This window comes from Triticum urartu, chromosome 5A, assembly GCF_056163025.1.
Source record: "Triticum urartu cultivar PI428250 chromosome 5A, HENAU_Tu73, whole genome shotgun sequence".
NCBI classification, from domain to species: domain Eukaryota; kingdom Viridiplantae; phylum Streptophyta; class Magnoliopsida; order Poales; family Poaceae; genus Triticum; species Triticum urartu.
In genome coordinates this window covers 674,385,575-674,457,663 of record NC_141877.1, presented here as the reverse complement: position 1 = coordinate 674,457,663, position 72,089 = coordinate 674,385,575, and the positions used below count along the sequence as shown (strand labels likewise).

The 72,089-nt window shown below is 44.5% G+C and overlaps 2 protein-coding genes, 1 long non-coding RNA gene and 1 pseudogene across 3 annotated transcripts; 2 read left to right on the top strand and 2 right to left on the bottom strand.

Moving 5' to 3' along the window:
* Nucleotides 1–34,419: 34,419 nt before the first annotated feature.
* On the bottom strand, nt 34,420–38,637 carry LOC147973983 (uncharacterized; annotated as a pseudogene).
* A 472-nt stretch (nt 38,638–39,109) lies between these two features.
* Nucleotides 39,110–41,501, bottom strand: LOC125506456 (putative L-gulonolactone oxidase 4). The gene is made up of 2 exons (XM_048671267.2): nt 40,656–41,501; nt 39,110–40,287 (listed from the first exon to the last, which is right to left on the bottom strand). Exons 1-2 carry the CDS (start codon nt 41,466–41,468, stop codon nt 39,193–39,195), a joined length of 1,908 nt encoding a protein of 635 aa, XP_048527224.2. The 5' UTR covers nt 41,469–41,501; the 3' UTR covers nt 39,110–39,192.
* Nucleotides 41,502–50,742: 9,241 nt separating this feature from the next.
* Nucleotides 50,743–53,619, top strand: LOC125511552 (uncharacterized). Its single transcript, XR_015603078.1, has 3 exons — nt 50,743–51,155; nt 51,235–51,367; nt 53,362–53,619. It is a non-coding gene; the product is annotated as an uncharacterized LOC125511552 (long non-coding RNA).
* A 3,070-nt stretch (nt 53,620–56,689) lies between these two features.
* On the top strand, nt 56,690–59,840 carry LOC125511551 (metalloendoproteinase 4-MMP). The gene is made up of 2 exons (XM_048676953.2): nt 56,690–56,824; nt 57,659–59,840. Exon 2 carries the CDS (start codon nt 58,156–58,158, stop codon nt 59,512–59,514), a length of 1,359 nt encoding a protein of 452 aa, XP_048532910.1. The 5' UTR covers nt 56,690–56,824; nt 57,659–58,155; the 3' UTR covers nt 59,515–59,840.
* Nucleotides 59,841–72,089: the final 12,249 nt, after the last annotated feature.

The following is a 72,089-nucleotide window of genomic DNA, read 5'->3' as shown; positions in this document are numbered from 1 at the left end:
TACTGGCCAACTGTCCGTCCTCCTTGGTGCAAGTTACGAAACTCACGCTTCTTCATGGCCATTGCTCCTGCTGAAACATGGGCGGTACGAAAAGCCTACTGAAACTGGTCCCATGTGACAGTGTCGACTGGGAAAGTGGCTGTGAAATTCTCCCACCAAGATGCTGCGGGTCCTTCTAACTGATGTGCGGCAAACTTAACCTTCTCCGCATCTGTGCATCCTGCTGCGGTCAACTCCCTAGCTATCCTGCGGAGCCAATCATCTGCTACTATCGGCTCGGTGCTACTGGAAAACACCGGCGGATTTAGCCTAAGAAAGCGGGCTAAGTGGTCAACAGGTGGTGGTGGTGGTGGGTTGTTGTTGTTGTTCCCCTGATTCTGATTCTGAACTAGCAACTGCATCAAGGTGTTCTGCTACTGGATCAACTGGGTGAGCTCCGGCAGAAAGGCAAATCCAGGGTCACGTCTCGGAGGCATCTGAGGGTTTAGAAAAGATGAGATATAAGAATAGAGGGGTCTAAAGGGAAAACACTACCCATATGCACATGAGGCAAAAGCACACAATTCACTTCAATCAATCAAACAAGGCATACAATCGATCTAACTATCGCAAAAGTGCTCGGACTACTATATTTACATGGTGGACTACTACTACTGATGAGGTGGTCTACTAGAAATATTCTACGGTTGTGGACTCCATGATATCTGCTCCTGCTTCATCAACATAGTCATCATCGCTACTATCTTGTTCCGAGTCGGTGCCGTCAATGATGATGTAGTCCTCCGGGCTAATCTCCTTGGGTTCTTCGTCTTCATCTATTGGTGTTGGGCCTCCCATAAATATGCCAATCTTCTTGATCAGATTGTCGTTCTTCTCCACCAATACTTCAATTTCTTCTTCAAAATCTTCGCGTGTAGCCTTGAGTTCTTCCTCTAGTTCCTTGATTCTAGTCTTAGCCTTCTTCAAATCTATCATGTCGGCGCACATCTGATTCTCCTGTCGTCGAATGTGCTGGTTTAACTCCTGAATAAAAGCTACAATTGATCTATCTTTCCTGGTGCTGATCATCTCCCAATGTTCATCTCGGCGCCCACAAATCTGGTAGATAGTATCCTTGAGATCCTTGCGGTAGACTTCTCCAATGCATCCCATGGCGATGTGATCTGCCATACTCTTTCCTAGACTCCAAGTTGGTGCATCAAAAAAAACTCTATGGGATCAGTGACTGGCATGAACGTCCTTCCTAGAACTTGAACTTGAATCATCCAGCGCTCTTCTTCAAGTAAAGTGGCGTTGTAGGTTCCCGTGAAGCTTGGTACTCCTATGTTCAGGTATCTAGTGACTTCCTTCAAGTGGCGTCCCAAGGGTGTATCTTCATCTGGTTGTGTGAACTTGTTCCTTGCATCCGCCATCCTAAAGAGTAGAAAAGATGAGAAGTCAGAAGAGAAGAGAATGATCTAGTGATCTAGGTCTTTAGCTTAGTGGTCGTGTCCTACAGTCAGCGTGTGCTCTGATACCATCTCTATAGCGACCAGACCTCAAACAGTCTGATCTCTGTGCTCCGGTGTCATCCCTGGATCAGTAATGCTGACACCACACAGTACTCAGAGGATTTATAACAGAGTAGCAATCACACACTTATTACATCGAGTGTCTCAAAAGAGAACTTATTACAATAAATATGGCTTAAGGCCATCTAGTAACGATAACAGCGGAAGGCTTGGAAGAATAGTGAGTCCATCAACTCCAACGGCATCACTGAGTATAGAACCACGACCTAAAACTCCTTAATCGTCGTCTGAAAAGTCTGCAACATTAACGTTGCAGCCCGAAAACGGGTCAGCACATGGAATATGCTGGCAAGGTAACACATAGAGAATAATGGAATGTAACAGCTATACTATATGCATATTTGGCTGGTGGAAAGCTCTATGGTTATAGTTTTTGCGTAAAGCCAATTTTTCCCTACTTCAAAGGAATAAATTTAATTACTATCATGGTGGTTGTGAAACATTGAGAATGGTTGACAGCATCCTCAATCCCAATTAAGTAACATCATTAAAACCCATCAAAATTAATTTAGGGTAACATGTTGAGATTCACATGAAAATCCAGGTACTAGATACTCAAAATGTCCATAGCCGGGGACACGGCTAACCATGATTAGTTTATTACACTCTGCAAAGGTTTGCGCACTTTTCCCCACAAGACTCGATCGCCTCCGTTTGGTTTCTCGCACTACAGGGTGTTTGAGAAGACGGATGACCGAGACATAGTCTTTCAGAAGCGCTAGCACCTTACGATCGGGTAGACCGTACCACCTACAACCCCTACATCTGCTAGTCTACCACTGTAAGAGTTCGTACAACTTAGTCAACTATTCCAGAGCCCATAATGGCTTGTGGCTGCACACGGAAGTTTCTAGTATGAATAATCTCATGATCCCTTTGAGCCTGGGTGGTGGTCCAATAAAAACAGGCAAGTCCTGGATACCCCAGGTGCCTCAATCCACCCAGATGTGTGTTAGGTTGCCACCTTAGATAAACCATTAATTAACAATCTCACATCTGTCATGGATATCACTCACCCAATCCACGTCTACTAGCATAGCATGGCATAATAAGCAAACGTAGAAGTAACTCCCAAAGGTTTGATAATAAACAGGTAATAGGTACTACCTCATCTACTTCCCATCCCACAATTTAATTAGATCCTATTCATGCAATGTGTGAGGGTTGATCTAATGCAATAAAACTGGGTTGTAGAAAAGGTATGATCCAAGTGTTACTTGCCTTGCTGATGATCCGCGAAACCTAGAGATTCAACGTAACAGACGGCGCACTCCGGGTATTCTATCGCAGACAAACAACAAGCATACAATAAGTACTCATCTAATGCACAGGTAAAACTCAAATAGAAGATCTAACCAGAAAGTTCAACTTAAGAACCCTGGTTGGCAAAAAGAATCAAATCGAACGAAGCGAAAGAAATCAAACGACGAAACAAAACAACTCCGTTCTAGCAATCTGGATCTAGGGCAAATTTTACAGTAGCAAAAACATGTTTAAGTTGATTATTCGGAAAGAGGGTTTCGAGACGAAACTCCAGGCGCTTGAATCGCCTGATTCCGATAAACGAGCGAAAAGTTATACTAAAACGAAAATCGGATCAGAAATCGCGATCAGAAAATAACCGCGGAAAATCCACGAAAAAGACGAACGACGAACAGAAAATTTTTTATATATAAAAAAATGCACGGAAAACGAAGCGGCGGCGAACCTCGAAAAGCGCGCAACTCCGGCAGGCGGCGGCGGCGGCGGGCGGCGGCGGCGGCCGGAGGCGGCGGCGGCGGGCGGCGGCGGCGGCCGGAGGCGGCGGCGGCCGGAGGCGGCGGCGGCGGGCGGCGGCGGCGGCTGGAGGCGGCGGCGGCTAGGGTTTGGGGCTGGTGGCTGGGCTCCTCCTCTCGGGCCTCGGCGCCTTATGAAGGATCCCGGCCAGCGGTGTCCTGGCCGGTTACGGCCCGTAGTCGGTTCGCGTTTTTTTTTATAAATCCGCTCAGAAGAAAAATAAAAAGAAATACTAAACGGACTCCAAAAATCACGAAATAAATTTTGCCGGGTTTCTAAAATCAAGCCCGATAAAGTGAACATTTATCTGGGCCCAAACTACAACTTTGAAAAACGCGCATTTTTCCTAAATTCAAATAAAAATACCGAAAAACTCCGAAATAAAACTTATTTGATTTTTTTATTAAATCCTCAATATTTCTATATTTTGGGAAAGTCATTTTATTCCCTCTCTCATATTTTTGTAATAGAAATAATTGATGATAAAATAAATAAAATCAAATGATCCTGTTTACATAATTTGAGAAAACTCAAATATGTAAATAACGAAATCCCCAACTCTCTCCGTGGGTCCTTGAGTTGCTTAGGATTTTCTAGGATCAAAACCAAAAGCAAAATAAAATATGATATGCATGATGACCTAATGTATAACATTCCAAATTGAAAATTTGGGATGTTACAGCCTTGCGCTTTTCAGCCTCGTTGTAGGCTTGTACACATCTTTCTGCCAGAGACTTCATCCTCTCACGTGAGCCCTGAGCTTCAGCATGCTTTTTTAGAAAAATTTCCTTGAGCTCATGCAGCATGGTCTTGAAGCTCTTCACTTCTTGCACGCTGAGCTTGGCCATATTCTTCTTGAACTGAGCCTTTTCATGATCAATTTTCTGCTTCAGCTCAACAATGTGCTGAGCAATGGCTAGTTCTGAAGCGATTGCGCCTTGAAAGGCGACGCTGAGGCCAACAGGCAGCTGCAGATCATTGAAGCTTATGTCTGGTGTGTCAAACCATTCTTCAATGAAGCTGTGGATGATGGTGACATCAAAGAGAGGCAAATTGTTGAAGATTTCAGCTTCTTCTTTGCTTTTGATGAGCTGCTCTAGAGCGTCATCTCCAAGATCTTCATCGCTTGATAGATCAATGGCTTCGCTGCGCAGAATAGCAGCAGCTGTGAGCTCTTTGCCGGTGTGTGGCTGAGGCACTTTGTCCTTCTGGGGCTTGGAGACGCGGGATACGTCTTCAGACTGCACACTGGCTTCAGGAGGTGCAGTTGCCAATGGCTTCGCCCTTGAGACTTTTGAGGAAGGGGCCGGCTTTGAAGCTTTTGGCTTCTTTGACTGCTTTTGCTTAAGTTCAACAGGAGCTTCATCAGACTCAGAGTCAGCTGGAGGGTCATTCATGGCAGTCCCTTAGACTAAGATGTGAGTGATGAGGCCCTCAAGGTTGGCAAACGGACCGATGACATTAGGTTCTGCGTCGCGTGTGCCATCTGCCCTTGGTGCGGAGGGACCAGGGTTGAAGTCTAACCCAAATTTCTTCTTGTTCAGCTTCGCGGATTGTTGGGCAAACTGGAAATTGCGCTTGAACAGATTGTCTTCACGACACCAGAGGAGTGACGACGGATGCGCATCATCAGGCTGTGGTCCTCGGACCATGCATGGGTAGAAGCCTTGAGCAATGGCTTCATCTCTGGTCATGGGTACGAGACTCTTGTAAAGGATGTCCCCCCATGGTTTCTTGATGGCACATTTCTCAGCATACTCCTGGGTGATGAAGCGGTATTTGAACCATTGTTCTGCCCAATAGCGTCGAATCCATTGGATTCGGGTCTTGCGCTGCCCATAACTCTCTTCAGGATCTGTTTTGTACATTTCTGCCAGGTCTTCAGGCAGATCTTTGGAAGTCCCTTCACGTCTCTGTCTGCCCCCCTTCCTTGCTGCTGCTTCTGAAGCCATAAACTTTAACTTGAAAGGCTTCAAGACTTTCAAAGGCTTCAAAGGCTTTCTTTTGCTGGACCAACAGGATCTGGCTTCAGGAGAGTTTATGTGATGCTGTAGGAATTCTGCAAATGAATGCAGACTATGAGAACCGAAGGATTCTCCCACGGACATGTACCTGTGATAGCATTAAGGTGTGAGGGAAGGGGAAGAGGTCATATGCATTCTTAGAAGGTTTTGAAGATTAATCAGTTTAGAAGACATTGACCTCATCGTGCGAAGACATTCACTCATAGTTAAGAAGTTGGTTCCAGATTTGTACGAACCCACAGATCAGTACAAGTGAGGAATCTAACTACTTTATGAAGCACAAGTGAATATACTAGGCATGTTATGAGATGCAGATTGAGAGATCTAACTTGTGTGAAGATAAACTTCTTATGGTAGAAAGTGACAGAACCATGAGATCAAAGGAGCTGTAAAAAGAAGTTTTATTTACCACACTTGGAACTGCTAGACGGAAGTGAGAGATGATGCCGAGCAGTTCAGTCCTCTGTGCCCTAACTTGGCGACGGAAGACACCTACGGCGACGGCGGAGAGAACAATGTCCGCGGTCGGCGTGAGGACGGCGTCGGAGAGGTTGCGGCAGCGAAGCGCTTCGTCGCCGGCGTCGTCGAGTGCAAGCGGTGGCGCTAGGGTTCTTGCGAGGGTGGAAGAAAGAGATAATGACCGCGGTAAGTGTGAATTTATAGGCTCAGGGGCGGCACTGTGCTATTACATAGGTGCCCCTGGCGATTCGCATCTGAGGAACGCGTGGCCAGTTTGCGGAAGTTTTGGGTCTGTTCCACGTCCCACGCACGCCTGGATTGTCGGGCGGTCGTTCTTGCTTCTCCGGATTTTATGTGGAGGAATGAGCATTAAACATGGACTTTATGGTTGTCTCTATATCTTCAGCTGAAGGACACAGTGAAGACATTCGACAGTTTCAATAGAATGCACATGACTTGGAGAGATAGAATTTGAGATAGAAGGCATAGAGAGATTGGGGTCCGATCACATTCACTTAGTTCAAAAGATTCAACCAAGAAGACATAGCTATAAGTGAATGTTGTAGAGGACAGAACACTAGTATGTATATATCTATATAATCAACGTAGTGAAGATAATCATGAAAATGTGTTGAGTTTCGAAGCCAAATCAACTGTGAAGACATTGCAAGGTAACGCCATGAGTGAAACACTTCAAAATAGAACGTTTGGTGGTGGCATTACCCACCGTATAGGAAGTATTAGACCCAGACACGGCGCACAATTATCGTGGTGCTCCGAAGTCAAATTCCACATTAATGTATTCACACTTAGAATGTATGTCTTCATTGATTGAAGATATACTTTACTTTGTGTGTTGCACATCTAAATCATCATATGCATAAGTGTTAGGATGTGTGCCTGATCACAGGACATTTGAGGATTCCAGGATATTTAGCTCACACCGTAACTTGCAAAACCTCTTCTCATCCAAGGGCTTGGTGAAGATATCTGCCAATTGTTCTTCAGTGTTGACGTGTATGATATCAATGTCTTCCTTCACAACATGATCTCTGAGAAAGTGATGACGAATTTCAATGTGCTTTGTCTTCGAGTGCTGAACTGGGTTGTTGGCAATCTTGATGCCGCTTTCGTTGTCGCAGTAAAGTGGCACTTGCTTCAGATGAATGCCATAGTCCTTGAGTGTTTGCTTCATCCACAGAAGCTGAGTGCAGCAAGATCCAGCAGCAATGTATTCAGATTCAGCAGTGGAGAGAGATACACAGTTCTGCTTCTTTGAAGACCAACATACAAGAGATCGTCCCAGAAAGTGACATGTGCCTGATGTAGACTTGCGATCAACTTTGTCACCAGCATAATCAGCATCTGAAAATCCAACCAAATCAAACTCTGAGCCCTTTGGATACCATAATCCTAGAGTTGGTGTGTGAGCCAAATATCGAAGAATTCGCTTCACAGCTAAGTGATGCGACTCCTTTGGTGCCGCTTGAAATCGAGCACACATGCAAACACTAAGCATAATATCTGGCCTAGATGCACATAAATAAAGCAAAGAACCAATCATGGAGCGGTATACCTTTTGATCGAACTCTTTACCATTGTCGTCAGGACCTAGATGATGTTTGGCTAGCATTGGTGTTGTGAAGCCTTTGCAGGCTTGCATACCGAACTTCTTCAGGCAATCTTTGAGATACTTCTCTTGAGATATGAAGATGCCATTGCATTGTTGTCGAATTTGAAGACCAAGGAAGAACTTCAGCTCCCCCATCATGGACATCTGATATTGCTCTTGCATCATATATCCAAACTCTTCACTGTACTTCTGATTGGTGCAGCCGAAGATAATGTCATCCACATATATTTGGCACACAAACAGTTCACCGTCATATGTCTTCATGAAAAGAGTGGGATCCAGGGAACCAGGTATGAAGCCTTTGCTCTTCAGGAAGTATTTGAGTGTGTCATACCAGGCCCTAGGGGCTTGTTTGAGGCCATACAGTGCCTTGTTGAGCTTGTATACCATGTCAGGATTTTGGATTTTCAAAGCCAGGCGGTTGTGCAACATACACTTCTTCTTCAATCTTGCCATTGAGAAAGGCACTTTTCACATCCATTTGATATAGAAGTATGTTATGATGATTTGCATAAGCCAGCAGAATGCGTATGGCTTCAAGCCTAGCCATGGGAGCAAATGTTTCATTGAAGTCAATGCCCTCCACTTGAGTATATCCTTGAGCAACGAGACGAGCTTTGTTTCTGACAACTTGACCATGCCCATCTTGCTTGTTGCGGTATATCCATTTGGTGCCTATTATGTTGTGCTTCCGTGGATCAGGATGCTTGACCAGTTCCCATACATTATTCAGCTCAAACTTTTGAAGCTCTTCTTGCATAGCTTGAATCCATTTAGGTTCCATGAAGGCTTCTTCAACTTTCTTGGGTTCTGATATTGATATGAATGCAAAGTGCCCACAGAAATTTGTTAACTGAGTTGCCCTTGAACGAGTGAGTGGACCAGGTGCATTGATGCTGTCAATTATGCTGTCAATTTGCACTTCATTGGCAACACGAGGATGTACGGGGCGAAGACTTTGCTCTTGCTGATTTGTGTTGTTGTTGGGAGGAATGTCTTCAGGCTGAGCATTGTCTTCATGTTGATCAGGTGCTGAGATGATAAGTTCTTCTTCAGGATGAGCTTTAGAAGGTATAATCTCTCCAGTTCCCATTAGCTTGATTGATTCACTAGCTGGAATCTCATCTAGCACATTTGGCAGTTGCTCTCTTTGTGAACCATTTGTCTCATCAAACCGCACATCCACTGTTTCAAACACTTTGTAATGAAAGAGATTGAAGACTCTGTAGGAGTGCGAATCCTTTCCATATCCAAGCATAAAGTCCTCATGTGCTTTTGGTGCAAACTTTGAGGTGTGGTGTGGGTCCTTGATCCAGCACCTTGCGCCAAATACTCTGAAGTAACTGACATTTGGCTTCTTGCCAGTTAGGAGTTCATAAGACGTCTTGTTCAGAAGCTTGTGAATATAAACACGATTGATTGTATGGCATGCAGTGCCAATGGCTTCAGGCCAGAATTTTCTTGGAGTCTTGTATTCATCTAGCATTGTTCTGGCCATCTCAATGAGTGTTCTGTTCTTGCGTTCGACGACGCCATTCTGCTGTGGCGTGTACGGAGCTGAGAATTCATGTGTGATGCCCAAGGTATCAAGATATGTATCAAGGCCAGTGTTCTTGAATTCAGTGCCATTGTCACTTCTGATGTGCTTTATCTTGGCGCCAAAATTGTTCATAGCGCGATTGGCAAAGCGTCTGAAGACATCCTGCACTTCAGTCTTGTAAAGGATTATGTGCACCCAAGTATATCTAGAGTAATCATCAACAATGACGAAGCCATAGAGGCAAGTAGTGGTAGTAAAAGTTGAGTAGTGAGTGGGGCCGAAAAGATCCATGTGGAGCAGTTCGAAGGGTTGAGTAGTAGTCATGATTGTATTTGAAGGATGTTTTGCCCTTGTCATCTTCCCTGCTTCACAGGTACCGCATAAGTGATCTTTCTTGAACTTGACGCCCTCGATGCCTATGACATGCTTCTTCTTCGCAAGGGTGTGGAGGTTCCTCATGCCAGCATGCCCAAGCCTCCGATGCCAAAGCCAGCATTCTGAAGCTTTTGCAAGAAGACATACCGCAAGTTGTGGCCCTGCTGAGAAATCTACCACATACAAATCATCTTTCCGATACCCTTCAAACACTAGAAACTTGTCAGATTCCATTAGTACTAGGCAACGATATTTTCCAAACATTACGATCATGTTCAAATCGCAAAGCATTGAGACAGACATTAAGTTGAAGCCAAGGGATTCAACAAGCATGACTTTATCCATGTGTTGATCCTTTGAGATTGCAACTCTACCTAGACCCAATACCTTACTTTTACCAGTGTCAGCAAATGTGATGTGGCTCTTGTCGGATGGACATAAGGTTGAGTCCATAAGAAGGCTTCTTTTGCCAGTCATGTGATTTGTACACTCACTGTCAATAATCCATTCTGAAGACTTTGAAGTCGCTGGTGTCGTACCCTACAGTGCAGTTAGGGGGATAGGCTTCGCAAAGATAATTGTGAAGCAAAAACATTTGACGAACCTGTGGGTTATGAAAACTTAGATCCAGATTAGGACTAATAGGGAGAGTAGCATGCGATTCAGGAACGAAGTACATAATGATGCCATTCGGGCATTTTATCTTGCGCCCTACAAGATTTTTAAGGTCCCCAGCAATAGCGTCAGAAGATTTTGTTTTTCTGCTGGAGACCTTTCCCTGCAAAAGAGAGTTAAGCTTTCTTAACCACCCACATCTTCAAGGGTGGCTTAGAAGCAATAAGTCTAAGTGCAGCATCTGAGAATTTTGGCTTTGAAGCCCTAGCAAACAGTCTTGCAGGTGGACAATAATACTAATAGGAATAAGCAGAATAATTTTTGGTCATATGAACATGACGGTTCGATGAACCGCTCTCATATTCATATGCCTGAGTATGGTTTCCCTGCAAAACATTTGCGTTAGTGTGACTCAGGTGAGTCCTCTGTTTGTATGAAGCCTTTGGATCGTATGAAGCCTTTGGTCTGAGGTTTGTCTTCTTCAAGTGAGGTGTCATGAAGACATTCACAGGAAGATTTTCCAGACACTTTTTCGGAACCCAGATCTTCTTCATAGGCGGTCCATTCCTGCAGTTAGTACCAATGTACCTGGCAAACACTTCACCATTCTGATTCTTAAACAGTTTATAGTTTGCATCAAAGGATTCATCAATGATAATGGGGTTAGCACAAGTGAAGCCAGATAAATTGGATGGATCTGCTGAAAGTTCCTTTGCAGCAACCCATGTGGTTTTGGGGTACTGCTCAGGTTTCCAGTAAGAGCCATCTGCATTTATTTTCCTCACGAACCCAACACCCTCTTTTCTAGGGTTTCGGTTCAGAATCTACTTCTTAAGGACATCACATAGTGTCTGATGTCCTTTAAGACTTTTGTACATCCCTGTTTCAAGCAATGTCTTCAACCTAGCATTCTCATCAGCAATAGCAGTGGTATCCTCGGCAGAGGGGTTAGTTACCACATCAATAGTTGAAGATATTGTAACAGCAGTACAGTGGAACATTCAGCAACAGAAGTAGCAATATCACGCTCAATGCATTTAAGACATGGTGGTTCAAATTCTTCCTGAGCGGGACTGATCTGTTCGGCACGAAGTGACTCGTTTTCCTTTTGAAGATCTTCATGAGCCACTCTCAATTTCTCAAGTTCTTGCTTCCTTTGAAGATAATCATAGGAAAGCTTTTCATGAGTTGTTGAGAGAGTATCAAGACGATCTTCAAGTTCCTGATACTTAATGTGAAGATTTTTTATGTCTTCAATTAAGGATTCAGATCGAGTCATTTCACCACCCAACAGATCATCGCTTCTGTCTAACAGTTTTTGAATATGTTCCATAGCTTTCTGTTGTTTAGTTGCAATTTTAGCAAGTGTTTTGTAGCTGGGTTTTGAATCACAATCAGAGTCATCGTCACTAGATGTTTGATAGCGAGTAGTGCGTGTGTTTACCTTGGCACCGCGTGCCATGAAGCAGTAGGTAGGAGTGGAGTCGTTCTTGTCATTTTCATCGGTGTCGGTGATGCAGTCATTATCTTCAGTGTTGAAGATGGACTTGGCGACGTATGCTGTAGCCAGACTCGCAATGCCAGAATCAGACTCCTCCTCAGACTCCACCTCTGCCTCCTCAGAAGCAGACTCCTCCTCTGAATCCATTTCCTTGCCAACAAACGCACGTGCCTTGCCAGATGAGCTCTTCTTGTGTGATGAAGACTTTGAGGAAGACTTGGAAGAAGACTTTGAGTATTTCTTCTTCTTCTTGTCGTCAGAATCATATTCCTTGCTCTTCTTCTTCCTTCTGTTCTCATTGTCCCACTGTGGACACTCAGAGATGAAGTGTCCAGTTTTCTTGCACTTGTGACATGTTTTCTTCTTGTAGTCATGAGCAGAAGCTTCATCATTCCTTGAGCTTGATCGTGAAGATTTTCTGAAGCCTTTCTTCTTAGTGAATTTTTGGAACTTCTTCACTAGCATTGCAAGTTCCCTTCCAATGTCTTCAGGATCATCAGAACTGCTGTCAGATTCTTCTTCAGATGAGGAAACAGCTTTTGCCTTCAAGGCACGAGTTCGCCCATAGTTTGGACCGTAGATATCTCTTTTCTCAGAAAGCTGGAACTCATGTGTGTTGAGCCTCTCAAGTATGTCAGACGGATCGAGTGTCTTGAAATCAGGACGTTCTTGAATCATCAGGGCTAGGATGTCAAACGAACTATCAAGTGATCTCAGCAGCGTCTTGATGATTTCATGTTTGGTGATCTCAGTGGCGCCGAGGGCTTGAAGCTCATTTGTGATGTCAGTGAGCCGGTCAAATGTGTGCTGGACATTCTCATTGTCATTTCGCTTGAAGCGGTTGAAGAGGTTGCGAAGAACACTGATTCTCTGATCTCTCTGGGTTGAGATGCCTTCATTGACCTTGGAGAGCCAGTCCCAGACCAGCTTGGATGTCTTCAAGGCACTCACACGGCCATACTGTCCTTTTGTCAGATGACCACAGATGATATTTTTGGCAGTAGAGTCCAGTTGAGTGAACTTCTTGACATCAGCAGCAGTGAAACCTTCTCCAACCTTGGGAACGCCATTCTCGACGACATACCATAGGTCGACGTCAATGGCTTCAAGATGCATGCGCATCTTATTCTTCCAGTAGGGATTCAGTTCCATCGAAGACGGGGCACGCAGCGGAGACTTTGATTATCCCTGCAATCGACATAGCTAAAACTCCAGGTGGTTAAACCGAATCACACAGAACAAGGGAGCACCTTGCTCTGATACCAATTGAAAGTGCGTTATATCGACTAGAGGGGGGTGAATAGGCGATTTTTATGAAAGTCTTCAAAACGTGGGAGTTATGAAGACAACCAGTGAAGATTTTGCCTATTACTATGCAGCGGAAGTTAGATTACACTAGGCCAGCCATGGTCAAGTATTCAATAGAGTGAAAGCACAACGACAAACAGCTGCAGTGTAATAAGGATCAGGTAGGAAGAAGTTATGAAGCCAAACAGATCATACATTCATGTTGTGAAGACAAAAGATAAAGCAAGCATGCAATGTCTTCACAATGAGTAACAGTAAGAAAAGGAAGTGAAGATGAAACCAGTGACTCGTTGAAGACAATGATATGTTGGACCAGTTCCAGTTGCTGTGACAACTGTACGTCTGCTTGGAGCGGCTAGGTATTTAAACCTTAGGACACACAGTCCCGGACACCCAGTCCTGAACACACAGTTCAGGACACCAAGTCCTCACCGTATTCTCCTTGAGCTAAGGTCACTTAGTCCTCGCCCAATCACTCTGGTAAGTCTTCAAGGTAGACTCCCAAACCTTCACAAACTTCGTTCACTTGCAATTCACAATGTCTCTTGGATGCTCTAAACGCGACGCCTAACCGTCTGGAGGATTCACGGTCCTCAAGTGTAATAAGTCTTCAGATCACACAGACAAGAAGACTTAAGTGATGCCCAATTTACTCTGGCTCTGGGTGGTTAGGGTTTTTCTCCTCGCTAGGAATTTTCTCTCAAAGGCTTCGAGGTGGGTTGCTCTCAAACGACAAAAGCCGTGCACTGAAATCTGAGCAGCCAACCGTTTATGGTTGTAGGGGGTGGGCTATTTATAGCCACTTGGCAACCCGACCTGATTTGTCCGAAATGACCCTGGGTCACTAAGGAACTGACACGTGTCTCAACGGTCAGATTTCAAACTCTCATGGCAACTTTACTTGGGCTACAAGCAAAGCTGACTTGTCCGGCTCTGGACAAGATTCGCTCTCATTGTCTTCACTCGAAGACATAGGTTTTTGGTTTAGGCATCACTTCAGTCATTCTGACTGGTTCTCCTGGACCCCACCTAACAGTACGGTGGTTCCTATGACTCAACACAAAAGAAAAAGAACTACGAAAGATCTAAGTCTTCGAGCTCCATATGCTTCATAACGTGTCTTGTTCTGTCATAGTCTTCAATGTGAATATCTTCATATACCACCTTTGTCTTCAATGTCTCCATACATTTTTAGGGGTCATCTCTGGTAGTAAAACTGAATCAATGAGGGACTTCTACCTGTGTTATCCTGCAATTCTCACGAACACATTAGTCCCTCAACTAGGTTTGTCGTCAATACTCCAAAACCAACTAGGGGTGGCACTAGATGCACTTACAGGTGGTATATGAAGATATTCACAATGAAGACTATGACAAGAGAAGACACCACATGAAGCCTATGGAGCTCGAAGACTTAGATCTTTCGTAGTTCTTTTTCTTTTGTGTTGAGTCATAGGAACCACCATACTTTTAAGTGGGGTCCAAGAGAACCAGTCAGACTGACTGAAGTGATGCCTAACCAAAAACCTATGTCTTCGAGTGAAGACTATGAGAGCGAATCTTGTCCAGAGTCGGACAAGTCAGCTTTGCTTGTAGCCCAAGTAAAGTTGCCGTGTGAGTTTGAAATCTGACCGTTGGAACACGTGTCAGTTCCTTAGTGACCCAGGGTCATTTCGGACAAATCAGGTCGGGTTGCCAAGTGGCTATAAATAGCCCACCCCCCACAACCATAGACGGTTGGCTGCTCAGATTGAGAGTACGGCTTTTGTCGTTTGAGAGCAACCCACCTCGAAGCCTTTGAGAGAGAATTCCTTACGAGGATAAAGCCCTAACCACCCAGAGCCAGAGAGAATTGGGCATCACTTAAGTCTTCTTGTCTGTGTGATCTGAAGACTTATTACACTTGAGGACTATGCATCCTCCAGCCGGTTAGGCGTCGCGTTCTGAGCATCCAAGAGACATTGTGGCTTGCCGGTGAACGAAGTCTGTGAAGGTTTGGGAGTCTACCTTGAAGACTTACCAGAGTGATTGTGCGAGGTCTGTGTGACCTTAGCTCAAGGGGATTACGGTGAGGACTGGGTGTCCTGAGCTGCGTGTTCAGGACTGGGTGTCTGGGACTATGTGTCCTAAGGTTTAAATACCTAGCCGCCCCAACTAGACGTACAGTTGTCACAGCAACTGGAACTGGTCCAACAAATCGTTGTCTTCAACGAGTCACTGGTTTCATCTTCCCTTCCCTTTACTTACTGTTGCTCCTTGTGAAGTCATTGTATGTTTGCACTATCTTTTGTCTTCACTGAGTGACTGCATGTTCTGTATGACTTCATAATATCTTCCTACCTGATCCTTACTACATTGCTGCTATTAAGTCATTGTGCTTTCACTTCATTGAATACTTGACTATGGCTTGCCTAGTGTAGTCTACCTTCCACTGCATGGTAATAGGTTTATTTCTATCGTTTGTCTTCATAACTTCCACATTTTGAAGACTTTCATAAAAATCGCCTATTCACCCCCCCCCCTCTAGTCGATATAACGCACTTTCAATTGGTATCAGAGCAAGGTGCTCCCTTGTTCTGTGTGATTCGGTTTAACCACCTGGAGTTTTAGCTATCTCGACTGCAGGGATAATTAAAGTCTCTGCTGCGTGCCCCATCTTCGATGGAACTGAATATCCCTACTGGAAGAATAAGATGCGCATGCATCTTGAAGCCATTGATGTCGACCTATGGTATGTCGTCGAAAACGGTGTTCCCAAGGATGGAGAAGGTGTCACTGCTGCTGACGTCAAGAAATTTGTTCAACTGGACTCTACTGCCAAGAATATCATCTGTGGTCACCTGACCAAAGGACAGTATGGCCGTGTGAGTGCTTTGAAGACATCTAAGCTGGTCTGGGACTGGCTCTCCAAGGTCAATGAAGGCATCTCAACCCAGAGAGATCAGAGAATCAGTGTCCTTCGCAACCTCTTCAACCGCTTCAAGCGAAATGACAATGAGAATGTCCAGCACACTTTTGACCGACTCACTGACATCACAAATGAGCTTCAAGCCCTCGGCGCTACTGAGATCACCAAACATGAAGTCGTCAAGACACTACTGAGATCACTTGATAGTTCGTTTGACATCCTAGCCCTGATGATTCAAGAACGTCCTGATTTCAAGACACTCGATCCATCTGACATACTTGAGAGGCTCAACACACATGAGTTTCAGCTTTCTGAGAAAAGAGATATCTATGGTCAAAACTATGGGCGAACTCGTGCCTTGAAAGCAAAAGCTGTCTCCTCATCTGAAGAAGAATCTGACAGCAGTTCTGATGATCCTGAAGACATTGGAAGAGAACTTGCTATGCTTGTGAAGAAGTTCCAAAAATTCACCAAGAAGAAAGGCTTCAGAAAGTCTTCCCGATCAAGCTCAAGGAATGATGAAGCTTCTGCTCACGACTACAAGAAAAAACATGTCACAAGTGCAAGAAACCTAGCCACTTCATCTATGAGTGTCCACAGTGGGACAATGAGAACAAAAAGAAGAAGAAGAGCAAGGAATATGACTCTGACGACAAGAAGAAGAAGAAATACTCAAATTCTTCGTCCAAGTCTTCCTCAAAGTCTTCATCACACAAGAAGAGCTCATCTGGCAAGGCACGTGCGTTTGTTGGCAAGGAAATGGACTCAGAGGAGGAGTCCGCTTCTGAGGAGGCGGAGGTGGAGTCTGAGGAGGAGTCCGATTCAGGCGTCGCAAGTCTGGCTACAGCATACGTTGCCAAGTCCATCTTCAATACTGAATACAATGACCTCGTCACCAACACCGATGCGAATGACAAGGACTACTCCGCTTCTACCTATTGCTTCATGGCTCGCGGTGCCAAGGTAAACACACGCACTACTCACTATCAAACATCTAGTGACGATGACTCTGATTGTGATTCAAAACCCATCTACAAAACACTTGCTAAAATTGCAACTGAACAGCAGAAAGCTATGGAACATATTCAAAAACTGTTAGACAGAAGCGATGATCTGTTAGGTGCTGAAATGACTCGATCTGAATCCTTAATTGAAGACATAAAAAATCTTCACGTTAAGTATCAAGAACTTGAAAGTCGTCATGAACCTCTCTCAACAACTCATGAAAAGCTTTCCTATGATTATCTTCAAAGGAAGCAAGATCTTGAGAAATTGAGAGTGGTTCATGAAGATCTTCAAAAGGAAAACGAGTCACTTCACTCCAAACAGATCAGTCCCGCTCAGGAAGGATTTGAACCACCATGTCTTAAATGCATTGAGCGTGATAATGCTACTTCTGTTGCTGAATGTTCTACTGCTACTACTGTTGCAATATCTTCAACTGTTGATGTGGTAACTAACCCCTCTGCTGAGGATACCACTGCTATTGCTAATGAGAATGCTAGGTTGAAGACATTGCTTGAAACAGGGATGTACAAAAGTCTTAAAGGGCATCAGACACTATGTGATGTCCTCAAAAAGCAGATTCTGAACCGAAACCCGAGGAAAGAGGGTGTTGGGTTTGTAAGGAAAATGAATGCTGATGGCTCTTACTGGAGACCTGAGCAGTACGCCAAAACCATGTGGGTTGCTGCAAAGGAACCTTGAGCAGACCCATCCAATCTATCTGGCTTCACCTGTGCTAACCCCATTATCATTGATGAATCCTTTCATGCAAACTATATACTGTTTAAGAATCAGAATGGTGAAGTGTTTGCCAGGTACATTGGTACTAACTATAGGAATGGACCGCCTATGAAGAAGATCTGGGTTCCGAAAGGTGTTTGGAGAATCTTCCTATGAATGTCATCATGACACCTCACGTGAAGAAGACAAACCTCAGACCAAAGGCTTCATACGGTCCAAAGGCTTCATACAGACAGAGGACTCACCTGAGTCGCACTAACGCAAATGTTTTGCAGGGAAACCATACTCAGGCATGTGAATATGAGAGCGGTTCATCAAACTGCCATGTTCATAAGACCAAGAACTATTCTGCTTATTCTTATGAGTACTATTGTCCGCCTGCAAGACTGTTTGCTAGGACTCCAAAGCCAAAATTCTCAGATGCTGCACTTAGACTTATTGCTTCTCAGCCACCCTTGAAGATGTGGGTGGCTAAGAAATCTTAACTCTCTTTTGCAGGGAAAGGTCTCCAGCAGAAAACCAAAATCGTCTGACGCCATTGCTGGGGACCTTAAACATCTTGTAGGGCGTAAGATCAAATGCCCGAATGGTCTTACTATGTACTTCGTTCCTGAATCGCTTGCTACTCTCCCTATTAGTCCTAATCTGGATCTAAGCTTTCATAACCCATTGGTTCGTCAAATGTTTTTGCTTCACAATGCTCTTGGTGAAGCCTATCCCCCTAACTGCACTGTAGGGTACGACACCAGCGTCTTCAGAATGGATTATTGATAGTGGGTGTACAAATCACATGACTGGCAAAAGAAGTCTTCTTATGGACTCAACCTTACGTCCATCCGACAAGAGCCACATCACATTTGCTGACACTGGTAAAATTAAGGTATTGGGTCTAGGTAGAGTTGCAATCTCAAGGGATCAACACGTGGACAAAGTCATGTTTGTTGAATCCCTTGGCTTCAACTTAATGTCTGTCTCAATGCTTTGCGATTTGAACATGATCGTAATATTTGGAAAATATCGTTGCCTTGTACTAATGGAATCTGACAAGTCTCTAGCGTTTGAAGGGTATCGAAAAGATGATCTGTACGTAGTAGATTTCTCAGCAGGACCACAGCTTGCCGTATGTCTTCTAGCAAAAGCTTCAGAATGCTGACTCTGGCATCGGAGGCTTGGGCATGCTGGCATGAGGAACCTCCACACCCTTGCGAAGAAGAAGCATGTCATAGGCATCGAGGGCGTCAAGTTCAAGAAAGACCACTTATGCGGTGTCTGTGAAGCAGGGAAGATGACGAGGGCCAAACATCCTTCGAAGACAATCATGACCACTACTCGACCCTTCGAACTGCTTCACATGGATCTTTTCGGTCCCACTCATTACTCAACTCCTACTACTACTGCATGCCTCTATGGCTTCGTTATTGTTGATGATTACTCTAGATACACTTGGGTGCACATAATCCTTTACAAGACTGAAGTGCAGGATGTCTTCAGACGCTTCGCCAATCGAGCTATGAACAATTATGGCGCCAAGATAAAGCACATCAGAAGTGACAATGGCACTGAATTCAAGAACACTGGCCTTGATACATATCTTGATACCTTGGGCATCACACATGAATTCTCAGCCCCATACATGCCACAGCAGAATGGCGTCGTCGAACGCAAGAACAGAACACTCATTGAGATGGCCAGAACAATGCTAGATGAATACAAGACCCCAAGAAAATTCTGGCCTGAAGCCATTGATACTGCATGCCATACAATCAATCGTGTTTATCTTCACAAGCTTCTGAACAAGACATCTTATGAGCTCCTTACTGGCAAGAAGTCAAATGTCAGTTACTTCAGAGTATTTGGCGCAAGGTGCTGGATCAAGGACCCACATCACACCTCAAAGTTTGCACCAAAAGCACATGAGGGTTTTATGCTTGGATATGGAAAGGATCCACACTCCTACAGAGTCTTCAATCTCTTTCATTACAAAGTGGTTGAAACAGTGGATGTGCGGTTCGATGACACCAATGGTTCACAAAGAGAGCAACTGGCAAATGTGCTAGATGAAGTTCCATCCAGTGAATCAATCAAGCTAATGGGAACTGGAGAAATTATACCTTCTGAAGCTCATCCTGAAGAAGAACTTATCATCTCAGCACCTGATCAACATGAAGACAATGCTCAGCCTGAAGACATTCCTCCCAACAACAACACAGATCAGCAAGAGCAAAGTCTTCGCCCTGTACATCCTCGCGTTGCCAATGAAGTGCAGATTGAAAGAATAATTGATAGCATCAATGCACCCGGTCCACTCACTCATTCAAGGGCAACTCAGCTAGCAAATTTCTGTGGACACTTCGCATTCGTATCAATATCAGAACCCAAGAGAGTTGAAGAAGCCTTCATGGAACCTAAATGGATTCAAGCTATGCAAGAAGAGCTTCAACAGTTTGAGCTGAATAATGTATGGGAATTGGTCAAGCGTCCTGATCCACGGAAGCACAATATAATAGGCACCAAATGGATATACCGCAACAAGCAAGATGAGCATGGTCAAGTTGTCAGAAACAAAGCTCGTCTCGTTGCTCAAGGATATACTCAAGTGGAAGGCATTGACTTCGATGAAACATTTGCTCCTGTGGCTAGACTTGAAGCCATACGCATACTGCTGGCCTATGCAAATCATCACAACATACTTCTATATCAAATGGATGTGAAGAGTGCTTTTCTCAATGGGAAGGTTGAAGAAGAAGTGTATGTTGCACAACCGCCTGGCTTTGAAGATCCAAAACATCCTGACATGGTATACAAGCTCAACAAGGCACTGTATGGCCTCAAACAAGCCCCTCGGGCCTGGTATGACACACTCAAATACTTCCTGAAGAGCAAAGGCTTCATACCTGGTTCCCTAGACCCCACTCTCTTCACGAAGACATATGATGGTGAACTGTTTGTGTGCCAAATATATGTGGATGACATTATCTTCGGCTGCACCAATCAGAAGTACAGTGAAGAGTTTGGATATATGATGCAAGAGCAATATTAGATGTCCATGATGGGAGAGCTGAAGTTCTTCCTCGGTCTTCAAATACGACAACAACGCAACGGCATCTTCATATCTCAAGAGAAGTATCTCAAAGATTGCCTGAAGAAGTTCGGTATGCAAGACTTCAAAGGCTTCACAACACCAATGCCAGCCAAACATCATCTGGGTCCCGACGACAATGATAAAGAGTTCGATCAAAAGGTATACCGCTCCATGATTGGTTCTTTACTTTATCTATGTGCATCTAGGCCAGATATTATGCTTAGTGTTTGCATGTGTGCTCGATTTCAAGCGGCACCAAAGGAGTCGCATCACTTAGCTGTGAAGCGAATTCTTCGATATTTGGCTCACACCCCAACTCTAGGATTATGGTATCCAAAGGGCTCAGAGTTTGATCTCGTTGGATTCTCAGATGCTGATTATGCTGGTGACAAAGTTGATCGCAAGTCTTCATCAGGCACATGTCACTTTCTGGGATGATCACTTGTATGTTGGTCTTCAAAGAAGCAGAACTGTGTATCTCTCTCCACTACTGAATCTGAATACATTGCTGCTGGATCTTGCTGCGCTCAGCTTCTGTGGATGAAGCAAACACTCAAGGACTATGGCATTCATCTGAAGCAAGTGCCACTTTACTGCAACAACGAAAGCGCCATCAAGATCACCAACAACCCAGTTCAGCACTCGAAGACAAAGCACATTGAAATTAGTCATCACTTTCTCAGAGATCATGTTGTGAAGGAAGATATTGATATCATACACGTCAACACTGAAGAGCAATTGGCAGATATCTTCACCAAGCCCTTGGATGAGAAGAGATTTTGCAAGTTACGGTGTGAGCTAAATATCCTGGAATCCACAAATGTCCTGTGATCAGGCACACATCCTAACCCTTATGCATATTGATGACTTAGATGTGCAACACACGAAGTAAAGTATATCTTCAATCAATGAAGACATACATTCTAAGTGTGAATACATTAATGTGGAATTTGACTTTGGAGTGCCACAATAATTGTGCGTCGTGCCTGGGTCTAATACTTCCTATACGATGGGTAACGCCACCACCAAATGTTCTATTTTGAAGTGTTTCACTCATGACGTTACCTTGCAATGTCTTCACATTTGGTTTGGCTTCGATCTCAACATATCCTCATGATTATCTTCACTATGTTGATTGTATAGATATATATATATATATATATATATATATTAGTGTTCTGTCCTCTACAGCATTCACTTATAGCTATGTCTTCATTGTTGAATCTTTTGAACTAAGTGAATGTGATCGGACCCTAACCTCTCTATGCTTTCTATCTCAAATTCTATCTCTCCAAATCATATGCATTCTATTGAAACTATCGAATGTCTTCTCTGCGTCCTTGTCAGCAGAAGATACAGAGACAACCATTAAGTCCGTTTTCAATGCTCATTCCTCCACATGAAGTAGGAACGACCACCCGACAATCAAGGCATGCGTAGGACGTGGAACAAACCCCAAAATTCCGCATAATGGCCACGTGTTTCTCAGATGCGAATCGCCAGGGGCACCTGTGTAATAGCGCAGTGCCGCCCATGTACCTATAAATACACACTTCACAGCGGTCATTATCTCTTCTTCCACTCTCGCACGAACCCTAGCGCCACCGCTAGCCCTCGACGACGCCGGCGACGAAGCGCTTCGCTGCCGCAACCTCTCTGACGCCGTCTGCACGCCGACCGCGGACATCGTCCTCTCCGCCGTCGCCATAGGTGTCCTTCGTTGCCAAGTTAGGGCACGGAAGATCGAACTACTCGGCCTCATCTTCCACTTCGTCTAGCAGTTCTTAGTGTGGTAAATAAAACTTCCTTTTTACAGCACCGTTGATCCTATGGATTTGTCACTTTCTACCACAAGCAGTTTCTATTCACACAAGTTAGATCTCTCTCATACTGCATCTCATAACATGCCTAGTATATTCACTTATGCTTCACAAAGTAGTTAGATTCCTCACTTGTACTGATCTGTGGATTCATACAAAATCTGGAACCAACTCCTTATCTATGAGTGAATGTCTTCGCAAAATGAGGTCAATGTCTTCTAAACTGATTTATCTTCAAAATCTTCTGAGAATGCATATGACCTCTTCCCCTTCCCTCGCACCTTAATGCTGTCACAGGTACATGTTCGTGGGAGAATCCTTTGGTTCTCATAGTCTGCATTCATTTGCAGAATTCTTACAGCATCACACTAATTCTCCCGAAGCCAGTTCCTGTTGGTCCAGCAAGCGAAAACCTTTGAAGCCTTTGAACGTGTTGAAGCCTTTCAAGTTAAAGTTTATGGCTTCAGAGAAAGCGGCAAGGAAGGGTGGCAGAAAGCGTCGTGGAGAAACATCCAGAGATCTGCCAGATGAACTCTCAGAACTGTACAAGACAGATCCTGAAGAGGATTACAATCAGCGCAAGACCCGAATCCAATGGATTCGAAGATATTGGGCAGAACAATGGTTCAAATACCGATTTGTAACCCAAGAATATGCTAAGAAAAATGCCATAAAGAGACCGTGGGGAGACATCCAATACAAGAATCTTCTACCCAGGTCCAGAGATGAAGCCATTGCTCAAGGCTTCTATCCCTGCATGGTCCGTGGGCCACAGCCAGCTGATGCACACCCATCGTCACTACTATGATGTCGTGACGACAATCTGTTCAAGCGCAACTTCCAGTTTTCCCAGAACTCAGCGAAGCAGAACAAGAAGACTTTGGGGTTAGACTTCAACTCTGGTCCCTCAGCACCAAGGGCAGATGGCACACGAGATGCAGAACCCAATGTCATCGGTCCTTTCTCCAACCTTGAAGGCCTCATCACCCGCATCTTAGTTCAAGGGACTGCAGTGAATGAGCCTGCAGCTGACGCTGAATCAGAAGAAGCTCCTGCAGCGTCGAAGACAAAGAAGATGAAGAAGCCTAAAGCTTCAAAGCCTTCCCCCTCACCAAAAATCTCAAGGGCGAAGCCACTGGCAACTGCACCTCCTGAAGACAATGTGCAGTCCGAAGACTTATCTCGCATCTCCAAGCCCCAGAAAGTCAAGATGCCTCTGCCTCACACCGGATAAGAGCTAACTGCTGCTGCCATTCTGCGCAATGACGACATTGATCTGTCAAGTGATGAAGATCTAGCAGATGACACTCTTGAGCAACTCATCAAGAGCAAAGAAGAAGCAGAAATCTTCAATGATCTACCTCTCTTTGATGTGACCATCATCCACAACTTCATTGACGAGTGGTTTGACACGCCAAACATCAGCTTTGAAGATCTGCAGCTACCAATTGGCCTCAGTGTCGCCTTCCAAGGCGCCATTGCTTCAGAACTCGCTATTGCCCAGCGCATTATTGAATTGAAGCAAAAGATTGACTATGAAAAGGCTCAGTTCAAGAAGCATATGGCCAAGCTCAACGTGCAGGAAGTGAAGAACTTCAAGAGTATGATGCACGAGCTCAAGGAAGCCTTTGTAAAGAAACGTGCAGAAGCTCAGGGTTCGCGTGAGCGCATGAAGACTCTGGCTGACAGATGTGTGCAAGCCTATAATGAGGCTGAGAAGCGCAAGGCCCTTGGGCGTCCTGGCATCGACCCCGGGATGGTCGCAAAGAAGAAGAAGAAGCCTGCTACGGCTGAACCTGACGCACCAAGACAGGAAGCAGTTCCTATTGTCTTCCCAAGTAAAATGACTGGCTCGAAGCCAAAAAGCCGGTCAACAGCTTTAGAGCTCAAGAAGACAAGGACTGCTGAGGCTGAAGCTAGGAAGAGGAAACATTCTGAAGCCTCTCCAACTGCCCCCTCCAAGAAGAAGAGGAAGACCAAGAAAGATCGGGCAGCTCCCACAGAGCCCTTGATAGTTGAACCCATTTCTATGGTCTATCCTGAAGCTGAACGCCATGAACGCCAACTGACTATCCATGAGCCTGCTTCCACAGAGGCTCATGAAGCTGAAGACTTTCCAGCAGCTGATCTCATCGTTGCTGAAGACATTGGTCAACATGACAATGTGGAAGATGGTGCAGTCCTTCCTCAGAATAGCGAACTCATCAGCATTGGTCATCCACTGACGCCAATTGCACAGGATGCTTCATGGGCAGATCGCCCACAAGAGGAAGAAGACTATGAGGCCCAACCCACTCCAACTCCATAGGCGTCACCCACGTTGCGCAGGCTTCGCAAAGGTCCAAGGCCTCAAGTCTATGCTGAAGACAATCCGGCTGCATCAGCCGCGGAAGATGAAGTCCCACAAGTTGCCACTCCACTGTCCCACCAAGAAGCAGTTCTCAAGGAGAACGTGCTTGAAAATCTTGCGGCTGCCACAGCCACCAATGAAGCTAATGTGTAGCCCTCCCCAACGGAAAAAGAAGACAGCGAAGCCACTGATCCCGTCACTTCTGTTCCTGAGTCTGCTGCCGGTCCACAGTTCGACTATCATGTTGACCACAGGCCTCAGGTACAGAAGCCAATCCCAAGATTGCCAAGGTTCCCAGGTCCTGCATCAGCACCTGGCTCCTTCAATATCAATGGCTTCAGGGCAGACAACACATTCTTCGATAGCTCCAGGAACTCCTACTCAAGGGAAAGGATATCATCTGATCGGTTCTGGAGCTATCCTCAGCGAAGCTATTACTCATGCATTCTTTACAACCAAGGTCGCATCTTCCCACACAAGCGCCTTGACATTGAAGCCATAGCTAGTCTGCCTTGTCTGGAAGAAGCTTTGGATTGCTTCAAGGAAGTTGGACTGCTGCCGTTCGTTACTGACCAAGAGCATTGGAATGAAGAGCTGCTGCTCCAATTCTATGCCACACTTCACATCCGCGGGTACAGCAGAGATCCGAAGACTTGGGTCCTGGAGTGGATGACCGGAAATGTTCATCACGAAGCCAATGCATTTGACATCATTGAGCTCACTGGTTTGCCCACTCCTGGCGATCTCTACGAGCATGGCTATCAGGTGCATAGTGAAGCTATTGAGAGCATCTTTAAGAGGCCGGAACCTGATATGAGTCAGATGCTCAGCATGATGAAGCCATTGACCCAAGATGCTGCTTATCCAACAGAGTTCTTCGTTGAAGACCTTGAGTATCTGCCACGAACCATCTATCACATCATCAGGCAAACTCTCTGGCCCATCAAAGGGCACTCTCCAAATGCCAAGCTTGAGGGTGCAATGAAGACTTTGGTCTTCTATATTCTTCATGGAAAATGCTTCAATGCACAGGACTTATTCATCCGCCAACTTGCTGCATCGGGTTCTGATCTGTTTGGCTTGAAGTTCTGCGCCCCATGGGTAATGCGACTAATTAAACTTCACTCCGATATCTCATATCAGCCATCTGCTCGCAATCATAGGATTTTTCTGCTTGATGTGGATATCTCTACTGAAGCCATCTATCCTGAGCCTGCAAAGGAACCTCTAAGTCTTCAGAATGCAGAGCATCAGAGTTTCTCACAGAAATTGAAGGAGTTGAAGCAGTCACTCGGGTGTATCCTTTGGCTGGCACTACACGTGCACCACACCCTGCGTCTACTGAAGCCACTGATAGTACAACTGCTCCAAGACCCAAGAAGCGCACTCGTGTTCTCAACGACCAAGAGCTTCTTGTGGCTCTTCATCAGAAACAGGATAGGCATCATGACTGGCTGAAGCGTCAGATGAAAAGCCTCTTGGTGGAAGTTAATTGCATTCACAATCTTGCCACCAAGAATGCTTTCGTTTCCCATGAAACCTGTCGCCGTACATGGAAAGGGCTAACGATGATGTGTTCTGAAGATGATCTCCAAGAGGATGGCTTCACTGAGCGATTCAAGTTTGACTCCACACCTCCTCGAAGAGCTGTGCTGCTAGGAACTCCACCCCTTGAAGACTCTGAGTTCTCTTCATCTGCTGCAACAGTGACTGCCAGAGTTATCGAGGATGAAGATGATGCTACTTCACCACCACCTCCTTCAGCACGCGTCAACTCTTCTCCAAGCTCTTCAGCACCGCCAAACACCACCAACGACCCTGCTACTTCACCTACTTCGCATGGGAACGCGTAGATGCTCTATGTCTTCAAACCTTTTTGGTCCTTACTGACAAAAAGGGGAGAAGCATATGAGGTTGATAGTCTTCAAGCGGGTCCATATGGGCGGGTGCTTTATATTTTGCTTCGTGCTTACAACTCTCGTTTTGCTACATTTGGTTCTTTGAGTTGTAACACTTAAACTCGATAGTCGTCTGCTACTTATCTGCCACTTTGTTTTGCGATGATAAATTCCGCATGTGCGACGATAAATTCCGCACTTAGATCATTCTGCAGACGTCCATTTTCCATTATGCATGTCATTATCTTCATATACTTTCACATGCATAGTGGATTGTCATCATAAGTTGAAGTGGATCTCCACAAGTACAACCTGCCATGCGCATTTGCATTCCAAAAGCAAATTACCTATATGCACATCTTCAGGGGGAGCCCTTGCAACTTATGAAGACAATTCCTTATCCTTTACAATTTCACAGATTATATTCCCCGTTGAAAACTTCAACTAGTTTGTCATCAATCACCAAAAAGGGGGAGATTGTAAGTGCATCTAGTGCCACCCCTAGTTGGTTTTGGAGTATTGACGACAAACCTAGTTGAGGGACTAATGTGTTTGTGAGAATTGCAGGATAACACAGGTAGAAGTCCCTCATTGATTCAGTTTTCCTACCAGAGATGACCCCTAAAAATGTATGAAGACATTGAAGTCAAAGGTGGTATATGAAGATATTCACATTGAAGACTATGACAAGAGAAGACACCACATGAAGCCTATGGAGCTCGAAGACTTAGATCTTTCGTAGTTCTTTTTCTTTTGTGTTGAGTCATAGGAACCACCGTACTGTTAAGTGGGGTCCAAGAGAACCAGTCAGACTGACTGAAGTGACGCCTAACCAAAAACCTATGTCTTCGAGTGAAGACTATGAGAGCGAATCTTGTCCAGAGTCGGACAAGTCAGCTTTGCTTGTAGCCCAAGTAAAGTTGTCGTGTGAGTTTGAAATCTGACCGTTGGAACACGTGTCAGTTCCTTAGTGACCCAGGGTCATTTCAGACAAATCAGGTCGGGTTGCCAAGTGGCTATAAATAGCCCACCCCCCACAACCATAAACGGTTGGCTGCTCAGATTGAGAGTACGGCTTTTGTCGTTTGAGAGCAACCCACCTCGAAGCCTTTGAGAGAGAATTCCTTGCGAGGATAAAGCCCTAACCACCCAGAGCCAGAGAGAATTGGGCATCACTTAAGTCTTCTTGTCTGTGTGATCTGAAGACTTATTACACTTGAGGACTGTGCATCCTCCAGCCAGTTAGGCGTCGCGTTCTGAGCATCCAAGAGACATTGTGGATTGCCGGTGAACGAAGTCTGTGAAGGTTTGGGAGTCTACCTTGAAGACTTACCAGAGTGATTGGGCGAGGTCTGTGTGACCTTAGCTCAAGGGGATTACGGTGAGGACTGGGTGTCCTGAGCTGCGTGTTCAGGACTGGGTGTCCGGGACTGTGTGTCCTAAGGTTTAAATACCTAGCCGCCCCAACCAGACGTACAATTGTCACAGCAACTGGAACTGGTCCAACAAATCATTGTCTTCAACGAGTCACTGGTTTCATCTTCCCTTCCCTTTACTTACCGTTTCTCCTTGTGAAGTCATTGTATGTTTGCACTATCTTTTGTCTTCACTGAGTGACTGCATGTTCTGTATGGCTTCATAATATCTTCCAACCTGATCCTTACTACATTGCTGCTATTAAGTCATTGTGCTTTCACTTCATTGAATACTTGACTATGGCTTGCCTAGTGTAGTCTACCTTCCGCTGCATGGTAATAGGTTTATTTCTATCGTTTGTCTTCATAACTTCCACGTTTTGAATACTTTCATAAAAATCCCCTATTCACCCCCCCTCTAGTCGATATAACGCACTTTCAGATCCCCCCGCCCCGCGGGAGGTGGAACTGCCGCCGGAGCAGTTGGTTCTTCGGGAGGACGGCGATCCCGACGATATGTCGGGTTACCTCGTCGCCCTGCGGGCGTCGGTGGCTGCAGCGGCGGCTGCAGAGGCGGCGGCGGCTGCGAGGGAGGCCGCTGAGCAGGCGGCAGCGATCCAGGCGGCGGCTGCGATTCCGCCGGTGGTCCCGCAAGCGGAGGCGGAGGCGGCAGAGTCGTCGGATGAAGACGACATCGACTGGGAGCGGCTAGCCCAGGTCAGCGACGACGACGACGGCGGTGACGACGGTGACAGTGCGGTCATCGATCTGCTGGGTAGCGACGACGAGGAGGAGTAGTTGTTTTTTTAAATGTTCTAAGTATGAACTATGAATCATTTATGTTAGGATGAACTCGTTTCGTTTCCATAGTGTTTAATGGACTATGTAAAATATATCTATGTTCAATCAAGTTTGTTCGAATGTTGTTTTAATTTGTCTTCAAAGTTTGTTCAAAAAATTAGCAAAATATTGAACGCTTATTTTGACAAAAATTTGAAAATTTTCCGACCCATGCATAAAAATGTTCAAAATATATTTAAAAAAATTCCATCGAATATACATAGCACAAAATAAGGTATGCAATTATCTAAAAATTGTAGCAAAAAAATCATGAAAACACATAAAATATAAAAGAAAACTGAATAAAAAGTCAAAAGTGTTTCTAAATGTTTATAAAGTGTTTTAGAAATGTTCAGATGTTGTTAAAATATGTGCATATAGTAAAGCCCGGTGGATGAAAAAATGAAAATTAAGAAATAAAAAATTTAACAAATTAAAAAATAATCAAAAAGGTGAGATATTGTAATTCATTGATTAACATTTTCTGAAATAATTTTAAATTCATTAATATTTATGAATCCGAGAATTTTTAAATTCATTAACATTATCTGAAATAGTTTTAAATTCATTAACATTTATGAATTTTCTGGAAACGCGAGACGTGACAAAATTTTAGGGGTTTTCGGCCCGGAAAATCGTAGAAAATCCATACGGACTCGAAACGCGGCAAATTTTTGCGTGCGTGCCCTGCATGGTCACTGTGGCCTGTAAAAAAAAATTGGGCACGTTTGGCGGATGCGAAGCGGAGACGTGCGACCGAGGGTCCCCTCCGGCCATACCACAACCACCCCCTTCCACAGCAAGTACCTGAGCAGTTTCACGGAATGCACCCAACTTTTGGCAGCGTGTGTGGGGCCCCACCCGGGAAGCCATCGAAGGCTTTCCACAAATTGAGATTTGGCCGTAGAAGGATCGAATTGTATCCGAGGAACAGTGGGATACAAAAAAGTAATAAGAGAAACACACAGACCAATCAATCGTATCGGTCTTATTGAAGAATTTGGAATGAAAAGAGGAGTAATGCTTCCTAGCACGGGACAGAGAATAGGACCACTTAGATCGAAATAGCATTCACAGAAATGTTCTAACATAGAGTAGAATTGAACATTGAAAAGATTAGTTGACAACAGTCAATCAAAAGATGGGGCGCCAAATTACTAAACAATAGGGGTCTTTCTGTGCAAGTCAGCTGAACACCGTAATTGATGAGTGAGTAGGTGGGTTAGGTGCACCCACGGCCAAAATGAACAAAATCCGACAACGAACGCAAGTTGCGTCACGTCCGGGCAGTATTTTAGGGGTTTTCGGCCCGGAAAATCGTAGAAAATCCATACGGACTCGAAACGCGGCAAATTTTTGCGTGTGTGCCCTGCATGGTCACTGTGGCCCGTGAAAAAAAATTGGGCACGTTTGGCGGATGCGAAGCGGAGACGTGCGACCGAGGGTCCCCTCCGGCCATACCGCAACCACCCCCTTCCACAGCAAGTACCTGAGCGGTTTCACGGAATGCACCCAACTTTTGGCTGCGCGTGTGGGGCCCCACCCGGGCACCCCACGGCCAAAATGAACAAAACCGGACAACGAACGCAAGTTGCGTCACGTCCGGGCAGTATTTTAGGGGTTTTCGGCCCGGAAAATCGTAGAAAATCCATACGGACTCGAAACGCGGCAAATTTTTGCGTGCGTGTCCTGCATGTCACTATGGCCCATGAAAAAAAATTGGGCACAAAACATGTTTGTTTTTCGTGCAAAGTTTATAAAAAATACACTAAATGACAAAATTATACAAATAAATAAATAAATACATATTCAATATTGTAGACTGGCCGTCGCCCACTTAATAATCGCCGCGGGCCCGACGCAGCAAAATATCTACCCAATATCTGCACGAGCCGTCGCTATCCGAGGGAATATTCCCGACAAACGCGCACGTCGCCCAATCACGTCGCGCATGCCCTTTTTGCGTCGTACGTGCCGACGACGCGCCCGATCTGATCCCCGTCGCCCGCCGCCCACACTGTCGTTCCCCGCCCGACAGCGTCGCGCCGCCGTCAGCCCGCACTAGTGAACGTCACCACCCGCCGTCAGTGTCGGTCGTCAACGCCCGCCGTCAACGCCCGTCGTCACCCAGCAATAGTCGACGTCACCACCCTCCGTCAGCGCCGGTCGTCAGCGGCCGACGTCACCACTCGCCGTCAGCGTCGGTTGTGAACACGCCGTCAGACGCCGCCGTCAGCCGCTGTGATCGCCGTCGCCCGATGTAGTCGCCGTCGGGCAGGTATATATTTTAAAATTTTCAACACTATATAACACATTAGCTGCGTGCAACGTCACATAGATATTTTTATATGCAGTATGGACATCGATGGTGTGATTGCATGTTCTGTAGAAAAATGGGTTACTCTTGTTAATAAATTAACATCAAGTCAGCGATTTACGTTTTACGAAACGGAGATGGAGGGCATGTTACGAATACCTTCGGTCAAGATGCGTGATAATTTGCTTGTGCTTATGATTCAAGGTTACAATCCTAGCAGTAAAAAATTCATGGTGCAAGAGGCAGCCGGAAAAAAGGGTTGATTTCATTGAGGCCTGATGATGTGTTTGCTATATTTGGTTTGAAGAATGGAGGAGTTGATGTTTCTAGTTTTTTGAGTATGGACCAAGGCAAAGCAATAAAAAAATTCCAGCTAGTTTGTTAACAAGAAGAATGGTAAAATATTGATTGATGATCTTATTGAGAAGATTGTGAGAAATAAAAACGCGGACGATGAATTTGTTCGGATGGCGTTTCTCGTCCTGTTAGGGACTATAATTGCACCAGTGTCTGATGAGTACATTCCGAAGAATTATTATGCACTAGTGCAAGATGTCAGGCAGATAAAAAAGTTCAACTGGCGCATTCACTTTGCGGTTTTGTTTGTCGGAGATTGGTACGGTCTTGCAGCCCGGTCGTGTTAGGGAATGGCCACGTGGCAACCTAGCACTTCTGCAGGTATGATTTACTTTTTAAATTGAATAGTTGTATTATGTAATAATAGTGTAACACATCCTAAATGGTTGTGTGTTTGTTTTGCAGTATCTATATTGGGAGAAGGTGCAGCCAAGCACCGGTCCAAAGTATGATCCTTTAGCGTTGTTGAGCCCCTTGATGAGGAATTGGACAGAAGCGGCAACGGAGAAAAGAGACAAGTACGACTTTCAAAATGGTCGTGGTGTTGGAATGGTAATACGTTAAATATTTATTTTTCCATTTAAAGTCTGCAATTAATTATTAATTAAATATGATTGTATGATTCTTTATGTTGTAGATCGATGACACCATTACTGAAGAGTACCGCTTAAACAAAATAAGAATGGAACAGGCTGAAAAGAACAAGAAATCCAGTACAAGAAAGTCTAACATTACTGGAGGAGAACAGGTATGAGTACATCTGAGGCTTCAGCTACCCAGAACCCTATTATGGATCGGATTTTGACTGAGCTGAAGCACATTCGTAAGGATATGCTTCGTATGCCGGAGCTATGCGCACAGGTACAAGTTTTCTGATTTTGCCGTTCACAATGGTTTTCGATGTGTCACATAACTAATTACAACTAATTTTTAATCACAGAGGGTCATAGGGAAATTGAACAAAAGCGCTGTATTTTACAAAGCTGGTGATAGTGAAAAAGAAGAAGAGAATGAGTATGGTGAAAATAATGAAAGTAGAAACTATGGTGGAAAACCTCGTAAGGAATTTGTATATAATCCTGACGTGGACAATTTCGAAACACCGGGAAAAAAGAATGTGCAAGAGGATGATGAAGATGATATTAATGATTCTGAAGAGAAGACATCTTATTATTGCACATCTGAATATTTCGATAGTTTCAAGGGTGATGAAGAAGATCCTATCGAAGTTCCTGAGGTATCTGATGAGAAATCCGTTACATCTTTAGGAACAGATGAAATCGCATCACGTGGATCGGTAGATTGTATTGGAGAAGATGAGGTAGAGGAGAAGGGTGTAGGGAAACGGAAGCGGAGACGATCAAACCTTATAAAGTCTCCTTATATTCCCGTTATACCTACAAAGCGTGCAAAGTGTTCAGCAAAAGCAAGTGAGTTTTATCATATTATTTTCGAGCTAAAATTACTACTTATCATTGAATTATTAACATATTACCGTCATGTATTGCAGAACTATTCGAGAAAGAAGTCTTTGAAGAAGAATACGATGTGATTAAAGCTAGTGTTAAGTTTGTTCGTGCTTATCAACGGTCAGCAAAACATAGAAAGAAGGAAATATTCAATGATGGCATGCGCGAAGGTCTGAGTGCAGAGAGGGCTTGTAAGATTCTTGATCATCAATGGCTAACCGGTGATGTAAGTTATTGTTATGTTTTCTATTAGCATTCAATGCAAATTAGAATTGTTATACATCATTTAAATTATTTTCAGGTTATCAATGCTTATTCGTCGTATCTGTTGGGAGTTGTTGGTGAAGATCGTCATATAATGCCGACCTGGCTGGTCAATTGGTTACTTGAATTTAGACCGGACACCCAGGGAGGAAAAAATGACAAGGAAGTTGTGGCGAAGAAGAATGGACCCTTGAATAGATGCACCGATGAGTATTTTAAAAAAGATAAGGTAAGTTCAATTGCCTTAAAGTATGCATATATGGGATATAAATAATAAGATAGTATATGTTGCTTGCATCATATTTTCGTTGTGATGCAGCTTTATATTCCTCTTAATAAGGGAAATACCCACTGGGTTTCGGTTGTCATGCATCGCCCGAAGGAAGAGTTCCAGGTTCTTGATTCTTTGATGGGACCCGAACTTGACAGTGAAATTACAGAAAAAGTTGAGGAGCTGGTACGGCATAAATTTACATGAGCATATTGAAATTATCATTTAGTAATTGAACTATGTTAAATTCTTTTCGTGCTATTATGTATATGAATAGAAAAATCAACTTGGATATGACATACGTGATGCGAATGCGAGCGGTGCTGTGAATTTTCCGGATGTGTCTACCTGGCCTACCAAAACGTATAACATCCCACAACAAGATGACGGGTGAGTAAATACTTTCATATTGTTTTAATATCTTACCTCAAATGCGAACTTATAAACTGTTGTTTGTACGGACCAGCAATTCATGTGGAATATTTGTTCTTCGATGCTTTCAATATTGGAACGGTGAAAAATGGACAAGCCATTTTTCTCAGGTCTGGTTTTTTTTCAAATGCTTATATTCAATTAAATTCATTATGTAATACTATTTGAATTGTACTAATATGAAGTTCTAACAGGGGTCAATTGATAAATCGAGGGACTTAATGATTGCGCAGCTTATTTTTTTGGAGAGAAATACGCTCAACGATGTGAAGGACAAAGTTACCCGGCTTGCAAAGAAGAAATAAATGTGCCAAAAATTTTGTAGAAGAAAATTTTGTAGGCTCAAATAATGTTTACATTTATTTCGACTATCATGTCTTGTGATGAAGAAGACACTACTATTTTGAATATTTAAGTCGAGAATGACATTTGGATTATTATGTTGTCTTCATGCCATTGTCTTTACATTTGAAATCTTCATATTTATAGTTGTGCAGTCGTCAAGTTGTTTTCCTGTACTGCTCAATGTTAAAAAAATGTACATATATTTATTATGCACTTTAAAGCACTGTCGCCGTCGCTTATTATAACACCGATGTTCTTAATTTCCTTTTCTACAAAAAAAAATTGCCGACAAGTGCGCCGGCCAGTCTGACGTCAGACAGGACCGACGGCACTGTCCAACAGGGCAGCGTCGAACGACGGGTAGCATAACTAATCAAAGACGCTCGACTGCAAGTGCGTCGCCGGGTATAAAAGCTGGTCGTCGCGCGCTCCGTCGGGCGAGGTGGGACTAAAACTTAGCTATCGCAGCCGCCGTGCCTGCAGCGACGCACGTGACCGCGTGGGCCGGCCCAATATCATTGTTTCCGCCCACGGCGCGACGACGGCCCAAGTAGCACGCGGCGCGACGACGGCCCAAGTTCTACGCGGGGCGACTTGGGATGTTTAGTCCCACCTCGGCCGATGGAGCGCGCGACGACCGGCTTATATACCCGGCGGCACATAGGCTATCGAACTCCTTTCGTTGCCTTATACTGCTGCCGCCGTCCGACTCTGCCCTGTGGGACAGTGCCGCCGGCCGACGCTGCCACTGTGGGACAGTGCCGCCGGCGCACGTGTCGGGTGTTTTTTTTTAAATGACGACGTTCTAAGCGACGGCGACCGTGCAATGCAGAAAATATACAGTAAACAGCGACGGTCGTACTATGCAAAAATGAGCACGTCAAAATAAACAACAGCGACTTGCACAAAATTAACAGTAAAAATTAACACATCAAAATAAACAAAGTAAAACTCCTTCTTGCATTACATAGTCTGTCATCAAAACAAAATAGTCTGACATCAACGAAGTAAAATAAGTTCATATAACATATTATAACAATTATTAAAGATCAAATGTATAAAACATTAAAAAACTGTCTTCAATGAAAGGGTGGAACGATCTTCCATAGCCATCCATAATAAAACTGTCTTCAATCAAAGGGTGAACCAATCTTCCATACTCCACAAGTTAAGCAAAGTTCCTACATAACAATAAGATATGTGTTAATTCACAATGAACAAATAAATTCGGTTTGAACAATAAGATATACAATAACATAAGAAAATCATACTTAGGATTTTGAGGCACGTGGACTTATAATGACCCGCAACACCGCACTGTCCACATTGACGTATGCTTTTCTCATCAAAAGCTTTTGGTAGCCCATTTTTAGTGACATCAGGACCATCCTTACCGCGGCCTTTAGCATTCTGTTTTGGTGCGCATTTGGTGTTAACTTTTGCGGGATCACGAACAAGACCATGATCTTGATTAGGCTCGAATGCATCGTCGTTCACAAACTGTACCTCCGCACCAGGCTCATCCTCCTCAGTGTAATCATTATCTATTATGTCCCTCAGAGACGCCTTCAACTTGTCGAATAAAAATGGTTTATGGCATGCTTTATGAGTTGCTTCAGCAGATAAGATAGTCAACTCGCTGTACCTAGCTCTGTCCCCTGCACCTGCCCATCCCCATGCAAACAGATCGCTAGTGCGCTTCACGGGAAGTCCACCCCTTGCAACTTGGCTCAACCTCCGCAGTACTAAACACTTAGGTATCTCACGTAAGCGTAGCTGAATCAGAATGTTAAGAATATGTTTGCAAGGAAGTCCTTTGCGATACATGCTTCTGCAACTGCACTTCACAGTTTCTTCTAAGTTACCTGGGGTGTAGTCCACAGTGAATCTGATATCTCTATTTTCCTTCCATGTCAGTATGAATCTGTGAGTGTCTGCTCCTCTCAGTCTCTCAAGGACCTCTAGCTCCCGTGCCTTCTTCATATCTTCCTACAAGATATAAAAGTTTGCCGCAGTGAACTCACGGGCAGCTGATTTCTCAATATCTTTACACTCATCCAATACTGGTACTGGAACTGTCTGTGAGTTTGTGTAATCGTCATGCGCCTCATTCTCACGGAGACGAACTATGCAGTTCTCGTAGTGCACAATCATATCAACAATAGTCATACCGGAGTCTAGATGCAAGTGAAGGCATGAATTCAGACTCTCACTTCACTGGTTACTTCTCATACCTAAGAAAAACCCACCTGACAGATATGATGCAGCCCAAAGCCTTTTCTTCTTGTACATCCTACGTAACCATGTCTTTGTTTTCTCCGGCTGCCATTTGGTGGTAAACGCTGCCCATCTCTCCTCAAATACCTTTTTTGAAGTGGCATAATAAAGTAGAGACCTGAACTCCTTTAGAGACTTATGATGAAGGTGTTTCTGCATGTTCTTCTCAATATGCCACGAGCAAAGACGATGCCAAACCTCCGAAAGTACCTTTCTTATGGCCTTAATCATAGCTGCATCTCCATCAGTATTACTGACCTGGGCCTCTTCTGACAGTGAGCCCTCAAAAACGTCTGAAGCAGCCAGACATATGTATCTTCCGTCTCATCAGACACAAGAGCACAACCGAATACCGTGGTGCAACGGTGGTTGTTCAGACCGACAAAAGGTATAAATTGCATGCCATACCTATTCATCCTGTATGTGATGTCGAAGACTGTCACATCACCATAGTCAACATAGTCTCGACGTGATTGAGAATCACACCAGAATATGTTTTTCAGCCTTCCTTCATCATCGACGGTGTGCTCAAAGAAGAAATCTGGATCTCTCTCTTTTCTGGCCATCATGATCCCAATGGCAGTGTCTGCATCACCTTGTGCAAGCAACTTCATTTTTTCTCTATAACACATGTTATAAAGCTTCTTCCTCCCAAAACCAGCCTTTGCATATGACCGGAGCGCGCAACGAGTTGATCATAAATCATATGTTTCCAGATTCCAGCACCTGCCATGGTTAAGATCTCAGCCTTCTGATATTCTTTCATCTGATTGGTGAGACCGAAGAAACGTGACTTCATCCGGTCTAGCTAGAACGTGACTGTGATCATCATTGAAACTGCTGACATACCAAACGTCACGCTCTTTATCAAGTTTCAAAGTTATATGCGCATCGCAGAAGCAACGAGTCTCCCCTCTCAGCCTGCGGGTCCTGCCTTCCATTGTACAATGTTTTGCCTGTCGTTTCCCAGCTCTCGCACACACATACTTTCTCAAGCGCTTAGTTGCCTCAGGACCTTTCGAATATTTCAGTGAGTCCTTTCTTACGCTGAAACCACGCTCGTACGCATACTGATTATAGAAATTGTAAGCATCTCCTAGTGACTTGAACGTCTTCCTCATGACCTTCCAATGCATGTCCAATGATTCTTGCTGATATTCATCAAATCCGATGTCAAAATTAAACAGATCATCACCAACATGCTCATCATTCCCGCTTGTACCATCTACATCTCCCTGTAAATTAATGCATTAAACCATTTATGTCAGTCAGTTATAATTTTAAAATGTACTGTAGTGATGTAAGTTTCAAAACTTACTTTGCTGGAGCTGTCATCATGAGATGCATCAACGTGCGATTTGTCACTTTCATCGTCCACAATATTCCTCACAAAGTCCCCGTCCACGTCCATCTGCGCGCATTGCAAAAAAAAAATGTAAGCGCTCATATGGTTATTATGTCATTTCTTCTCTGATTTTATTAATAACATACCCGGAGTGCACTTTCAGCAAATGAATCATCTATATCCATATCATCATCATCATCGCCATGTCGCTGCATCATGCAAAAAAATATTAAATTTTCCGTGCGGTCTATCATATTTACCCCCTCATATTTATTATTTTATCAACATTGATCACACTTACATTGCCACTATAAGATTCATCCAAACTCATGTAGTTCTCCTCACGAGGTTCATCCATATTCCGTGACGAGGTTTCGTTGTCCTTGCTGTAATCATCGCCATCATAATCTCCCTCCTCCTCTAACTATATATAGTTAAAAAAATTGTACGATGAATCAAACGCCGTGTAACATCATCCCTAAAACAACTATTTTATCAAGCACAACAATGTCTCAAACCAACCTCTTGCACGGCGGCGAGGATTTCAGCCGGATCCATTTCCTCCGATGACGAACGTGATGACGGCGTGACGTTGCTGGCCGGCGGAGGCAGGTGTCGACGGCGTGAGGACGATGGCTGGTCGTAGTAGGCGTAGTGCGTGGAGGGAGGCGGCGACGTAGATCGCGGGTGGGCGGCCATCTGGGCGACGGGAATGGAATGCGGCGGCGGGCACGCGCGCCGGCAGCGGTAAAGGCGCCGGGGCACGCGCGGCAGCCTGTTTGGGCCGCGACTCGGGCGACGGCGACTTCGTGCAGATGGGGGCCAACGTGGAGACGGCGTGGATGCGTTAGGGTTCAGGGTTTCGACGGCGGGCGTCGGCGGCTACCGTGTCTTTTTTTTCCTCCAACAACTGTCGACGCCAACGTCGAGACGTGAGGGCGTACGGCGACGGGTGCGGGTACGCGGGCGGGCGGGCGTACAGCGAGGGTGCGGCATACGCGGGCGGGCGTACGACGTCGCGCGCGACGTTTGGTGTCGGGTGGGTATTCCTATACCTAATGTGAAATTACCATACTACCCACTATACGTTTTAGGGGGTTGTACCGAAGCACTCCCCATAAACCTATTTATGAACGAAAAAAATGCACTTAGATAACTATGTGGAAGAAAATAAAGTAAATTAAGACACCGCTTACAAAAGCATACTAATTCAACATTAGATCGCACCGCTTCTTGACCCATCCATGATCAGATTCATATTTCGTCGTTGTGGTCGCGGTGTGCGGTGGGTCGGAAGGAGCATACCCTTGCCTCCGTATACACCTTTCCAGGCCGACAGTAATAGCCTTGTTCTGGCGCGCAGTGCGAGTCGTGAGAGCATATGCAAAGCCCTTCGATGGCGCAACCCTTTTGGACTATGTTGGGGCTACCATCGATGCCGAGCACGTGGTCGCTCCACTCGCTAGAGAAGAGCCCGTCTGGGTCGTACCTCTCCTTCACTTTGAGGAACTCGCCGGCCTTTGCGTACTTGGCGATGGCGCCGTCGAAGGCGAAGTTGCGGTTCTTGCCCCATTGCGGGACTGCTCCATACTTGCGCAAAGCCATTTGTTCGAGCTCATCGATCACATCAGAGTGAGCACGCGGCCTGCCTTGGGTGTAGCTCCGGTAGTAGGTGAAGTCAAAGTTGACCGAGTCCTCCGTCTTGCCGAGGTAGGCGGAGGAGGCCCCAACGTAGCGGATGAGCACGCCCATCTTCGCGTCGAGGCTGCATAGGGCGCGCGGGTTGAGGTCGCGGAGTCGTTGCATGTCGGCGACCAACGTTGGGGCTTTGGAGAGCGTGACGCTGAAGCCAGTGTTGTAGAAGAAGAGGCTCCGGACGCGTGGGTCCCATGGGCATGAGGAGCGGAGCAGGTTGTCCTTGGCATCGATGCATGAGCCGGACGTCTGGATGCGGTGCTGGTACCCGACCACCGGGTATCCCGTGAAGGAGGAACCGTCGTTCGTGAAGCCATACGCCTGCATGGGGAATGATGCAGGCAGCACCCCCGCGGCTAGGCACCGTGCCATGTCGTTGCTTTCCTCCACATGCTCCTCCGCGACTCTTGCGATGATGAGCCCCAGCATCGGGAAGGAGCGGAAGCCGAGGTAGTCGTTGAGGCCATCGCCGGGCGACGAGACATCGACACGGTCATCCTCGCGGTAGATGACCTTCCCCTGGCGTGGCAGCCATGTCATGTCGCCGAACTCGTGCAGATGGCCCCACACGGCCACCTGCGCTGCCAAGTCCGAGTCGTCGCGCTCCAAGAACGTGACGGACCGCTTGAACATCGGTTGCAACTGCAGAGTAACCTGAGCAAGCATGACACACAACACACATAAGGATGGGATTACCCTGTCTAGTGACATTTGTTTTATTGGAGCATTACACACACATAAGATTTGTGTACATCGAAACGATATATACAAAAATTCACCGGTGTGTGTATGTATGTATGTAGTATGTATGTATGTGTGTATGTATGTATGTATGTATGTATGTATGTATGTATGTATGGATGGATGGATGGATGGATGGATGGATGGATGGATGGATGGATGTAGCAAGTCAGACAAGCTTTCGTAGGCAAGCAAAGTGACACAAGACTCGCTTCAGCACATTGGCATGCATGCGCATTGGCAACTACTACACGTACGTGTAGGACTAGCCACGTACGTACCTGGGAGACGACGCCAAGGACGCCGAGCGAGACCTTGGCCGCGTCCAGGTCCGGGTGGTCGGCGCCGAGCTCCCTGACCACCGCGAACCCCTGGCTCGCCGGCGCCGGCGTCACGATCCTCATCCCGACCACGTACTCGTGCACGGCGCTGCCCTTCCCCCAGAGCGAGCTCCCGTGCGCGCCCGTGGCCAGCAGGCCCCCGATGCTGACGCCGTACCAGTAGGGCGAGTGCGGCAGCGCGAGCCCCGCGGCGGCGGCGGCGCGGATCAGGTCGCGGAGCACCATGCCGCCCTCCACGGTTATCAGCCCTGTGGCGGCGTCGACGCTGACCGTCCGGTTGAGCCGCGCCGTGCTGATGATGGTGCCCTTGCGGCCGCCCGGGCAGGCCAGCTTGGGGAAGCTGTGGGAGTGCCTAGGGACCGCCTTCACCTTGCGCTTGGTCGCCGCCGCGGCCGCCACGGCGGCCACCAGCTCGGCCTCGGTGCGCGGGAACGCGGCGTCGGCGGCGCGGCAGGCGGTGCGGTCCGGGAAGGAGCCGTAGACGTTGGCGAGGGTGCAGGCGGACGTGCCGCGGGCGCAGGTCACCGCGTCCGGCGGAGGGCTGGAGCCGGCGCGGTGGCTCAGGAGGAGGCTCAGGGCCAGGAGGAGAGCCGCCGGAAGCAACGAGGACGACCTGCTAGCTTCCATCGATCTACCACGCTGGAATGCGAGGGAAGGAGTAGCTCCTACTAGCATACGCAAGGCCTTGCTTGGGTAGACGTTAGTCAGTGAGCTAATACATGGCCACGTACGATCGATATGATATATCCACATTAATTGTGCAAGTTAGTTCGCCCTCATTCAACAAGTTAGTTCACTATAATTACTCTGTTTTAGAAGACCGAGAATGGTGAAGAGGAATTTCAGTTAGCTGGTTTAGGGCATTTCTAACCAGTTAGAGGAGTAAAAATTGGGTTGCCTGTCGGATCCGGTGCAACAGCTCGTTGGCTCCGTGTTGCCGGTCATAAAGTGTGACGACTGCCGGCGGCAGGTGGTGCGCCGAGTTTCGACCACGCCGAAACATCCCGGATGGACGTTCTTCAAGTGCAAAAATGATGGGATGAGTGCGAGTTTTGATTCGGTTGTTCATCGGATTCAGTGCAATTTGTAGCTCATTGTTTGCTCAAATTTGTGTGTAGGATGGATGCAAGATGTGGTTTGAGGAAGAATATTACATCGATCTATTGATAGCACATAATTTGATAGATGTTCATGCACTCCTTGCTAGAGTAGGGACTAGAGATGAGATTAGATGCAACGCAATATCGTATTCATCGGAACCGAAGAAGAAATAAGGGTGCAAGCTTGAGAAGTCAATAGAGAGAATCAACAACTAAGACATAGAAAAATATATTAATCCAACTAGTGGGACTAATTATGAAAGTTGGATATCTATTAAAGTGTCTATTTGTGGTTCTTGTTTCTTTGATTTCATTCTCGTAGCGAGGAATGTGTGAATTATGCAGTCCAATGTATTGAAATGTCGTTTAATGAAATAAAGAAGCAATGAATTTTTTTCGGTAGCCAAAAATGAAATGCAAATGAAAAAAAATACTCCATTATATTTGCCGAAAATGAAATGCAAATGAAAAGAATACTCCATTATATTTAGGGGATCGGCTAGGTCCGGCCAAAACTTAGTTGAGTAAAAATACTTCACTAAAGGTTTACTCGACCGATCCTCCTTTATTTTTAGGGGATCTGTTAGAGTTGTTCTTAGAGTGTTCCAAAAGAGGATATATAAATATGGCGAGTGGGGAATAGAAATCAGATAAATATTTCGGAGGACAACTGGAATCTGAAGGTGTTAACTCCTCAAGGTAATATCCTTATAAGCATAGTAGAGGATTTGTGTTGATGTCACATTTTGGCATGGAAAAAAATGTGATTAAGATGGACTCAAATGGATAAGTGTTCCGCATAAAAAGTCTTTGTCCCGTCGAGACAAACGCTTTTGCTTTTTGAATCATCTCAATCCAAGATCATACGCAAAAGTTACAACCAACATAGTGCACTACACACAGCAGAATTCTACCCTATAGATTAGAGGTGATGGCCAATTAAAAAACACAAACGCAAGCACATATACTATTTTACCCTAGTTTTTTTGTCTCTCTTTTGTCATTTCTTTATCATTTGCCGTTCATTATTCGTGTTGGAGAGCAATGATCTGATAAATGATATTTTTGTGCTCATCACACCGTTGTTAAAATGAATAACCCTAGAATTTATGAGAAAATTGCTCCGAGATTGTCACTAATGACTAATGAATGCAAGAGATCACGAAATCCTTTGTTTAATGTGTTTCCGTGGGAAAAGAGTCGAAATATCGAAGCGAATCATCACGTACTAGGAAACACGAAGTTTGGTGAAAGAAACAAATCAACAAGAAAAATTATAGGCGCAATAGTGACAATCTTCCCAAAACAGAGCACCCGAACCATCTTTCAACCCTACCCCCGCCGTTTCCAATCTCATCTCCAGAGCCATCATCACCATCATTACCACAACCATCCATCTTGAAGTTAGGCATTGTAGCAAATGTTATAGAAAATCTGAACATTTTTTGGAAAAAAATCAGAACATTTTTTGGAAATGCGACAAATTTTGAAAATGTGATAATTTCCTTTTTATTTTTTATTCCTTTTTCCTAAAGAATGAACATTATTTGGAATCCATTTTTTTAAAATGTAAATAAAACTTAATTTTTTATTATTGTTTGAAACTTTGAACACTCTTTGTAAAGTATGAATATTTTTCGAAATTTGGAACTTTTTATCAGAATGTAAACAAATTTCAAAACTACGAATATTTTTGGAAGAATAGAACATTATATTTCAAAAGCGCAAATATTTTTTCAAGAGTGCGATCATTTTCATCTGAAAAGTTGCGTTTTTTAAAAAAAATGAAAGAAAATAAATAATAAAAAGGAAATCAAAAGAACAGTATGGTAGTTTTTTATTTTTTATATATTTTTTCAGAAGAAAAATAAATTTTATATTTGGTTTGTATTTTAAAATATTATTAATAATAAAAACATTTCTAGACTTTAGAAAATGTTCTCGAATTTCAAAAAATGTTGAACAATAAAAAAGTATTCCGAAATTTCAGAAAATGTTCCTTTTGTTCTAAAATTTTCAGGAAATGAAAAAATGGAAGAAAATTGTAAAATAAATGAATAAGAAACAAAAAAACTTAAAATTGAAAGAAAAATTTGAAAAGGAAAAACCATTTCAGGGAAGTTCCTAGAAACTTCTCGAAACTGGTAAGTTGGAGGAAACATCAATAGGCTAGCCCATATAGTAGGCGTTTCATTAGGGGGGCGGTGCGTTTGATCACTATTCCCCGTCCCATGCCGGGAATAAGATCTGGTCCTAAAATTGGAATGGTAGTAAAAAAAACAAGAAAAAGAATGTGTAGACACGATCCCGGGAGCTCCTATATGACGCTCATTGCAACAAGTAGTCGCCCTTTCGTAGGGGCCGGGTGGGGGGGGGGGGGGGGGGGGGTCCTGAGTGGACTGACCCATTAGTAGCACAGGGAAGCATGCGGGAAATGCACATTATCTCTACATCCAGGACTGTAGAGATCGACCGAGCAATGCTGGAACATGGTATTGTAGCAAGCGTTATAGAAAATTTGAGAACATTTTCTGGAAAAAAATTGAAACATTGTTGGAAAAGCAATTTTTTTTGGATAATTTAGTTTTTATTTTTGATCATTTTTCATGTTTGGAATTGAAACATTTTATGTAATGTAAAAAAACTTGACATTTTGATTATTTTTTTGAAGCTTTGAACATTCTTTGTAAAAATATGAATATTTTCGAAATTCAAAACATTTTCTTAAAATGTGAACAAAATTTCAAAACTAAAAATGGGTTGGCCCAATTAACTCGTCTGATGCCTCCTCCTTTGCGTTTTCAACGTCAATTTGACTGAAATCATGGATTAAGGGGTACCCCTTTCAAAAGTCGCCCAAGGGGTAACTCTATAATTTTCCAAGGTAAAAAAGAACATAGTTGCAATAAAGGGAACCCAGGGACCATATTCTTCTCCAATCTGAGTTTTGCTCAAGTCTCGAATAAACTCAAGGACATATTAAGAAAAATTATGACCGTCGGTCAGGATGGTCTGTGGATGCCGAACAGTTATGACAACTGAACTTAGCAAGATAGTAATTATGACCAAAGGACTAGTGGCGCACTCTTGTTGCAACCTGACCGTGTTTCTCTTTGGTAGAATCTTTTTGCGAAATGTTTTATCTCTTGAATTCTGTGTTCAAATTACAAATGATTTCCATGTTGGATTTGTCACATCGAGGTATTCAAAATTAGTTTCGTGCGGGATTGATGATTTTTTTCGCATGAAAAAGCCAGGAAAAAAAAGAAAATGAAACAAATGAAAAACCAAAACGGGGAGCCCTCTGTCGCACCTGATATGCCGTCCCCGGCGCTAAGAGAATCTATTGAAGACGTGGGCCCACAGGGCATTGAGAGGAAGCGGCTAGAAGGAGGAGAAACAATGACAGCCAGGGCCCAGTAGAGCGGCAGGTGAAAGTTGGTGTGTGTGTGTGTGTGTGCCGCGAGCATTTCGCGTAAAAAGGGGGGCGAGAGCGTAGATGTGAGGCATCGAGAATTACGAAGCGAGAAGCCGCTCTTCTCCTTCATTGGCACCAGCACCCTTTCTCCGTCCACGCGCCCCCACCTTGCTTTAGGATTTATTAGAGCGGGTCCGTTACACCCTTCAAAGGATACCCCTTAATTAGTTGCTCCCCATTTTGACGCTTAGGGCGTCGATTAGGGAATCTCCAACGCGACCATTGCAACTTTTGCTTTTTGATATTTTTTGAGCTGTATTTTTTTTGTTTTTTGATGATGAAGTTTTTTTTATGGAGAGAATTTTGATGTTTTTTTTAGGCAACCTCGCAAAGTTTTATTACATCGTCACAATGTTTACAGGGACGAATCGAATGCCTTCCCGCTGGCCTAACCAAACATGGCGGCCAACGTTAAGAGTTAAAGCATGCTTTAATTTGCTAAGTTGTGAGCATCAAAGTTTGAGCTCCTAGACTGATGAACTATTTTACATGAAATAAAAGATGACGCTTGCAACTCAATTTCTCTAATCACTGGTCCGTATGCCGCAGTGCTTCTCCTGCCAAATTCATTTGCGACAACCTTGCAATCTGTAGCAACTTGTGCCTTTGTGATGTTTAGATCAGCTGCTAGATCAAGACCTTCACGTACTGCCATTGCTTCTAAAGTAGTGGGATCTTTGATATGTTTGAAAATAATGGCTGATGCTCCAAGGAAGTTGCCGACTTGGTCTCTGCATATCGCCGACACAGCTCCAAAACGGCTGCGACTACCCACAGCTGCATCCGCATCCAGCTTCGCAAAACCATCAGGAGGGGCAATCCAAGTTGGAAGTGGTACGGATCCACCCCCTGTCCCTGCTCTCATTGGGGATATTAACTGGAAATCAGATATATAAGAGTTTATGAAGTCATGCGTCACCTGGGGTGGTTTAAAAAGGCCTTCATACAATGCTTTCCTCCTTGCTCCCCACATGGCCCAAAGTGAAACTGAAAACCTGACAAAATCTTTAGATTTCAACGCTTTCATCATTGCAAATAACCATGTCTTTGGGCACTCTTGTTGCTGAGAGCTCAGCTCGTCCACGATGACCTCAGAAGAAAGTGCCCAAGTGCAGCGTGCCATAGGACAATTCAGAAGCACATGTCTCCAGGAGTCCGGCGACCCGCATAGTCTGCATGCTCCCGTTGTCGCCATGTTCCTCCTGTGTAACACATCGCTCGATGGTATTGAGTGTCGAGCAAGTCGCCACAGAAAAACCTTGATTTTGCTTGGTACATCTACCTTCCAGATGGCTCTCCATTCACTGTTGTCCCCCTCGCTTGAAGATGGTGCCTCTCGATCTTCCAGCCAGCCCTCTCTATCATATCTGGTCCGAACCAACATACGGTAGGCAGACCCAACAGAAAAATTCCCGCGGGGTTCTTCGCCCCAGGACCAGAAGTCAGTTATCCGTCTTGTACAGAGAGGAATCTTCAAAATTGCTTCCGCATCAAAAGCAGTGAAAACTGCTCGGATCCGTTCCTCTCTCCAAGAAGCCGTGGTTGTATCGATGAGATCGGCAACCATTAGTGACGGGGCTATAACCAATGAAGCAATCGGTCTCTTGTAACTATCTCGTGGGATCCAGTTATGGTCCCAAATCCTTGTAGAGGCTCCATCACCAACTCTTCTGACCACACCCTGCGCCAAAACGTCTCTTCCATCTAGAATCGCCTGCCAAATCTGAGATGGGTGCGGCCCCAATGCAGCCTGTAGCAGTGACACATCCGGATAATACACAGCCTTCAGCAACCTAGCACTCAAAGACTCAGTTTCATTCAATAACTTCCAGGCCTGTCTCGAGAGCAAAGCTAAGTTGAAAAGTTCCATGTCCCTAAACCCCATTCCTCCCATGTGCTTCGGTTTAGTCATTATATCCCACGCTACCCAAGCTGGTTTGCGTTTCCCCCTACTGCTTCCCCACCAGAACTGACGAATAATAGATGTGATATTGTCACAAAGTCCCCTTGGCAGCCTGAAACACGCCATTGAAAAAACTGGTATAGCCTGCGCTACTGACTTAATGAGGATTTCCTTCCCTGCCGCCGACAACAACTTCTGCATCCACCCCTTCACTTTCTCCCAAACCCTATCACGCAAGTATTTAAACACACCATTTTTTGACTGTCCAACATCCGTCGGCATTCCCAGATATCGTTCATTGAGGGACTCATTATGAACATTCAAAATATTTTTCACTCCATCTCTTAGTCCTTGCAGGCACCCTTTACTGAAAAAAATTGATGATTTGCCGTATTTATCCTCTGACCCGAAGCATTGCAATATATGTTCAGTAGGTTTGAAACTCTTTCTGCATCCTCCACACTAGACTTGAAAAGCAACAGGCTATCATCTGCAAATAAAAGGTGGTTTACGGCTGGCGCCGTTGGTGCCACTCTAATACCTGTAAGTGAAGATGACTGTGAACTGGATTTCAGGAGGCACGAAAGGCCCTCTGCTGCAATAAAAAATAGGTAAGGTGAGATAGGATCTCCCTGCCGAATTCCTCTTGAAGGGTAAAAACGCTCGAGTCTTTCTCCATTGAACAAAACTGAGAATGAGACTGAAGAAACCATAGTCATGACTGTGTCAATCCAATTTGCTGCAAACCCCAACTTCTCCATAATTGCCCTCAAGTAAGACCACTCCAGCCTATCATAGGCTTTCATCATATCAAGCTTCAGAGCACAATAGCTATTATTTCTAGACCTGTTCCTCTTCATAAAATGTAAGCATTCATAAGCATAAATTATATTGTCAGTGATCATTCTACCTGGTGTGGGTGAACCGAGAGAGAGATAGAGAGCCGGTGGCGGCCCAAGCCTAACTAATAAGGGAGAAAAAGCCTCCACGGCCCACTGTGTGGGGCGTTCTAGAGCCTTCCACGATGCTCCACCCTCTCTCTCTTCTCTAGAGCGGCATCGCTCCCGCCCTCTCTAGAGAGAGAGAGTTCCAGAGCATTCCAGAGAGAGAGTGAGTGCGGTGCGTTGCGCACAAAAAACACAGAGAGAGAGTTCCCAAACCCCAAATCCCCAAAACCCTAGAGAGAGAGAGGGAGAGAGAGAGAGAGAGACCATGGCGGCCTCGCTGTTCCTCCGCGCCGTGCGCCGCCGAGACCTCGCCTCGCCGCTCGCCACCGTAAGCTCCGCCCTCCCCTAGTGTACCGTACTGTCGCCTCTGTTTTTTTCTTTTGTCGTGATGGTGATGATCCTCTGTTGCGCGTGCGGTGGATTTTGGTGCCCGCGTCCCGTCATCCTTTTATGCGCGGATGGATTTCGCCGGATCCGATGGTTCTCTGTCGGATTATGCACCCCCGGATGTCTCCACCGAGGGTTTGCGAAATGGTTCCCAATCTCATGATTTGCAAACTGCTTAATTACCTTCGGATTTGCATTCCCGATCTCCACCGAGGGCATGCCTTTTTACCCCTCTGAAAAATATTAAAGTGTTGTCTGTCTCCTGGTAGAATCATGCCTCTGTACTAGTGATGTAGAGGCGACTGACTTTGTTCTGTTTATACATGCTGCATGCGTGGTGTCCTGTTTGTTTCATATGTACTGCCTGCCATCATGTGCCATATTATGTTCTAAGTAGATTAGCAAACGATCAGTGGCTTGTAACGATTTTCTCATGCCCATGGGTGCGGTGGGGTTGGGTAAATAGAGGACGACACACTAGTAACTGCACAACTTTGAAATGCTTGCTAATGATTACTCATTCTTACAGCATGCATGCACGCACCTACAGGGATTTGTTGTACGTACTGGTTACTGAATGTTGTGCGTCTTCCTTCAGTTCGATTGAGAAATGCCCCCCTTTTTGGGCATACATACATCGGCCCACTAAGCCACCAGAATGTTTTAGTTAGTGCTTAATAATATGTCAACGGTGTGACTCTGTGTTTGCGTTGTCTCCTAGCTAGTAGAATTATTATGGATGGCTCTCTTGCTACTAGTGTTGTAGGGCCAGATGACCGCGATTTTGTTCTACACATTATGTTCGTTTCGTATCTACTGCCATCATATAAATGCCATGTTCTAGATTAGCCAACAATCGGTGGCTTGTTTCAGTTTAATTCAAATGCCCATGGGTGCAAAGGGTGAACAGAGAACACACTAGTAAGTGCAGTGCACAACTCTGTCTGTATACTTACCTATTACTGTGGTAAATATGCACCTACAAGCATTGGTACTGGTTGCTGAATGATATGCATCTTTCTTATATATCTGATTCAAACAAAATTAAAAATGTCCCCCTTTTCTGTGCTTAGAATAGATATGCCCACTAAGCAACCAAAATGTTTTAGTTAGTGCTTAATAATATGTCAATGATTTGACTTCCTGACTATTAATTAATTGTTTACCTCACCCATGCTTAATATTTTGACTATTGTCAATCATGTGATTGCCCCTCTGAAAAAGCATGTCCTTTACTGGTATTGGCCAGCAGTGATTATATATTTCTGTATGTATTGCTGTAGAGGTGCTGTGAAATTCTTCCATGCATGCAAGTGTGGACTGTCATCTGTTAGTACTGAGATCATATGCCATGTTCTAGATTGACCCTAGATCATATGCCAAGTGTGGACTGCATGTTTCCATTTTGATGTCTTGTCTCCTAGTAGTAGAAGAATGAGTGAAGTGCATCCTAGGTCCTTGAACTATTTTTAAGGTGTCACATAGGTCCTTAAACTATGAAAAGTGCCATATAGGTCCTCAGAAATCCTTGAAGTGTAATAAGTGTGTATATATGTGACACCTCTGAAATAATTCAAGGACCTACGTGACACTTTCGAAATAGTTTGAGGACCAGAATGGCACAAATATTGCACCTTGAGGACCTAGATGACGACTTTCATAGTTCGAGGACCTATGTGACACCTCTGAAATAGTTCGAGGACCTATGATGCACTTCACTCTAGAAGAATCATGGGTCATGGCTCTCTAGTGCTGCTGTAGAGGTGACCCTGTTTTTGTTCTACACATGATGCAAGTGTTTGTTTCCTAGCTATGCACTGCAATCATGTGCATGTTCTAGATTAGCCAACCATTAGTGGCTTGTAACAATTTATCATGCCCGTGGGTCATGGGTGGGGTGGAGTAAAACAGAGGACGCTCAATCCTGTATGCTTACCCATTGTTGTATTATGCACTTACACGGATTGGTACTGTGATATGTGTGATTTCTTTTGAAAAATGCCGCCCATTTTGTGCATACGTCTGCCCACTAAGCCACTAAAATGATTTTGGCCTTAATATTTTCAATCATGTCACTACAAGAAACCTGCTAATGCATGACGGATTTCTGCTGACAGTTTTGAAAACCGTCATGAAAGGCCCATTACAGCTCCGCAAGCCCGCAAAAAGCCCACCTAAAGCCCTAAACTTTCCCCCGTATAAAACCTAACCCTAACACACTTCCCCGTCCCCAAACTCTTCCTCCATCCGCCGCCGCCACACGTTGCCTCTCCTTCTCCCCATCCTCTGCCGCCACGCCTCTCGTCTCCTCATCCCTGTCCTCCGACTTCACCTACCCACCTCCAACCGATGATGGTGGCCCGAGATCCATGGCGACGGTGGTTGCAGCGGCCCCATGGAAGCGGCGGCCAACCCTAGCCACTGCGGCGCGCCTCTGCTGCTCACAATAAATGGCCAGGGCCATGGATCTGACCAGGGGCCTCCCTCCTGCGTCTCCTGGGCCGCGCAACTGCCTCGCCATCCAGAGATTTGGAGCAGCAAGTGTTGGACGAGCAGAGGACAGCGACCGTGACCCGCAGGAGGCCCAAGCTCGACCTCGCCGGCGACGACGATTCCCCACACAAGGTCCCTCCCTACTTCCTCCTTGTCTCCTTCATTCTTTCCTTCTCTCTCCCAACCCCAATCAATTTTTTCTTCGATTCAGATCAACAGGAGCTCTCCGCCTCTCCAGATCCATGGACGGCGACAACCGAGACCCCACGCTCGAGCCTGACAAGCTGGGCGAGCTCGACGGCGAGGTCGTCCGCCCTGTCCACCATGATTTCCCATAGAACAAGGTCTACCCTTTCACTCTATTTGTCTTTTCGTTCCAAGTGACGGCGGTTCTGCTCTAGCATAGTACTCCGGGGGCTCTCAAATTTTCTTGGACTGAACCTGATGCAGACAACGTGGCCACTTGCTTTCCTGATACTTGCACGTTACAGCCAACGATAGAGACTAGCACTGCTGTCTATTTTCTATTTCTTCTACTGTGCGAGCACTAGTAGTGTAGAATTTGTGAGATCCATTGACCATGGAGTAAATGCCCATGAGATGCTTCTGTTGGTTTCCTTTGAATTTTCTTGTTTATGGAGGGGAAGTGGTTCATTAATCTGACTGAATCCATTGACCAAGAGTAGATTCTTTGTTAGCTATTACACTGCTTCTCTGTTAAATATTATGTGCATACTTTCTATGTGTTATGTGGTGAAAATTGCCATCATATCGACTTCAACACAATCAAGTTGATAAATTTATGCCACTAGAATTTTGATGCTATTGTACCAAGATGATGGCGGTGCTTGTTGCCATGGAATGCTTGGTTGATCACATTTATTATCTGCAAATAAACGTGTTGTATTTTTGTATCTTTTGTTCTGAAAGACATGTCCCTTTGTAAGAAAAACACTACTTGAAGAAAAAGGTGCAGCCAAAATAGCTGATGACTATGTATTCTGGGGTGTGTTTGGTCTGGAGCCAAGCTAGCCTTACCAAAATATTGGTGTCCCCATGAGTTTTGGCTGCTGTTTAGCTGGACATCAAATATTTGGCTTGCCCAACCCAGCCGGCGTTTGCCCCATGCAATTCTTGCCAATATGCGGGCGAGCCGAGGGCGACGAATTCGTCTGCCAAAATATTGGCTGCCAACCTGCTAGCATCCGCATTATGCTTGGCTGTTACATGAGCTAGAAAATTAATTAGCTAGCCCGTATGTGAACGCCTCCATGGATCGTATCAATCCAGTCGGCTAGTATGTGTGTGTTTCACTCGGCAAACATGTGTGCGTGCTACTTCATTGAACCCTTTTATGCCCTTTTTCTATTTGGTCATCATGATTTATTGGCTCCTTATATAAACATTTCAAGCTAGACCTCAAATGCTCATTTTCTAAAGAAAAAGAAAAAAGACCTCAGATACAGATATGTGGTATGTTAATTGGCAAGAAACCAAACAGAGACCCAACCATCTTGCCAAAAAATTTGGTGATGCTACGGCTACAATCCAAACAACACTACCACACCAAAATTTTGGTCATGCCCTTGCTTTGGTTGTGCCAATTGTTTGGCAGGGTAAGTTGGGGCACAAACCAAACAGCCCCCTGATTTCTGGTTACTGTTGACATCGAAATCTGGTACATGTCACTCTTGATTGTTCCTGGGTTATGCCAAGCTGCTTATACAATCGCTGATATTATTTTTTATATGCGTAACTTGAAGTAGTTGGTGTCCTTTTACTTTATTAGCTTATATAATTTATGCGTACAAATAGCTCCAGATCTTTGCTCAATTTAATATATATCACAATGATGAATTTCTTGTTCTCAGTACATGTCACCATGTTCAGGATGTTACATACTAAATGCCTCCATCTTGACAACTTTTTCCTGCCATTTACTCTGTTATATTTATTTATAATAGAAACTGGTGCAGAGTTAGTACGTGTAGTGCATGGAGATTTTTCCTCTTAATTGCATATGGTGCCCAACATTTGGTAATCTTATAAACCTGACAGGTTTATATGACCTCAACTACTGCTGCTATATTAATTAGTTGTGTGGTTTGTTACTTTGCCATTTGACTTACAGTTGACACACTTTGGATTAATTTTCAGAAACCTCATGTTTACTTTTGTTTTATAGGGGATACAATGTTATTCTCATCTGTAGGCACTATAAGATATAAGATTTAAGAATTTTGCACATGTCATTCATTTTTATATTTGTTGCTATTATATTATTTCTACTGTTTATTCATATCCCTAAAAAAAATCTAAGGATCTTGTAAATTTGCAGGTAAGATTGGGAAGCTGGCTACTTGATGCTGCCCATCAATCAGCCATGACATGATGGTTGCCATCAGGAGGGCCGATAGCAAGAATCTAAATAACAACCTTGATAGTTTGTATGTTATGTTGATGTAACATGAATTGTACTAATTCCTAACCGTGATGTGTGATATATTTTTTCAATCTATATTGTAAGTTATCATTTTGTAAAGAATTTTGTAAACTGCTACGTTGTAAATACATACATATGTGCATATTGGTCGAACTGTGTAATGTTATACATTTTGCAAATACTTGGGCCAAAATTGGCATTGGGATTTGTGTAAACCATTCTGCTCAAAACCTATCACGTAAAAATTAGGCCAAAAGAAATGGCTTAATGTGCTCAACTATGATGAAATTTGTGACGGAAAATAGTATCCACGTAGGCAGCCACGTGATTTGAATTGATCTATCAAAAATCCTATGTGGCGTTAGTCGATGACGGTTTGTTCCGTCACAATGGATTGGGCCTTGGCGGGCCTGGGGCAGATCCATGACGGACAAGTACCGTCATGTAAGGAGCGATCTCAAATTATGACGCGATATACATGACGGATTTCAAATTCGTCGTGGACGGGCATGCATGACAGTTTTTCACTGACCTGTGACGGGTCAAGTCCGTCACGTATTAACAGATTTCTTGTAGTGTGTGAATTTCTGAATATTGATTGTTTACCTTACACAAGCTTAATATTGACTGTTGTCAATGATGTGATTAACCCTCTGAAAAAAGCATGTCCTTTACTGGTACTGCCCACCAGTGATTGTGTCTCTGTGTTGCTGTAGAGGTGACTCTGAATTTGTTCTATATACATGCAAGTATGGACTGTTGTTTGTTAGTACTTCGATCATATGCCATGTTCTAAATTAACCCAAATGGTCAGTTACTGGGAACGGTTTCTGTATTACCATGTTTCCATTTTGATTTCTCATCTCCTTGTAGTATGCCTTATTACCTCTCTGAAAAAAAACATGTCCTTAACTGCTAGTGTCCAGGATTACTATGTGTTTGTATTGCTGTAGAGGTGACTCTGAATTTGTTCTATACATGCAAGTATGGACTTCTAGGAGTGGATGATTGTTTTTCATTAGCAACCGGTCATTCACTTGGAACAATTTTTCATGCAAATGAGTGGGGTAAACAGAGGACGCAATAGTAAGCGGACGATGCCCATTGGTGTATTATGTGCTAATAACAACAGGGTTTAGTACTGTATTTTGACTAATGTGCATCTTTCTTCTGTTTGGAATATGTTCCGTTTGTTGTTTGTGCAGAGAATTGATCTGCCCACCAGGACACCAAAATGTTTTAGGGCTTAATATTGTCAATGATGTGACTTTCTGACTATTGATTGTTTACATACCAGCTGATGGCCAACGTCCAATCAACATATGCCGCTGCAAATGTGTGCTCCAGATGGGGTACTTTTGCAAGAACTTTCAGGTAACAACCTTCTTATTTTTGGTGTATACAGTATGAAATTTGGGGAAGATCCTTGCAGCGTGCATATCTAACTAACTCTTTTGTTTGCTTTTATTCCTCAGTGCAAAGCCAATTGGAAATGAGGTTATTGGAATTGATTTGGGAACGACCAACTCATGTGTCGTGGTTATGGAGGGGAAGGTCTGTCGTGTGACCCCAGCATACTAAACTCTCTCTGCTTGTACATGTTCTGTTCTCTGCTAGTTTCCCCATTTTAAATGGTCTGATCACTTAATGTAGAAAGAAGCCTAGGTCGTTCCCTGAACTTGTCTGTTTGTCTGATGGGATATAGAAGGGTGATGGTTGGGTTGGGACATTGTGTAGGAAAAGGAGGAACTAGAGTCAACAATGAAAGGAACATAAAATTGGACACTTATTGGTGTACGTACCTACTCCTACTTGTTAGTGGAAACAATGCCCACAGAACAGAATCATATCAGCAGGCAGGGTTGAGCCGTGTCCGTCCAAACAAGACCGACCATCCATCCATCGGTTTCAGGAAGATAGTGCAAGATACTATAGTGCAAAGGTCAGGTGGCAACGAACTATGGGAGCAGAGCAGAGGAGAGGACGGGCATTTCTTCTTTTCTTCCTCTTCTTCTCCACGGCGGGCGGCAACTCCCCCATCACCGACATGCTCCGGGACGGCGCCGAGGTTGGGCTTGGACGGGCCATGTTGTTAATTGTGTGGAGTAGCTAGATTGCTTTGTGTGTGCTGAGAAAGCAAGTTTTAGCGGAATGAATGAAGACCCTTGGTTTGGCTTGAACGAAAGAAAAGTAGGAGTGAGGGGTCAAAGCACGCGCGCCCCCTCCCGATGCTGATGCTGATCGATGTTGTCTGCCTGCAGCATCTCTTAATCGGATGCATGCATGATTGAGGACGCAGCGGCAGCAGGTGCCAGAAAAAAGATGGTACAGGTGGCGACCAAGCTCAAGCTGAAGCTGAAGCTGAAAGTGAAAGCTCCGTCTGAGGAAGAGGAGAGGAGAGGAGATGACACGCATCAAGCTCCACACAACGGACACCCCATTCCATTTTCCCTTCCTCCTTTTTCCAAGCAGTATTATTTTGTCTACTAGTTGTGCGGCTTGGCTCAACACCCTCGACATTCCTCCACCTCCTCCTCTTTCTTCTTCTTTATATGCAAATCTGCAGTCAAAGTGGGAGTCCAGTAGTCCAGTCCACCCATACACGCATAGCATGCGCGCGCGCCCATGTCCTCCTCCTCCTCCTCCTCCTGTTCCCTCCATGCTGCCGCTGCTGCTCCCGGCACCTCCTTTTCCATGCCGGCGCCAACTATTCCACCTCGCTCGCCGACATGCTCCAGGTCCAGGCCGGCGACGTCACCGACGGCCTCAGGCGCTACCTGGCGCGCTTCGGCTACGCGTCCGTCCCTGACGACGCCGGCGGCCAGCTCGTGGTGAGGCTCTACCAGTCCACCCTCAGCCTCCCCGTCACCGGCCGCCTCGACAACCGCACCCTCGACCTCCTCGCCACCCCGCGCTGCGGCGTCCCGGACCTGCACCTCCAACCGAACGCCACCGCCCGCTTCGCCTTCTTCGAGGGCCAGCCGCGCTGGGCGCGCCCGCCGGGCCACTTCCTGCTCACCTACTAGGCTAGTTGTAATGGAGAGTATCATATACTTGTATCATGCATATGATACTAATGTATGATACTACCTTTCTAATGCATAGTATTATATATTAGTATCATATAATACTCTATTTATTGCCATGCATGACACAAAGTAGCATAACATTTATTATGATACGGTATCATGATATGATACTACACCCTCTCTTTTTTCATTTAAAGCTATGCCATCTTATCAAAATTATCTAGTTGGCATGCATAATACTAGCTATGATACTACCATTACGACCAGCCTATCTAGTGTCTCCGAGGTTTCAGGCTTTACTAGCTGGCATGGCATCATTCTATGGATAGGTACGTACTCCTAGATGTTCAGAAATTCTATGTGTAGCCTGTGTGTCTATATATGATGATGAATTTGTGAGAGAAAGAAAGAAGGGACGAGTCAAGATTGGGGTGGGTGGGACACTGGGACGGGGGTCATATTGATTGCCTCGAGCCCTCCAATGCAACTGTAGTAACGAGTTCCCTTTCTGTTTGCTGAGAAAGTTGGCTCACCTCAAGATGGTACTATTTTATCTTGTTTTGTTTTGGCTTTTATGAAACAACAAAAGTACGAGGGAACAAGCTGCGGAAAGAGGCTGCGTTTGTTTGGCTAAACCTGTGTCTGTCTGGTCTGGTCTGGTAAGGTAAGGTATCTTAGATAGATATAAGGGTGGTGGGGAGGTACCATGCATATCTAAAAGGTTAATTGTATGATGAAGCTAAAGTACTCCCTCCGTTCCATAATGTTCTGGATCAAATTTGGAACTGCAGAAAGAAGCTTAGGTCGTTCCCTCAACTTCTAAGTCTATCTAGAAACTTAATATTGTACCCGTATATTACATGGGATATATAAGGGTGATGGTTGGGACATTGTGTAAAAAAAGAGAGAGGAGGAATTAGAGGTCAACAATGAAAGGAACATAAAGTGGGACACTTATTGGTGTACTTGTTAGTGAAATAAAGCAAATCCCCACAGAATCAGCAGGCAGGGTTGAGGCGTGTCCGTCCAAATAAGACCGATCGACCATCCATCGGCTTCAGAAAGATAGTGCTAAGATACGTATTAGCTAGAGGAGTATATATTTCGATTTCAGTGTGCAGACACCATAGTGATACTGATGATGACAGTGATGTCGTCTGCAGTGCAGCATCATCTCTCAACCGGATGCGGACTCACGCAGCGCAGGTGGCAACGAACTATGGGAGCAGAGGAGAGGAGAGGACAGGCGTAAGTTCCAAGCCCATTTCTTCTTTTCTTCCTCTTCTTCTCCACGGCGGGCGGCAACTCCTCCTTGACGGTCACCGACATGCTTCGGGACGGCGACGGCGCCAAGGTTGGGCTTGGACGGGCCATGCTATTTGTCTGGGGAGTAGATTGCTTTGTGTGTGCTGAGAAAGCAAGTTTTTAGCTGAATGAAGACCAAGGAGATGAAGAGCAGGGTAGGAAGGAGTAGGACACATCCATACTCCAAAGACCAAAGAGAGGAGACCAGGCATCAGCTTCATAGGGCTGGGCAGGCGACACAAATGCCGCTTTGGTCTGCTGATGGATGTTGTCTGCCTGCAGCATCTCTTAATCGGATGCATGATTGATCGAGGGCGCAGCGCAGGTCAGCAGGTGCCAGAAAAAAAAAAGATAGATGGCACAGCAGGTGGCCACCAAGCTCAAGCTCAAAGTGAAAGCTCCGTCTGAGAAGAGGAGAGGACACGCAGCAAGCTCCAATCAACGGACACCCCATGTCCATATTCTCTTGCTCCTTTTCCCAAGCATTATTATTTGTCTACTGGTTTGTGCGGCTTGGCCCAACACAAGCAGACCCTCGACTCGACATTCCTCCTCCTTCTCCTCTTCTTTATATGCAAATCTGCAGTCAAAGTGGGAGTCCGGCCAGTCCACCCATACACGCACGCATGCGCGCGCGCCCATGTCCTCCTCCTCTGCTCTCCCCCTCCCCCTCCCCTTCTTCTTCTTGCACCTCCTCCTCCTCCTGTTTCCGCCATGCTGCACCGGCTGCTCCCGCCACCTCCTCCTCCACGCCGGCGCCAACTCCTCCTCCTCCTCCTCTCTCGCGGACATGCTCCAGGTCCAGGCCGGCGACGGCGCCAACGTTACCGACGGCCTCAGGCGCTACCTCGCGCGCTTCGGCTACGCGTCCGTCCCTGACGACGCCGACGGCCAGCTCGTGGTGAGGCTCTACCAGTCCACCCTGGGCCTCCCCGTCACCGGCCGCCTCGACAACCGCACCCTCGACCTCCTCGCCACCCCGCGCTGCGGCGTCCCGGACCTGCACCTCCAACCGAACGCCACCGCCCGCTTCGCCTTCTTCGAGGGCCAGCCGCGCTGGGCGCGCCAGCCGGGCCACTTCCTGCTCACCTACGCCGTCGTCTCCTCCTCGCCGCCCTACCAGCCGCTCCCCCTCCCACGCAAGGCCGTGCGCAGGGCCTTCCGCCGCGCCTTCGCGCGCTGGGCGCGCGTCATCCCGGTGCGGTTCCGCGAGACGCGCGACTACAACATGGCGGACGTGCGCGTGGGGTTCCTCGCCGGCGACCACGGCGACGGCGAGCCCTTCGACGGGCCCCTCGGTGTGCTCGGCCACGCCTTCTCCCCGCCCAGCGGCCAGCTGCACCTCGACGCCGCCGAGCGCTGGGCCGTCGGAGACATGGCCGACGCGGACGCCGGCGCCGTGGACCTCGAGTCGGTGGCCACGCACGAGATCGGCCACGTTCTTGGCCTGGCGCACTCGTCCGTCCCGGACGCCATCATGTACCCGAGCCTCAAGCCGCGGACCAGGAAGACGGAGCTGACCCTGGACGACGTCCGCGGCGTGCAGGCGCTCTACGGCTCCAACCCGCGGTTCAGCCTCAGCTCCCTCTCAGAGCCCGACACCTCCTCCGCCTCCCCCGCGGCGGCCTACACCAATACCAGGTCGCCCGGGAAGACGACGACGGCGACGGCCATCCCGCTCCTATTGCTCGTCGCCATCACACTCCTCTGCTAGCTTGATTAAGCTTTGCTAGCCTGCTAGGTAGATACATATCATACGCTACTGTAGACATGAGTGCATGACACGTCGTAATTAATTTGTGAGACTGATCGATCGGCCAGGATTTTATCAGGTGGGTCGATCGAGTTTCTCATGTGTTTTCTTCGGGCCGGTGGGGTGGTTTAGATTGCTTTGAATTGAAGAAGCAATTTATTCCGATTGGATATATTTATACAACAAGAAGGGGAAAGAGAAATGAGAAAGCACAAGTCAAGAAGCATGTCGTGGTACTACTTTGTTGTTTCTGAAGCTAACAGGACAGATGAGCAACATTTTCTTTCTTTCTTGACTTGGTTGATGGACAGATGATTGATGAGTTGAGTATGGTTTGATTTTGGAGAAGAAACTAAGTTGCTTTTTTTAGCTTTTTTTTTACCAACTTCTACTTTGAAAAACCAAAAGCTAACCAAAGAGGTAAATGTTCAAAGCAGCTTTTGAGAATCTGTAGCTTCTCTCTAGTATAAATTTCAAAGCTAGGGTATCTCAACTTTCCAGCTTCCAGCTTTTTCACAACAGCTTTTCCAAAATCTGCAGCTCAACCAAACACAGCCGCTTGTGTTGTGTGTGACTAGTTTTTCTCGGTTTGCATTTCACGGACCAGGCTAGGCTAGCATGCATGCACTATGAGAGGAAGGCATATATTATCGTGTAGTAGCAACTAGCTAGCAGCAAAGGTAAAGTAAAGAGATGAGACGAAAGCAACATGCACGACGGGACAGACACGATGGATGGATCGATATCCTTTCTTTCAGTTGAGGATCAAAAAAGTTGCACCAACGACGTCGCGTTCGCATGCTCCACACACGCATAAACGCGTGGAATCCGTGTTGCGTTTGCGTAGTGAGGCCGGCAGCCATGGAACCGGTAGTGACGGGCAGACTTTCTCCTCAGTTGAGCAATGGCGGGTCAGTGTCGCCCAAACTGACTTTTCCGGCCGGCTTCGGCTTCGTCCGCACGGCCGCCGCATCCACCGATTCTGGTGCGTGCGCTGAGCAGTGCGCGCGCCGGCCGCAGGTGGTGAGCCAACGCGTCGAAGCGGTGGCCGCCTCTTTTCATCCACGGGCCCGGTGAGAAAGATCGATGAGACAGAGACTGTATCCTGCACAAGAAAGATAACAATAATCAAGGGTTTGTACTCCTGTAAAAAGTTTCGTCAAGGAACGGATTTCCTGGTATTGCGGGTGAAAAAAATCACCACTATATACATGTCACTATTCACACTTTCTGTCCTTCAATTTTTTTTCCAGAAGGCCACATGAGTTTTTTGTTGACGAAATTCTCTATACAGTACAAAATAAAGTCAAGTTTGTTCCAAACAAAATTCAGATCTTTTTGACTTTTTTTCTTCTGAATTGCTAAATTTGTTGATTTTTTTGACTTACTAAATTTGTTTCCCAACGAAAAGTATTGGCCGGCTTCGGTGTGGGCTCGTTGCAGGTCCAAGAACCATGATGTAATTTTTTTATTATGTTTAAACGTGCTTTATAGTATTGAATTTATGCTCTCAACATCTCTTGGCTCGGATGAAATAAACAACTGCTTGAAAAGGTTCAATTTGAGCGTTGTTTTGATGACAGTGAAGAAAGCTCACACAAAAGACGTACGTGGAACCAATGATACCAAAAAAAGAATCAAATATGAGGAGAACTGGGTGCATTGGTAAACGGCTCCGCCATAGCTTGTCCAACTTCTGAATCCTACTAATGGCCCTCTCCGAATAAATAAGTAGATACAGGCAGATTACATACACGTGCTCTCCGAGTAGGTAAAGTGAGAAATCTACAGTCTTCCATCCGCTGATGTGACAAATCCAATCCAATTTGGTCTTGTCCCATGGCTCGGATCCAGTCGCATAAATGCAGCTATCACTACGATGGGATACTCTAGTTATTTAGTCTGTTTCAATCCCTATTTGGCCATTCAACAGTAGCGTGCGACCTTTGGAAAGCATCTCTTCCTAGTAGGGACTCCCGCTTGTGATCTTCTTCCTTGGGTCGGAGAAAATATAACTTACCAATTAGAAATGGAAATGCCGAATGAATTGAACCAAACTACGAAAACTGTGGTTGAGCTTGCCTATTATCAACGAAGGATGGTTGTGAAGTTGGTGGAAGAAAGCAAACAAATGAATGCAGCTAGTCACCCCGAAAGGCGAGCCCATGTCTTTTGAGAATCTGACATAACTTGTTGTGTTGACTTATCTTATACTAAGGGCCCGTCCCAGCCAACAAGGGATTTCTCATAATTCTAGGATGAAACAACATCATATCTCAACTTGATTATGAGAGAGATTGAAGTGAAAGAACCCGGTTTCAGAGCGTGGAAGCAGAAAAGAATGAGGTGAAAGGGCCGACTCATGTGGCCCACTTAAAATGTGCTTTGACTTCCCCAGGTTGTACAATAGCACTATTTTCTGGACCCAAGTTCGAAAGGATTAGGGCACTGGATTGAAGAATAGCTCAGTCCAATAGAAACTTAGGTTGGGCTGGCGGAGGGATGAGTTGAGCTTCTATATGACATGTACTGGTGTTTCATTAGACCCTTGATTAGGTACCCTAAGCTCGCTTTGAGGAAGTAGTGCCATTTGGTTCTTCCTTCTTTCACGTCCATCCGCGAATGATTTGATAATTCTTTTCATCACTATTTGGATCGCAGACTTGACCGTTATCTATAGAAAGAAAGTGCTCACTCGTTTTCTATCTGTTTTCATGCACGCATACACTCAGCCTAATTTAGTAAGTGTGAATTGGAAGGGCGAGTACGGGTGAAAGCCCACTACCTTGCATATAAAAGATATGCTTGATTTATAGATAGCTTTGCTTAAATATATAGTGTGGGACGAATTGATAAGCTCTGAATGCAGGAAGGGAAACCTTAGAGCTTTCTTCGTTTATCTTCCCAACAAGACCATATGATTCTCATTATTCTATTTCTCTGTCTTTCCAACCAGCATTCCCGATTATTCTGATTGGAGTGATGTGTGGTACCGGGGATAATGCAATTGATGGTGCTTGTGGCCCCATGGAATGACTGTATAAATGGAAATATGCATCAAGGGAGTTGGGTAGACTAAAGATACTGCCTTTAGCCCTCTGCGGTCTTTTTATAAAGTCGAGTCATACGGAAAGATCGATAGGATTTGGTGCATCTGATGTCCTTCCAGACGGAGAAGCGAGAACCCATTCTGCTTTGATCGCTTGCCCTCCTCGCACAAATGTGGGAAAATGTCTCAGTTGCAGAATGAAACATGAATGAAGTTAGAACAATCAGTGTAAGCTCTTTCTCTAGGGCCACTATCAATAATGATAAGAACTCTTACCAACTAGCTTAACACATCTGGTATCCTTCTCCTTCATACCCCTAGCGGATATGAATAATAGGAAGAAACATGTCCTTTCTAAAGGCAGGCATTAGACCAGAGTTTCATGAGCCAGAGAAGATCGATAAAGCTTAGAACTTACTCGTTTGCAGGAGGAGGCGGTGGTATGACTCCGTCCGTTGAACGAGCATTTCGTGCCTCGTGTTTAGCGTCCACATCCACTACCATTTTCCGATCCCAGTATCTATAGAAAAATAGCTATTTAAAGGCCTCATGTATGTCAGTTCATCAACCAAGTTCCTTTCTTCTTTTGTTTGTGCCATCTTTACCAACTTCTACTTCTTGGTTTGCTTGATGCTTACTGGTCTTGCCTCTACTAATACTGGTCATGGGGATAAGAACTCCGTGGGAAGAGAGCAGATACCAATCCTAAACAACCCTTAGAATGGCCTCATCCAAACGGCTGATTGCCATTGATAAGACGGGTAGGTGGTATGTTGATACTGAGCCACTTCCCCTGTAGTTCTTAGCTCATTCTTCACAAATACGATCGGGTCTTCATAATCTGGAGTAAAAGGATTCAGACCTTTGCATGACGATTGATGTCTACTATGCAACTTTATTCTTGGAGACTCGTGTTGGGCCTCCGGCGTAGAGTTTTGTAGGACAATAGCAATTTTCCCTCAAGTGGATGACCTAAGGTTTATCCATCCATGGGAGGCATAGGATGAATATAGTCTCTCTCAAACAACCCTGCAACCAAATAGCAAATAGTCTATTGTGTCCCCAACACAACAAATACAATGGTAAATTGTATAGGTGCACTAGTTCGGCGAAGAGATGGTGATACAAGTGTAATATGGATAGTAGATATTGATTTTTGTAATTGGAATAACAAAAAAATAAGGTAGCAAGTAACAAAAGTGAGCAGAAACGGTATTGCAATGCTTGAAAATGAGGCCTAGCTAGGGTCCGTACTTTCTCTAGTGCAATCTCTCAACAATACTAATATAATTGGATCATATAACCATCCCTCAATGTGCGATGAGGAATCACTCCAAAGTTGTTATCTAGCGGAGAACATAAGAAGAAATTTTTTGTACAGTACGAAACCGCCTCAAAGTTATCCTTTCCGGTCGATCTATCCAAGAGTTCGTACTAAAATAACACCAAGTTATCCTTTCCAATCAATCTATCTAAGAGTTCGCACTAAAATAACACCATATGATACACATCAACCAACTCTAATGTCACCTAGATACTTCAATGTCATCGTGAGTATCCGTGAGTTGATTATACGATATACATCAAACAATTTCAGATTCATAATACTCAATCCAACACAAAGAACCTCAAAGAGTGCCCCAAGATTTTTACCGTAGAAACAAAGACGAGAACGTGCATCAAACCCTATGCATAGATTATCCCAATGTCATCTCGGGAATCTGCAAGTTGATTGCCAAAACACACATCAAGTGAATCAACATGATACCCCATTGTCACCACGGGTATTCATAGCAAGACATACGAGTGTTCTCAAATCCATAAAAGTATACAATCTGATAAAAGTGAAATCTCAAAGGGAAAACTCAATTCATCTCAACAAGATAGAGAGGGGGAAATACCATATGATCCAACTATATTAACAAAGCCCGCAATACATCAAGATCGTGCCAAATCAAGAACACGAGAGAGAGAGAGAGAGAAAGATTAAAACAAAGCTATTGGTACAAACCCTCAACCCCAAGGGTGGACTACTCCGTCCCCATCATGGTGGCCGCGGGGATGATGAAGATGGCCACCGGTGATGATTTCCCCCTTCGGCAGGGTGCGAAACGGGGTCTAGATTGGTTTTTCGTGGCTACAAAGGCTTGCGGCGGCGGAACTTATAATCTAGGGTTATTTTTGGGAGTTTCTTGATATATAGGATTTTGGGGCATCGGTTTCACGCGAAGATGGGCCACGAGGGACCCACAAGACACCAGGGTGCGACAGAGGGGGCTGGCGCGCCGTGGTGGGTTGTGGCTACCTCGTGGTTCTTCTGGCCCTCCCACGAAGCTTCTAATGCCTCTTTTGTTCCAAAAAAAATCGTCAAAAAGTTTCGTTGCATTTGGAGAACTTTTATTTCTGCATAAAAAACAACACGACGGTAGTTCTGCTGAAAACAACGTCAGTCCGGGTTAGTTCCATGCAAATCATATAAAATTGTTGTAAACATGGCATGGATACTTCATAAATTATAGATACGTTGGAGCCGTATCAGCATCCCCAAGCTTAATTCCTACCCGCCCTCGAGTAGGTAAATGATAAAAGAAATAATTTATGAAGTGTGAATGCTAGCATAGTGCATAAGTTTGATCAATGATAATTTCAATCACTTTTCCTAGCATCATAACAACAACTCTTTCTCATAAAACTCATCATGATAAAGTAGTAGTCAATTCACATGTTATGGTTCAAACAATGCCTTCTCTTGAAACTTAACAACCTATGTTCTTAATCACCAAACAATTGCAATTCAACTTATTCAACAAAGTCTAAGTAAGAGCTCCACATACTCAATCATCACATAGTATTCTATGATTGCTAGTACTCAAAGCATATTTTTAGAACAAAGGGCATCCATCGAACACAGAGAATGATAGGGTCTTAATGTTTCGCCTCCCTACTCATTTATAATAGAGATACCCACCACATGATGCTTGCCAACTAGAGAATATTTGAGGTTGAAATGAGAATTCATACTATTGACTCTTTGCATAAAAGTAAATACTGAAAAGTAAATAGGCCCTTCGCAGAGGGAAGCAGAGGTTGTCATGCGCTTTTAATTTTTGGATGCCCAAGATCTTGCAAAGGAACGTCACGTTATATTGCCCCTTATGATAGCAACCTTTATTATGCAGTCCGTCGCTTTTATTAGTTTACCATCACAAGTTGTACAACACTTATTTTCCCTTACAATAAAAGATCAAACATATTTGGGGGCAATTTTTATTGCTTTATGCACCGATGACAACTTACTTGAACGATCTTATTCAATCCATAAGTAGATATGGTGGACTCTGATAACCCACAAGTATAGGGGATCGCAATAGTTTTCCAGGGTAGAGTATTCAACCCAAATTTATTGATTCGACACAAGGGGAGCCAAAGAATATTCTCAAGTATTAGCAGCTGAGTTATCAATTCAACCATACCTGGAAACTTAATATCTATAGCAAAGTGTTTAGTAGCAAAGTAATATGATAGTAGTGGTAACGGTAGCAAAAGTAATATTTTTGGGTTTTGTAGTGATTGTAACAATAGCAACGGAAAAGTAAATAAGTGAAGAACAATATATGAAAAGCTTGTAGGCATTGGATCGGTGATGGAGAATTATGTAGGATGCGATCGATCATGCAACAGTTATAACATAGGGTGACACAGAACTAGCTCCAGTTCATCAATGTAATGTAGGCATGTATTTCGAATATAGTCATATGTTCTTAAGGAAAAGAACTTGCATGACATCTTTTGTCCTACCCCCCTCCCCCCCCCCCGTGGCAGCGGGGTCCTATTGGAAACTAAGGGATATTAAGGCCTCCTTTTAATAGAGTACCAGACCAAAGCATTAACACATAGTGAATACATGAACTCCTGAAACTACGATCATCACCGGGAGTGGTCCCGATTATTGTCACTTCGGGGTTGCCGGATCATAACACATAGTAGGTGATTATAGACTTGCAAGATAGGATCAAGAACTCACATATATTCATGAAAGCATAATAGGTTCAGATCTGAAATCGTGGCACTCGGGCCCTAGTGATAAGCATTAAGCATAGCAAAGTTATAGCAACATCAATCTCAGAACATAGTGGATACTAGGGATCAAACCCTAACAAAACTAACTCGACTACATGATAAATCTCATCCAACCCATCACCGTCCAACAAGCCTACGATGGAATTACTCACGCACGGCGGTGAGCATCATGGAATTGGTGATGGAGGAAGGTTGATGATGACGATGGCGACGAATTCCCCTCTTCGGAGCCCCGAACGGACTCCAGACCAGCCTTCCCGAGAGAGATTAGGGCTTGAAGGCGGCTCTGTATCGTAAAACATGATGAATCCTTCACTCTGATTTTTTTCCTCCCCGAACACGAATATATGGAGTTGGAGTTGAGGTCGATGGAGCGTCAGGGGGCCCACGAGGCAGGGGGCGCACCCAAGGGGGTAGGCGCGCCCCCACCCTCGTGGACAGGGTGTGGGCCCCCTGATGTGGATTCTTCTTCCTGTATTTTTTATATATTCCAAAAATAATCTCCGTTGATTTTTAGGTCATTCCGAGAATTTTTATTTCTGCACAAAAATAACACCATGACAATTCTGCTGAAAACAATGTTAGTCCGGGTTAGTTCCGTTCAAATCATCCAAGTTAGAGTCTAAAACAAGGGTAAAAGTGTTTGGAAAAGTAGATACGACGGAGACGTATCAACACCCCAAGCTTAAATCTTTGCTTGTCCTCAAGCAATTCACTTGATAAACTGAAAGTGATAAAGAAAAACTTTTACAAACTATGTTTGCTCTTGTTGTTGTAAATATGTAAAGCCAATATTCAAGTTTTCAGCAAAGATTATGAACTAACCATATTCACAATAACATTTAGGTCTCATGTTTACTCATATCAATGGCATAATCAACTAGCGAGCAATAATAACAAATCTCGGATGACAACACTTTCTCAAAAACAATCATGATATGATATAACTAGATGGTATCTCGCTAGCCCTTTCTGAGACCGCAAAACATAAATGCAGTGCACCTTTAAGGATCAAGGACTGACTAGACATTGTAATTCATGGTAAAAGAGATCCAGTCACAGTCATACTCCATGTAAACTAACAGTAATGGATGCAAATGACACCGATGCTCTCCAACTGGTGCTTTTTAATAAGAGGATGGTGACCCAACATAAAAGTAAATGGATAAGCCCTTCGCAGAGGGAAGCAGGGATTTGTAGAGGTGCCAGAGCTCAATTTTGAAATAGATATGAATAATATTTTGAGCGGTATACTTTTATTGTCAACATAACAACCGAGAGATCTCGATATCTTCCATGCTACACACATTATAGGCGGTTCCCAAGCAGGATGGTAAAGTTTATACTCCCCACCACCAACAAGCATCAACCCATGGCTTGCCCGAAACAACGGGTGCCTCCAACTAACAACAATCCTGGGGGAGTTTTGTTTGCAATTATTTTGATTTGATTTATGCATGGAACTGGGCATCCTGGTAACCAGCCATTTTCTCGTGAATGAGGAGCGGAGTCCACTCCTCTTGAGAATAACCCGCCTAGCATGGAGGATACAGACAGCCCTAGTTGATACATGAGCTATTCGAGCATACAAAACAGAATGTTTATTTGAAGGTTTAGAGTTTGGCACATACAAATTTACTTGGAACGGCAGGTAGATACCGTATATAGGTAGGTATGGTGGACTCATATGGAATAACTTTGGGGTTTATGAAATTGGATTCACAAGCGGTATTCCCGCTTAGTACAAGTGAAGGCTAGAAAAAGACTAGGAAGCAACCAGCTAGAGAGCGACAAAAATCATGAACATGCATTAAAATTAATCAACACCGAATGCAAGCATGAGTAGGATATAATGCACCATGAACATAAATTTCGTGGAGGCTATGTTGATTTTGTTTCAACTACATGCGTGAACATGTGCCAAGTCAAGCCACTCGAATCATTCAAAGGAGGATACCACCCTATCATACCACATCACAACCATTTTAATATCATGTTGGCACACAAGGTAAACCATTATAAACTCCTAGCTAATTAAGCATGTCATAAGCAACTATAATCTCTAATTTTCATTGCAAATATGTTTCTTTCATAATAGGCTGAATCAGGAACGATGGACTAATCATATTTACAAAAACAAGAGAGGTCGAGTTCATATCAGCTTTTCTCATCTCAATCAGTTCATCATATATCATCATTATTGCCTTTCACTTGCACGACCGAATAGTGTGGATAATAATAATAGTGCACGTGCATTGGACTAAGCTGGAATCTGCAAGCATTCAATTCAAGAGAGAAGACAAAGGTAATATGGGATCTTTGTTAGATCAACAATAATGCATATGAGAGCCATTCAACATTTTCATTATGGTCTTCTCCTCTCGACCCCCAAAGAAAAGAAACAAAATTATTTACACGGGAAAGCTCCCAACAAGGAAAAGAAGAACGGGAAATCTTTTTGGGTTTTATTTTTAATTACTACTACTAGCATGGAAAGTAAACTAGCTAAAATTTACAACTATTTTTTTGGTTTTTCTTAAGGTTTTTCAAACACACAAGAAGAAAGCCTAAAAGGAAAATAAACTAGTAAGGATGATACAATGAAAAAGTATGAGCACCGACAACTGGCATGAGTGTGTGAACATGAATGTAATGTCGGTGAGAGATACGTACTCCTCCAAGATTAGGCTTTTGGCCTAAGTTGGTCTATGCCCATGGATGGCCTGGTGGATATCCGAAGTTGAAGCTGGGGTCGTACTGAGATGCATCAGCTATTGCCTGACGAGCTGCAGCTTGGAGGCGAGCTGCCTCCGTCCTCCTCTCGTACTTGGTCACCTCCTCCCTGGTTATAACATATCTCCCTTTTTCCTGAAAGTCAAAGAAGGCAGGAGCAGGAAGAGCGACGTGATAGGTGCGTCGTCTGTCAAAGATTAGTCAGTACTGGAGGAACTGATTGTTCCTCTCAACAAACTGATGACGAACCATGGCATTATAATCTAAATAAGCAGGAGGCAACTCAATATCATCTCCACGTATGGGTATCTCAATAAAATCAGCTAAACGGGTTGCATAAATTCCATCAAAGAAATCTCCATTAATTTTGTTATTATGCAACCTGCGTGCAACAATGGCCCCCAAGCTATATTCTGACATGCCTCATCCTTACCATTTATGCATCTACCTATAAAGAGAGCAAAATAATGTATAGCAGGAAAATGAATGCTCCCTATGGTAGCTTGCGTGATTTCTCTAGATTCCCCCATAGTTATACTAGCAAGAAAGTCTCTATATTCAGATTTGTGAGGTTCACTAACATTACCCCACTGTGAGAGTTTACAAGCAGTGTTAAAGTCCTCTAAGTCCATGGTATAAGATTTATCATAAAGATCAAACCGGACAATTTGAGAATTGCGCGATGATGAAAATTCAAACCTTCTCACAAAGGAATCAGTGAGGTAGTGGTACTGACGGCACTTATCTGCCATGAAGCTCTCAAGATCGGCATTACGCATATATGCTTCAAATTCCTCCTTGATTTCTGCTCGAACCATGAAGTCCTCTGACGGCCATTCACAAGGCCGCACTTGAGCATCCCTTGGTGGTTCATTGTCCGGCTCGCGTATTGCAGGCCTGGGTCCTTGCTTCCTTGAGGAACCACCTTGATACATTTTCCTAAACATATTTCTTCCTCTGAAAAATTTCTGAAATTTTTAGTAACTCAACAATAGAAGTGAATCAAACTCAACAAAATTGATAGCAACTACTCCTACAAGTGCCTAGAGTATATATCATGCATTAAAACTACTTTTTGATCATATAAATTTGACATGCAAGCTCAAGAACATGGTCACCTATGCAGTAAAAATTTGCAATGAATAAAGCACTAGAACAAAAACTAATTGGACCATTGGAGGAGTCACATACCAAAGAACAATCCCCCAACGCAGTTTTGTGAATGGAGCTTTGAGCAAGGAGATCGAAAATGGCAGCAAGATGAGCAAGAACTCGGGTTTGAGCTGGTTGGTGATTTTTTTGGGAGGAAGGAGTGTGTGGTGGTTGGAATAAGTGGAGGGGACCCACATGGGGTCCATGAGGCAGGGGGCGCGCCTAGGGGTGTGGGCGCGCCCTCCACCCTCGTGGGCACGTGGCTGCTCCCCTTGCTGTGTTTTCAGTGCCAGATATTCTAAAATATTCTATAAAACATCATATTTAAATTCAGGGCATTTGGAGAACTTTTATTTTCGGGGTATTTTTTATTGCATGGATAATTCAGAAAACAGACGGAAAATACTATTTTTTCTTTATTTAATATAAATAACAGAAAGTAAAAAGAGGGTACAGAGAGTTGTGTTTTCTAAATTCATCCATCTCATGCTCATTAAAAGGAATCCACTAACAAGGTTAATCAGGTCTTGTTAACAAACTCATTTCGAATAACATGAAACCGGAGAATTTTCGAATAACACTAGGTTACCTCAACGGGGATATGTACATCCCCAACAATAAGAATATCATATTTCTTCTTGACAGTAGGAAGAAGAAATTCAAAACCTCCAAAACTAATAGTTGAAAATTTTCCAATAGAATTGATACTTTGTACTTGAGGTTGTTTCCTCAGAAAGTGTACCGTATGCTTACCATTAACATGAAAAGTGACATTGCCTTTGGTGCAATCAATAACAGCCCTTGCAGTATTCAAAAACGGTCTTCCAAGAATAATAGACATACTATCGTCCTCGGGAATATCAAGAATAACAAAGTCCATTAAAATAGTAACGTTTGCAACCAGGCACATCCTCACAAATACTGACAGGTATAGCAGTTGATTTGTTAGCCATTTGCAAAAATATTTCAGTAGGTGTCAACTTATTCAAATCAAGTCTACGATATAAAGAGAGAGGCATAACACTAACACCGGCTCCAAGATCACATAAAGCAGTTTTAACATAGTTTCTTTTAATGGAGCATGGTATAGTTGGTACTCCTGGATCTCCAAGTTTCTTTGGTATTCCACCCTTAAAATTATAATTAGCAATCATGGTGGAAATTTCAGCTTCCGGTATCTTTCTTTTATTAGTAACAATATCTTTCATGTACTTGGCGTAAGGATTCATTTTAAGCATATCAGTCAAACGTATACGCAAAAAGATAGGTCTAATCATTTTAGCAAAGCGCTCAAAATCCTCCTCATCCTTTTTCTTGGATGGTTTAGGAGGAAAAGGCATGGGTTTCTGAACCCAGGGTTCTCTTTCTTTACCGTGCTTCCTAGGAACAAAGTCTCTCTTATCATAACATTGATTCTTTGATTGTGGGTTATCAAGATCAACAGTACGTTCAATCTCTACATCATTATCATTACTAGGTTGAGCATCAACATGAACATCGTCATTAACATTATCACTAGGTT

What these genes read in the sequence shown, in the direction of transcription:
- LOC125511551 (XM_048676953.2), top strand. Translation starts at nt 58,156, where the DNA reads ATGGCACAGCAGGTGGCCACCAAGCTCAAGCTCAAAGTGAAAGCTCCG.
- LOC125506456 (XM_048671267.2), bottom strand. Translation starts at nt 41,468, where the DNA reads ATGTGGATATATCATATCGATCGTACGTGGCCATGTATTAGCTCACTG. An exon ending in TCCTTGGCGTCGTCTCCCAG is followed by an intron (nt 40,288 to 40,655) that starts GTACGTACGTGG and finishes ATGCTTGCTCAG; the next exon opens with GTTACTCTGCAGTTGCAACC.